Below are 72,089 nucleotides of genomic sequence, written 5' to 3'. Positions count from 1 at the left end.
GTCACGCGGACGCGTGACTGACGCGTCCGCGTCAATTGCACATATGTCCATCCACGCGTTCGCATGCGTGACGCGAACGCGTCGTATGAAATTTTGGTTCCCAAGCTATGCGAACAGAAAGTCGCGCGGGCGCGCGGCTGGCTTCGCGCGAATCGCACAAAACCCAGGGCACGCGATCGCGTGCCTGACGCTAACGCGTCATTATGGAAATTTTGTGACCCACGCGAACGCATGCTGCACGCGTTCGCGTCGCTTGCGCCACACTAGTTCGCCACCCAGTTTTTTTTCTCCTCTCTCCCAATCTTAATTCTCTCCTATTCTTTTATCCTTTTATTTTTCTCTCCTCATAATATTTGTCTCTTCTATTTTCAGTTCTTATTTGCTTGAGTACAAGCAAACCTTTAAGTTTAGTGTTGTTGGACGCTGCGCTTATTGGTTTTCTGGCACAAAAGGGAGGCAAATCATCTTAATTGAGGAGCACAACCTGAAGAATAAAGCAACCGCTATGATAACTAAGGTGGTTGAGTTCCTTTCATTTTTATTCCTCCCCTTCTTCTTCTACGTTATGTTCCAGTTTTCTGCTATTTTGCTTTGTTTGTTGCATGATCTTTTATTAGTTAGAATCATAGGATTAGTTTTCTTTTAATTGCTTTAATGCTGAAAAGATGTTTCATGTACCACTCACTGAACTTGAATCTAAAAAGAAAAGAAAAAGAAGTGAAGTATTGCATGAGAAATTGAGTTTAATTTTAAGAATAGTCTTATTTACTTAAATGTGGTGGTATTTTCTGTGATTTTTTGAATGCATGATATGAACAGTGTATATTTGAATTTGAATCAAGGGATGTTGATGTATAAGGAACAGGAATTTAGAGAATTATTATGCCTTCTCTGAAATAAATAAAAATTTAATCCTTGGAGCAAAAGATACAGCGAAAAAATAAAATAAAATAAAATAAAATAAAAGCAAGGTCCAAGGCTCTGAGCATCAATGACTAGGGAGGTCGGACATGATTAAAAGCTCAAAGAGTTGTTTCCCTAGTCATATGCTTGTGGTGTGAGTGTGTCAAGTAATCCTTGAGATAGAACACTTAGAGTCGAGACCAAGTGCGTTTAACAGAGTATGCCAAAGGCTTTGAGCACGACTGTCTGGGAGTAATTAAAAGAAAAAATCAAGAACTCAAAGAGAGTTCCCCAGTTAAGTGCTTGTGGTGTTTCTGTGTCAAGTAAAGCTTGAGACAAAACATTTAAAGTCACGGCTAGGCTTAAAGGTGAAAAGCACCAAAGAAAAATAAATTAAAGTAAATTTTGCTGTGTTCAAGGATTAAACTAAAATATAAAAGATCAGAGAATTCATAATATTATCCGGATTCTAATTCCATATAACAGTGACATCCTTCTGATTCAAAGGAGAGTGAGATGCCAAACCTATTCAGGATTACAGTTATAAACCCCACTATAAAAAGAGACATGAGCTTAATCAAACTCTCATTCTCATGTAAATTCACATCATAAGCTTATATTAGTTTTGGTTGCTTGAGGACAAGCAACAGTTTAAGTTTGGTGTTGTGATGCGTGAGCATCTTATCTATCTTTTCCTAGTAAATTTGCATCTAAATTGTTGAGTTTAATTTAGAATTAATTATATTTTAGCCACTGGTGCACGAAATTGTGATCTTAGGCAACGGCGCCAAAAACTCTGTACGCACGTCTTAATAAATCGTTTTTCATTCACAACTTCGATACAACTAACCAGCAAGTGCACTGGGTCATCCAAGTAATAAACCTTACGTGAGTAAGGGTCGATCCCACGGAGATTGTCGGCTTGAAGCAAGCTATGGTCACCTTGTAAATCTCAGTCAGGCGGATATCAAATGGTTATGGAGTTTTCGAAATTTATAATAAATAAACAGAAAATAGAGATAGAAATACTTATGTATATCATTAGTGGGAATTTCAAATAAGTGTATGGAGATGTGTTCGTTCCTCTGAACCTCTGCTTTCCTGCTGTCTTCATCCAATCAGTCTTACTCCTTTCCATGGATGGCTTTATGTAAGGACATCACCATTATCAATGGCTACTTTTAATCCTCTATGGAAAATGGTCCGATGCACTGTCACTGCATGACTAATCGTCTGGAGGCATCACCGTGGTCAATGGCTGCATCCTATCCTCTTGTGAAAATGGTCCAAATGCTCTGTCACAGCACGGCTAATCATCTGAGGTTCTTGATCATACTGGAATAGGATTCACCCTCCTTTTGCGTCTGTCACTACGCCCAGCACTCGCGAGTTTGAAGTTCGTCACAGTCATTCAATCCCAAAGCCCTACTCGGAATACCACAAACAAGGTTTAGACTTTCCGGACTCTCATGAATGCCGCCATCAATCTAGCTTATACCACGAAGATTCTGATTAAGAGATCCAAGAGATACTCATTCAATCTAAGGTAGAACGGAAGTGGTTGTCAGGCACGCGTTCGTAGGGAATGATGATGATTGTCACGTTCATCACATTCATGTTGAAGTGCGAATGAATATCTTAGAAGCGGAATAAGTTGAATTTAATAGAAAAACAGTAGTACTTTGCATTAATTCATGAGGAACAGCAGAGCTCCACACCTTAATCTATGGAGTGTAGAAACTCTACCGTTTGAAAATACATAAGTGAAAAGTTCAGGCATGGCCGAGAGGCCAGCCCCCATGATCTAAGAACCAGACGTCCCAAGATGTCTAATACAATAGTAAAAAGTCCTATTTATAATAAACTAGCTACTAGGGTTTACAGAAGTAAGTAATTGATGCATAAATCCACTTCCGGGGCCCACTTGGTGTGTGCTTGGGCTGAACTTGAATGTTACACGTGCAGAGGTCATTCTTGGAGTTGAACGCCAATTTGTAACGTATTTCTGGCGTTCAACTCTGGCTTGTAACGTGTTTCTGGCGTTTAACTCCAGACAACAGCGTAGAACTGGCATTCAACGCCCTTTTATGTCGTCTAAACTCGGTCAAAGTATGGACTATTATATATTTCTGGAAAGCCCTGGATGTCTACTTTCCAACGCAATTGGAAGCGCGCGATTTTGAGTTTTGTAGCTCCAGAAAATTCACTTTGAGTGCAGGGAGGTCAGAATCCAACAGCATCAGCAGTCCTTCTTCAACCTCTGAATCTGATTTTTGCTCAAGTCCCTCAATTTCAGCCAGAAAATACCTGAAATCATAGAAAAACACACAAACTCATAGTAAAGTCCAGAAATGTGAATTTAACATAAAAACTAATGAAAACATCCCTAAAAGTAACCAGATTCTACTAAAAACATACTAAAAACAATGCCAAAAAGCGTATAAATTATCCGCTCATCACAACACCAAACTTAAATTGTTGCTTGTCCCCAAGAAACTGAAAATCAAATAGGATAAAAAGAAGAGAATATACTATAAATTCCAAAATATCAATGAAACATAGCTCCAATTAGATGAGCAGGACTTGTAGCTTTTTGCCTCTTGAATAGTTTTGGCATCTCACTCTATCCATTGAGGTTCAGAATGATTGGCATCTATAGGAACTCAGAGTTCAGATAGTGTTATTGATTCTCCTAGTTCAGTATGATGATTCTTGAACACAGCTTCTTTATGAGTCTTGGCCGTGGCCCTAAGCACTTTGTTTTCCAGTATTACCACCGGATACATAGGACATTTATAACTTTAAGACATAGTTACTAAATACTAATGATCATGTAATGAAGACACAAACATGGATAAGCACTTAACATAAAGAAAATGAAAAACAGAGAATTTAAGAACAAGGAATGAGTCCACCTTAGTGATGGTGGCGTTTCCTTCTTGAGGAACCAATGATGTCCTTGAGCTCTTCTATGTCTCTTCCTTGTCTTTGTTGCTCCTCCCTCATTGCTTTTTGATCTTCTCTAATTTCATGAAGGATGATGGAGTGCTTGGTGCACGAAAATTACTTCACACTATGTAATTCCGCACAACTAACCAGCAAGTGCACTGGGTCGTCCAAGTAATACCTTACGTGAGTAAGGGTCGATCCCACGGAGATTGTTGGCTTGAAGCAAGCTATGGTTATCTTGCAACTCTTAGTCAGGATATTAATTAGTGGTTATCAATTGACTTGCAAATGAATAAGAGAGCATGAATTAAAGGTTACTTGTTATGCAGTAGATGAGAATATGTTGGAGTTTTGGAGATGCTTTGCCTTTTGAATCTCTACTTTCTCCCTATCTTCTTCTTCACGCACGCACGTCCCTCCTATGGCAAGCTGTGTCTTGGAGGATCACCGTTGTCAATGGCTACCATCCTTCCTTTCAGTGAAAATGGTCCAGGTGCGCTGTCATCGCACGACTAATCATCTATAGGTTCTCGATCATACCGGAATAGGATTCGCTATCCTTTTACGTCTGTCACTACGCCCAGCACTCGCGAGTTTGAAGCTCGTCACAGTCATCCAATCCCAGAATCCTACTAGGAATACCACAGTCAAGGTTTAGACTTTCCAGATTCTCAAGGATGCTGCCAATGGATTCTAGCTTATACCACGGAGATTCCGATTAAGGAATCTAAGAGATACTCATTCAATCTAATGTAGAACGGAGGTGGTTGTCAGGCACACGTTCATAGGTTGAGAATGGTGATGAGTGTCACGGATCATCACATTCATCATGAATAGGTGCGAATGAACATCTTAGATAGGAACAAGCGTGATTGAATAGAAAACAGAAATACTTGCATTAATTCATCAGGACACAGCAGAGCTCCTCACCCCCAACAGTGGAGTATAGAGACTCATGCCATCAGAGATTACAAAGTTCAGATCTAAAATGTCATGATCTCTAAAATAAATCTCTAAAAGTTGTTTAAATACTAAACTAGTAACCTAGGTTTACAGAAAATGAGTAAACTATGATAGATGGTGCAGAAATCCACTTCTGGGGCCTACTTGGCGTGTGCTGGGGCTGAGACTAAAGCTTCTCACGTGCATAGGGCTGTTTTGGGTGTTCAACGCCAGCTTTGGATCCATTTCTGGCGTTGAACTCCAACTTTTGACTTGTTTCTGGCGCTGGACACCAGACTGCAGCATGGAACTGGCGTTGAACGCCAGTTTACGTCATCTATCCTTGAGCAAAGTATGAACTATTATATATTGTTGAAAAGCCCTGGATGTCTACTTTCCAACGCAATTGGAAGCGTGCCATTTGGACTCCTGTAGCTCCAGAAATTTCATTTTGAGTGTAGAGAGGTCAGAATCCAACAGCATCAGCAGTCCTTTTTCAGCCTGAATCAGATTTTTGCTCAGCTCCCTCAATTTCAGCCAGAAAATACCTAAAATTACAAAAAAAATACACAAACTCATAGTAAAGTCCATAAATATGAATTTTGCCTAGAAAGTAATGAGAATAAACTAAAAACTAACTAAAATATACTAAAATCTATATGAAATTAACCCCAAAAAGCGTATAAAATACCTGCTCATCACAACACCAAACTTAAACTGTTGCTTGTCCTCAAGAAACTAGATAAATAAAATAAAATACAAATGAGTCAAGAAACAATAATATCTCAGAGTTTTTTGAGTGAAGCTCAGATTCTAATTAGATGAGCGGGGCTAGTAGCTTTTTGCTTCCGAATAGTTTTGGCATCTCGCTTTATCCATTGAAGCTCAGAGTGATTGGCATCTATAGGAACTTAGAATTCAGATAGTGTTATTGATTCTCCTATTTCAGTATGATGATTCTTGAACACAGCTACTTTATGAGTCTTGGCCGTGGCCCTAAGCACTTTGTTTTCCAGTATTACCACCGGATACATAAATGCCACAGACACATAATTGGGTGAACCTTTTCAGATTGTGGCTCAGCTTTGCTAAAGTCCCCAATTAGAGGTGTCCAGAGTTCTTAAGCACACTCTTCTTTTTTTTGCTTTGGACCTTGACTTTAACCGCTCAGTCTCAAGTTTTCACCTGACACCTTCACGCCACAAGCACATGGTTAGGGACAGCTTGGTTCAGCCGCTTAGACCAGGATTTTATTCCTTTAGGCCCTCCTATCCACTGATGCTCAAAGCCTTGGATCCTTTTTATTACCCTTGCCTTTTGGTTTTAAGGGCTATTGGCTTTTTTCTCTTGCCTTTTGGTTTTAAGAGCTTTGGCTTTTTCTGCTTGCTTTTTTTTTCTGCAAGCTTTTGTTCTTTGCTGCTTTTTCTTGCTTCAAGAATCATTTTTATGATTTTTCAGATTATCAGTAACATGTCTCATGTTCATCATTCTTTCAAGAGCCAACATATTTAACAGTCTTAAACATCAAATTCAAAAGACATATGCACTGTTCAAGCATTCATTCAGAAGATAGAAAGCATTGCCACCACATGTAAATAATTAGAATTTTCTTATTAAAAACTCGAAAATTATTGCCTCTTATTCTAAAGAAATTCTTCTATTTTATTCATGTTTGATGATGATGAGAAAATTAAATTATAGCTTAATTGGAGATAAAATCAAAGAAAAAAATATAGATACTAATTACTACTATATGACTCCTAAGGTAAAACTAGAATAAGAACAGTTATCACAGAGTTAAGGCTAAGATTGGAATTTAACAACCTTTGTTCTGGGGAGTGGATGTTCCTCTAATCTGCGGGGTGCTTGGTCCTTCAAGAGATAATTTCTGGCGCTTCAATTCCCTTAAGTCACGCCCTTGCTCCTCCTGTTCTTTAATCGAATAGCAAAGAATGCTACTTTGTTCCTTCTGTTCTTTCATTATTTGTTCCATAGCTTCTCGTATCTTGGTAACTGATGTTTCAAGATACTCCCAGTATTCAGATTGAGGGATTTCTGGGAGAAATTCCTGTGTTTTCTTCTTGATGGGGTCATCCTGTGCTTGTTGTTTTTCCATTGATGCTTTGGTGATTGGTCGCTCAATTGAGATATACTCAGTTATTCCCATCCTTACTCCAGCGTCCTTGCAGAGCATAGAAATCAAGTTTGGATAAGCCAACCTGGCATCTTTGGAATTTTTGTTTGCAATTTTGTAAAATTCAGTTGAAATCAGTTGATGAACTTCCACTTCTTTTCCCATCATGATGCAATGGATCATCACTGCTCTTCTAATAGTGACTTCAGAACGGTTGCTAGTGGGCAGCAGAGAATGCCCAATGAAGTCCAGCCATCCTCTGGCGACTGGTTTGAGATCTTCTTTTTTGAGTTGATTAGGAACACCCTTCGTGCTGGTGGTCCACCTGGCTCCAGGGATGCATATGTCTTCTAGAATCTTATCCAGGCCCTTGTCTGTTCTCATCATTCTCCTATTGAAGGAGTCTGGATCATCTTTCAGCTGAGGTAGCTTTAAGATCTCCCTGATCTTGTCAGGGTGGGTATGAACAATCTTTCCTCTGACCAAGGTCCGATAGTCATAGATAGCAGATCCAGATAGTCTTTGCCTGTCTGTATGCCACATATTAGCATAGAACTCCTGGACCATATTCCTTCCCACTTTCGTTTCAGGATTGGCTAGGATCTCCCAGTTCCTGATTCGAATTTGCTCCTGGATCTCCGGATATTCGTCTTCTTTCAGATCGAATCTAACTTCCGGGATCACTGATCTTAGACCCATTATTTTGTAATAATGGTCTGAATGTTCTTTAGTTAAGAACTTCCCTTGATTCCAAAGTGGTTTTGGAACACTCTCTTTCTTGCCTCTTGGAGTTGGTTATTTTCCTTTAGGAGCCATGATCTTAGTGATCACGGATAAGCACACCAAACTTAGAGGTTTGCTTGTCCTCAAGCAGAAGAAAAGAAAGGAGAGAGAGAGAAGGAGAGCTAGGTGCAATTGTGGATGGAGGGGGAGGGAGGCCGAACCCATATTTAAAGGGAGAGGGGGGGTGGGTTCGAAAATAGGGAGAAAGATAAGATAGAAGATATGGTTTTAAAAGATTTAAGTATGATAAGAAAAGATGTAATTTTTTTAAGAAAAGATATGAAAGATTTTTGAAAAAGATAAGTCTAGATTTTGAAAAAGATAATGCGGAGATTTGAAAAAGATATTAGTTGAAAAGATTTTAGAGTGAAAAGATAGATTTGTTTTGAAAATTTGAAAAAGAGTTGAATTGGATTGAAAAAGAGGGTTTGTGCTTATGGATTAAGATACATTTGATATTTTTAAAGTAGGATTTTTAGAAATTAGGGATTTTAGAAATCAGGGTTCTTAACATGTTTATGCAAGAAATCATGAATTGAAACATGAAAATTAAGATTAAAATGAAAAATATGAAGAAAAAACGAATTTACCTCCTCCCCACCATCCTGGCGTTTGAACGCCCAAACGCTGCATGTTTTGGGCGTTCAACGCCCAAATGCTGCTTCTCCTGGGCGTTCAACGCCCAGCTGCTGCTTATTTCTGGCGTTGAACGCCAGGAAGTCCTTTGTTACTGGGCGTTTTTCTGAACGCCCAGAATGCTGTAAATCTGGCGTTAAACGCCCAGATGGCTATCCTTACTGGCGTTCAACGCCCAGTGGATGCTTTTGTTGGGCGTTGAACGCCCAAAACAGACTTTTACTGGCGTTTTCTTGCCAGTGAGCTCTTTTTCTCTGTTTTGCGTGCAGAATCCTTCTGTAACCCTGTGAACTTATACAATTGACTCTTTACCTTAGGATCAATGAACTTTATATAAACAAATAAAATCAAGAATAGGGCAAAATGCTTAGAGGAAGTGATGCCCCATGGTTGGGTTGCCTCCCAACAAGCACTTCTTTATTGTCTTTAATTGGACCTTGCTGAGCTTTTAATCTAGCTTCAGCCTTGAGCACTCTTGCTCGACATTGCCTTCAAGATAGTGCTTGATTCTCTGTCCATTAACAATGAACTTCTTATCAGAATCAATATCTTGAAGCTCCACATAACCATATGGTGATACACTTCTAATCACATATGGTCCCCTCCACCGGGACTTCAGTTTCCCGGGGAATAGCCTGAGCCTAGAGTTAAACAATAGAACCTTTTGTCCTGGTTCAAAGATTCTAGATGACAGCTTCCTGTCATGCCATTTTTTTTATTTTTCTTTATAAAGCTTGGCATTTTCGAAAGCAGTGAATCTGAATTCCTCTAGCTCATTTAGCTGGAGCAATCTTTTTTCTCCAGCTAATTTGGCATCAAAGTTTAGAAATCTGGTTGCCCAGTAGGCTTTATGTTCCAGTTCCACGGGCAGGTGACATGCCTTACCATACACAAGTTGGTATGGAGAGGTCCCTATAGGAGTCTTGAATGCTGTTCTGTATGCCCACAGAGCATCATCCAAGCTTCTTGCCCAATCCTTTCTACGGGTACTTACAGTCCGTTCTAGGATTGTTTTTAGCTCTCTGTTAGAGACTTCAGCTTGTCCATTAGTCTGTGGATGATATGGAGTCGCCACCTTGTGGCGAATCCCATACCGGACTATGGCAGAGTAAAGCTGTTTGTTGCAGAAGTGAGTGCCCCCATCACTGATTAGTACTCTAGGGACCCCAAACCTGCTGAAGATATATTTCTGGAGGAACTTCAGCACTGTTTTATTATCATTGGTGGGTGTGGCAACGGCCTCTACCCATTTTGATACGTAGTCAACAGCCACCAGAATATAAGTGTTTGAGTATGATGGTGGAAAAGGTCCCATGAAGTCAATTCCCCATACGTTAAACAACTCAATCTCCAAGATTCCTTGTTGAGGCATGGCGTAACCATGAGGCAGATTACCAGCTCTTTGGCAACTGTCACAGTTACGTACAAACTCTCGGGAATCTTTATAGAGTGTGGGCCAATAGAAGCTACATTGGAGGACCTTGGTGGCTGTTCACTCACCTCCGAAATGGCCTCCATATTGTGATCCATGGCAATGCCATAGGATCCTCTGTGCTTCTTCTCTAGGCACACATCTCCGGATTATTCCGTCTGCACACCTCTTAAAGAGATAGGGTTCATCCCACAAGTAGTACTTTGCATCAGTAATTAATTTTTTCTTTTGTTGCCTGTTGTACTCTTTGGGTATGAACCTTGCAGCTTTATAGTTTGCAATGTCTGCAAACCATGGTGTTTCCTGAATGGCAAATAAATGCTCATCCGAAAAAGTCTCAGAGATCTCAGGAGAGGGGAGGGACGTCCCTTCTACTGGCTCTATCCGGGACAGATGATCAGCCACTTGGTTCTCTGTCCCTTTTCTGTCTCTTATTTCTATATCAAACTCTTGCAGAAGCAACACCCATCTTATGAGCCTGGGTTTTGAATCCTGCTTTGTGAGTAGATATTTAAGAGCAGCATGGTCAGTATACACAATCACCTTTGATCCTACTAAGTATGATCTAAACTTGTCAATGGCATAAACCACTGCAAGCAATTCTTTTTCTGTGGTTGTGTAATTTTTCTGGGCATCATTTAAAATGCGGCTAGCATTATAAATGACATGCAGAAGCTTGTCATGCCTCTGTCCCAATACTGCACCAATGGCGTGATCACTGGCATCACACATTAGCTCAAATGGTAATGTCCAATCTGGTGCAGAGATAACTGGTACTGTGACCAGCTTGGCTTTCAGTGTTTCAAACACCTGCAGACACTCTGTGTCAAACACAAATGGTGTGTCAGCAGCTAGCAGATTGCTCAGAGGTTTTGCGATTTTTGAAAAATCCTTTATAAACCTCCTATAGAATCCTGCATGCCCCAGAAAGCTTCTAATTGCCTTAACATTGGCAGGTGGTGGTAATTTTTCAATTACCTCTATTTTTGCTTGATCCACCTCTATTCCCTTGTTTGAAATTTTATGCCCAAGGACAATCCCTTCAGTCACCATAAAGTGACACTTTTCCCAGTTTAAAACCAGGTTGGTCTCTTGGCATCTTTTCAGAACTAGTTTCAGGTGATCAAGACAGGAGCTGAATGAGTCTCCATATACTAAGAAGTCATCCATGAAGACTTCCAGAAAATTTTCCACCATATCAGAGAAAATAGAGAGCATGCATCTCTGGAAGGTTGCAGGCGCATTACATAGCCCAAATGGCATCCTTCTATAAGCAAACACTCCAGATGGACATGTGAATGCTGTTTTCTCTTGATCCTGGGGATCTACTGCAATCTAGTTATAGCCTGAGTAGCCATCCAAAAAGCAGTAATAATCATGACCTGCCAGTCTTTCTAGCATCTGGTCTATGAATGGTAAAGGAAAATGATCCTTTCTGGTGGCTGTATTGAGCCTTCTGTAGTCAATACACATGTGCCACCCTGTAACTGTTCTTGTAGGAACCAGTTCATTCTTTTCATTATGAACCACTGTCATGCCTCCCTTTTTGGGGACAACTTGGACAGGCACCCAGGGGCTGTCAGAAATAGGATAAATAATCCCAGCCTCCAGTAATTTGGTGACCTCTTTCTGCACCACTTCCTTCATGGCTGGATTTAGCCGCCTCTGTGGTTGAACCACTGGTTTAGCATTATCCTCCAATAAGATTTTGTGCATGCATCTGGCTGGGCTTATGCCCTTAAGGTCACCTATGGACCACCCAAGAGCTGTCTTGTGTGTCCTTAGCACTTGAATAAGTGCTTCCTCTTCCTGTGAATTTAAGGCAGAGCTTATGATCACTGGAAAAGTGTCACCTTCTCTCAGAAATGCATATTTCAGGGATGGTGGTAATGGTTTGAGCTCGGGTTTAGGAGGTTTTTCCTCTTCCAGAGGAAATTTCAGAGGCTCTTTCATTTCCTCTGAATCCTCTAAATCAGGCTGAACATCTTTAAAGATGTCTTCCAACTCTGATTCGAGACTCGCAGCCATGTTGATCTCTTCTACCAAGGAGTCAATAAGATCAACTTTCATGCAGTCTTTTGATGTGTCTAGATGCTGCATGGCTTTGACAGCATTCAACTTAAACTCATTATCATTGACTCTCAAGGTTATTTCCCCCTGTTGGACATCAATGAGGGTTCGTCCAGTTGCTAGGAAGGGTCTTCCTAGAATGAGAGTAGCACTCTTGTGCTCCTCCATTTCCAGCACCACAAAGTCAGTAGGAAAGGCGAATGGCCCAACCCTGACAATCATGTCTTCAATCACGCCTGATGGGTATTTAATGGAGCCATCAGCAAGTTGGAGACATATCCGGGTTGGTTTAACTTCTTCAGTTAAACCAAGCTTTTTGATGGTGGATGCAGGTATTAGATTGATACTTGCCCCAAGATCACATAAAGCTGTCTTGGTGCAATTCCCTTCTAATATGCATGGTATCAGAAAACTCCCAGGATCTTTAAGCTTTTCAGGAAAGCTTTTCAGAATGACTGCACTGCATTCTTCAGTGAGGAGAACTCTTTCAGTTTCTCTCCAATCCTTCTTATGACTCAAGATCTCTTTCATGAACTTGGCATAAGAAGGTATTTGCTCAAGTGCCTCTGCAAATGGAATCTTTATTTCAAGAATTCTGAGATAATCTGCAAAGCGAGCAAATTGCTTATCCTGCTCCTCTTGGCAGAGTTTTTGAGGATAAGGTATCTTGGCTTTATATTCCTCAACCTTAGTTGCTGTAAGTTTATTTCCTACAGAAGTGGTTGAGGAAGCCTTTTTAGATGGGTTGTCATCAGCACTTGTGTGTGTCTGATCCCTCACTGGCAATTGAATGCCAGAGTTAGAAGCTGGAGTGGCGTTAGACGCCAGCTTCCCATCTGTTCCTGGCGTCTGAACGCCAGAACTGTGCTCCTTTTGGGCGTTCAACGCCAGATCCTTGCTTGTTTCTGGCGTTGAACGCCAGTCCTGAGCATGGTCTGGGCGTTCAGCGCCAGCCTTCCACCAAATCTCTGGCGTTTTAGCGCCATAATTATTTTTCCCTGGGCTCTTACTGTTCTCAGGTGGATTTTGGGTGGTTTGCTCATTTCTTGGCTTCTTGCTGCCTTGAGGTGGGGTGTTTAATGTTTTCCCACTTCTTAATTGAACTGCTTGGCATTCTTCTGTTATTTCTCTTGACAGCTGCTGCTTTGTTTGCTTCAATTGTTCTTCCATATTTATATTAGCCATCCTTGTCTCTTGTAGTCTATTTTTGAATTCGGCTAACTGCTGTGTTAGAAAATCCAATTGCTGATTGAATTCAGCAGCTTGTTTTACAGAACTGAATTCAGCAGTTACTGTTTTGGCCTCTTCTTTCATGGAAGGGTCACTGTTTAGGTATAGATGCTGATTTCTGGCAACTGTATCAATGAGCTCTTGAGCTTCTTCAATTGTCTTTCTCATGTGGATAGATCCACCAGCTGAGCAATCTAGAGATATCTGAGCTCTTTCTGCAAGCCCATAATAGAAGATGTCTAACTAAACCCACTCTGAAAACATTTCAGAGGGGCGTTTTCGTAGCATCTCTCTGTATCTCTCCCAGGCATCATAAAGGGATTCATTATCTCCTTGTTTAAAGCCTTGGATGTCCAGCCTTAGCTGTGTCATCCTTTTTGGAGGAAAGTATTGATTCAGGAATTTTTCTGTCAGCTGTTTCCATGTCCTTATGCTAGCCTTAGGCTGGTTATTTAACCACCTCTTGGCTTGGTCTTTTACAGCAAATGGAAATAGTAATAATCCGTAAACATCCTGATCTACTTCCTTATCATGTACTGTGTCAGCAATTTGTAAAAACTGTGCCAGAAACTCTGTAGGTTCTTCCTGTGGAAGACCGAAATACTGGCAACTTTGCTGCACCATGATAATGAGCTGAGGATTCAACTCAAAGCTACTGACTCCAATGGAGGGTATGCAGATACTACTCCCATATGAAGCAGTAGAGGGGTTAGCATATGACCCCAGAGTCCTCCTAGACTGTTCATTTCCACTTAGATCCATGATAGAGAAAGGGGGATGAAAAAATAAAAATTTTATTTATTTATTTATTTATTTATTTATTTCGGAAATAAAATAAATAAAATAAATAAAAATGAGTGAAGATTTTCGAAACAATGAGGAGAGAGAAAGTGGTTAAGAAGTTTTGAAAAAGATATGATTTTTTTTAAAAGGATTTTAAATTTTGAAACAAAAAATCCGAATTTTAAAATTGATTTTTGAAAAATTGCTTTAAAATAGAGGGAAAAGATATTTTTGAATTTAATGAGGGAAGAAAAAAAACAATAAAATAACACAAGATCTAAAATTTTTAGATCCAATGCTCCTTGTTTTCGAAAATTTTGGAGGGAAAACACCAAGGAACACCAAACTTAAAAATTTTAAGATCAAGACACAAGAAAAACTCAAGAACACTTTGAAGACTCACAAGAACACAAGAACATGAAGAAAGAACACCAAACTTAAAATTTTTAGAAAACCAAAACAAAATTTTCGAAAACCAAAGAAAAATCTACAAGAAAACACCAAACTTAAAGTTTGGCACAAGATTTAATGTAAAAGTTATTTTTGAAAAAGAATTTTTAAAAAGAAGACACCCAATTACCAAGAACACAGACCAACGCTCTAGCCAACTGAGTTATAAATGTAACACTTGTTTTGAAGAAGTATTTTTTAAATAACTAAGAATGAAAAATTTTTTTTTTTTGAAAACTAATGTTTTGAAAAGGCACAAGAAAAACAAGAAAAACCACAAAACAAGAAGGACTAAAGATCAAACAAGAAAAATTCAATTATAAAATTATAATTTTCGAAAATTTTTTGAAAAAGAAAATAAGGATTCTAAGATTTTAACCAAAAACAATAACAAAAGACTCTAAACCAAAAAGAAAAATTTTTCCTAATCTAAGCAACAAAATAAACCGTCAATTGTCCAAACTCGAACAATCCCCGGCAACGGCGCCAAAAACTTGGTGCACGAAAATTACTTCACACTATGTAATTCCGCACAACTAACCAGCAAGTGCACTGGGTCGTCCAAGTAATACCTTACGTGAGTAAGGGTCGATCCCACGGAGATTGTTGGCTTGAAGCAAGCTATGGTTATCTTGCAACTCTTAGTCAGGATATTAATTAGTGGTTATCAATTGACTTGCAAATGAACAAGAGAGCATGAATTAAAGGTTACTTGTTATGCAGTAGATGAGAATATGTTGGAGTTTTGGAGATGCTTTGCCTTTTGAATCTCTGCTTTCTCCCTATCTTCTTCTTCACGCACGCACGTCCCTCCTATGGCAAGCTGTGTGTTGGAGGATCACCGTTGTCAATGGCTACCATCCTTCCTTTCAGTGAAAATGGTCCAGGTGCACTGTCACCGCACGGTTAATCATCTGTAGGTTCTCGATCATACCAGAATAGGATTCGCTATCCTTTTGCGTCTGTCACTACGCCTAGCACTCGCGAGTATGAAGCTCATCACAGTCATCCAATCCCAGAATCCTACTAGGAATACCACAGACAAGGTTTAGACTTTCCGGATTCTCAAGGATGCTGCCAATGGATTCTAGCTTATACCACGGAGATTCCGATTAAGGAATCTAAGAGATACTCATTCAATCTAATGTAGAACGGAGGTGGTTGTCAGGCACACGTTCATAGGTTGAGAATGGTGATGAGTGTCACGGATCATCACATTCATCATGAATAGGCGCGAATGAACATCTTAGATAGGAACAAGCGTGATTGAATAGAAAACAGAAATACTTGCATTAATTCATCAGGACACAGCAGAGCTCCTCACCCCCAACAATGGAGTTTAGAGACTCATGCCATCAGAGATTACAAAGTTCAGATCTAAAATGTCATGATCTCTAAAATAAATCTCTAAAAGTTGTTTAAATACTAAATTAGTAACCTAGGTTTACAGAAAATGAGTAAACTATGATAGATGGTGCAGAAATCCACTTCTGGGGCCCACTTGGTGTGTGCTGGGGCTGAGACTAAAGCTTCTCACGTGCATAGGGCTGTTTTGGGCGTTCAACGCCAGCTTTGGATCCATTTATGGCGTTGAACTCCAACTTTTGACTTGTTTCTGGCGCTGGACGCCAGATTGCAGCATGGAACTGGCGTTGAACGTCATTTTACGTCATCTATCCTTGAGCAAATTATGGACTATTATATATTGCTGGAAAGCCCTGGATGTCTACTTTCTAACGCAATTGGAAGCGCGCCATTTGGACTTCCGTAGCTCCAAAAATTCCATTTTGAGTGCAGAAAGGTCAGAATCCAACAGCATCAGCAGTCCTTTTTCAGCCTGAATCAGATTTTTGCTCAGCTCCCTCAATTTCAGCCAGAAAATACCTGAAATTACAGAAAAACACACAAACTCATAGTAAAGTCCAGAAATATGAATTTTGCCTAGAAACTAATGAGAATAAACTAAAAACTAACTAAAATATACTAAAATCTATATGAAATTAACCCCAAAAAGCGTATAAAATACCCGTTCATCAGTGCTCTTGATGTTCCACCCTTAATTGTCCCATGTTGGAACTTAATTCTCCTAGGGAGGTGTTGATTTGCTCCCAAAAATTCTGTGGAGGAAAGTGCATCCCTTGAGGTATCTCAGGGATTTCTTGATGGTGAGCTTCCTCATGTGTTTCTTGAGCTCCATGAATAGGCTCTCTTGTTTGCTTCATTCTTTTCTTAGTGATGGGCTTGTGAGATGAATCTTTCCATCTTCCATGGCTCAGAGGTGGAAGCAATTGCCTTCCCTTTTCTCTTTCTTGAGGTTTCTCTGGCCTTAGGTGCCATTAATGGTAATGGAAAAACAAAAAGCTTATGCTTTTACTACACCAAACTTAGAATATTGCTCGCCCTCGAGCAAGAGAAGAAAGAATAGATGAAGAAGAAGAAGATATGGAGGAGATGGAGGGATGTGTGTATTCGGCCATATGGGTGGGATTGGGTGGGAAAGAGATTTTGAGTTTTGAAGGTAGGTGGGGTGTATGGATATGAGTGGTAAATGGAGAACAGAAGGGATGACCATGAATGGAGAGAGAGAGGGTGAGGTAGGTGGAGATCCTGTGAAGTCCACAGATGCTGAGATGATCCTGTGGGGTCCACAGATCCTGAGGTGTCAAGGATTTGCATCCCTGCACCAATTAGGCATGTAAAATGCCTTTGCATGCAATTCTGGCGTTTAAACGCCGAATTGATGCTTGTTCTGGGCGTTCAGCGCCCAGATGCAGCATATTTCTGGCGTTGAACGCCAGTCAGATGCTTGTTTCTGGCGTTCAGTGCCAGCTCTTCCTCAGTGTGCATTTCTGGCGTCTGAACGCCAAGATTCTGCTTGTTTCTGGCGTTCAACGCCAGAAACATGCTCTGTTCTGGCGTTGAACGCCAGACAGATGCTCCTTACTGGCGTTCAAACGCCAGTAAAATCCTCCTCTAGGGTGTGATTTCTCTTCTGCTGTTTTTGATTCCGTTTTCAATTTTTATATTTATTTTGTGACTCCACATGATCATGAACCTAATAAAACATGAAAGAACAATAAAAATAAAATTAGATAAATAAAAATTGGGTTGCCTCCCAACAAGCGCTTCTTTAATGTCAATAGCTTGACAGTGGGCTCTCATGGAGCCTCACAGATGTTCAGAGCATTGTTGAGACTCCCCAACACCAAACTTAGAGTTTGGATATAGGAGTTCAACACCAAACTTAGAGTTTGGTTGTGGCCTCCCAATACCAAACTTAGAGTTTGACTGTGGGGGCTCTGTATGACTCTGTTTTGAGAGAAGCTTACTGTGCCTTTTTTCCATGTTTACAGAAGGATGACCTTGAGTTTTTAACACAAGGGAGTCCTCATTCAATTGAAGGACTAATTCACCTCTGTCAACATCAATCACAACTCTTGCTGTGGCTAGGAAGGGTCTTCCAAGGATGATGGATTCATCCTCATCCTTCCCAGTATCTAGGACTATGAAATCAGCAGGGATGTAAAGGCCTTCAACCTTTACTAACACGTCGTCTACTTGTCCATAAGCCTATTTTCTTGAATTGTCTGCCATCTCTAATGAGATTTTAGCAGCTTGCACCCCAAAGATTCCCAGTTTCTCTATTACAAAGAGGGGCATGAGGTTTATCCATGAACCAAGGTCATACAGAGCATTTTCAAAGATCATGGTGCCTATGGTACAAGGTATTAGGAACTTTCCAGGATCCTGTTTCTTCTGAGGCAATGTCAGTTGATCCAGATCACTCAGTTCATTAGTGAACAAGGGAGGTTCATCTTCCCAAGTCTCAATACCAAATAAATTGGCATTCAGCTTCATGATTGCACCAAGGAATTTGGCAACTTGCTCTTCAGTAACATCTTCATTCTCTTCAGAAGAGGAGCACTCATTAGAGCTCATGAATGGCATAAGGAGGTTTAATGGAATCTCTATGGTCTCTAGTTGAGCCTTAGATTCCTTTGGTTGCTCAAAGGGAAACTCCTTATTGATCACTGGACGTCCCTGGCGGTCTTCCTCACTGGGATTCATGGCCTCAACCTCCCTTACAGGTTCGGCCATGGTGGTCATTTCAATAGCCTTGCACTCTCCTTTTGGGTTTTCTTCTGTATTGCTTGGGAGAGTACTAGGAGGGATTTCAGTGACTCTTTTACTCAGCTGGCCCACTTGGGCTTCCAAATTTCTAATGGAGGACCTTGTTTCATTCATGAAACTTACAGTGGCCTTAGATAGATCAGAGACTAAGTTTGCTAAATTAGAAGTATTTTGTTCAGAGTTCTCTATCTGTTGCTGAGTGGATGATGGAAAAGGTTTATTATTGTTAAACCTGTTTCTTCCACCATTATTAAAGCCTTGTTGAGGCTTTTGATCCTTCCATGAGAGATTTGGATGATTTCTCCATGATGGATTATAGGTGTTTCCATAAGGTTCACCTAAGTAATTTACCTCTGCTATTGCAGGGTTCTCAGGATCATAAGCTTCTTCTTCAGAAGATGCCTCTTGAGTACTGTTGGATGCAGCTTGCATTCCATTCAGACTCTGAGAAATCATATTGACTTGCTGAGTCAATATTTTATTCTGAGCCAATATGGAATTCAGAGTATCAATTTCAAGAACTTCCTTCTTCATAGGCGTCCCATTACTCCTAGGATTCCTCTCAGAAGTGTACATGAACTGGTTACTAGCAACCATGTCAATGAGTTCTTGAGCTTCTGCAGGCGTTTTCTTTAGGTGAATGGATCCACCTGCAGAAGTATCCAATGACATCTTAGCTAATTCAGACAGACCATCATAGAATATATCCAGGATGGTCCATTCTGAAAGCATGTCAAAAGGACACTTTTTGGTCAGTTCTTTGTATCTCTCCCAAGCTTCATAGAGGGATTCACCTTCTTTCTGTCTGAAGGTCTGAACATCCACTCTAAGCTTACTCAGCTTTTGAGGAGGAAAGAACTTGGCTAAGAAAGCCTTGACCAGCTTATCCCAAGAGTTCAGGCTATCCTTAGGTTGAGAGTCCAACCATATTCTAGCTCTGTCTCTCACAGCAAAAGGGAAAAGCATGAGCATGTAGACTTCAGGATCTACTCCATTAGTCTTAACAGTATCACATATCTGCAAGAATTCAGTTAAGAACTGAAAAGGATCTTCAGATGGAAGTCCATGAAACTTGCAGTTCTGCTGCATCAGAGAAACTAATTGAGGTTTCAGCTCAAAATTGTTTGCTCCAATGGTAGGGATGGAGATGCTTCTTCCATGTAAATTGGAATTAGGTGCAGTAAAGTCACCAAGCATCCTCCTTGCATTATTATTATTTTCGGCTGCCATCTCCTCTTCCTGTTCGAAAATTTTTGATAGGTGCTTGCTGGATTGTTGTAATTTAGCTTCTCTTAGTTTCCTCTTCAGAGTCCTTTCAGGTTCTGGATCTGCTTCAAAAAGAATATTCTTGTCCTTGCTCCTGCTCATATGAAAAAGAGGGAACAGAAAAATAATAATAATAGGGATCCTTTTTGCCTAAGCATAGAGGTTCCCTTATGTGAGTAGAAGAAGAACAGAATGTAATATAAAGAAGGGAAGAAGAGAAAATTCGAACACAGATGGAAGAGGGGGTTCGAATTTTGGTGAGATGAAGTGTTAGTAGATGAATAAATAAATAGAAGGAGATGAGAGAGAAAGAGGATTTTCGAAAATAATTTTTGAAATAGAGTTAGTGATTTTCGAAAATAGTTTTTGAAAAAGGTTAGTAATTTTCGAAAATTAAAATAAAAAATTAAAATAATTAGTTAATTAAAAAGAAATTTTGAAGAAGAGGGAAGATATTTTCGAAGATTAGAGAGAGAGAGAGAGTTAGTTAGGTAGTTTTGAAAAAGATAAGAAACAAACAAAAAGTTAGTTAGTTAGTTGAAACAAATTTGAAAATCAATTTTGAAAAGATAAGAAGATAAGAAGTTAGAAAGGATATTTTAAAATCAAATTTTGAAAAAGATAAGATAAAGAGATATTTTTGAAAAGATATGATTGAAATTAGTTTTGAAAAAGATTTGATTTTTAAAATCACAATTAATGACTTGATTCCGAAGAAATCACAAGATGTGATTCTAGAACTCAAAGTTTGAATCTTTCTTAACAAGTAAGTAACAAACTTGAAATTTTTGAATCAAAACATTAATTGATGATGTTATTTTCGAAAATTATGTGATAAAGATAAGAAAAAAATTTTTGAAAAATATTTTTAAAATTTTCGAAAATAACTAAGAAAATGAAAAAGATTTGATTTTTGAAAAAGATTTTGAAAAAGATCAGGTTTTTAAATTGAAAATTTGATTTGACTCATAAGAAGCAACTAAATTTTAAAAAGTTTTGAAAAAGTCAACTCAAATTTTCGAATTTATGAGAAGAAAAAGGAGAAGATATTTTTTTGATTTTTTTGAATTTTTATGATGAGAGAGAAAAACATGAAAATGATGCAATGCATGAAAATTTTTAGATCAAAACAATGAATGCATGCAAGAATGCTATGAATGTTAAGATGAACACCAAGAATACTTTGAATGTCAAGATGAACATCAAGAACTTATTTTTGAAAATTTTTATATGCAAAGAAAACATGCAAGCCACCAAACTTAAAAATCTTTCATGTTTAGACTTTATGAATGCAAAAATGCACATGTAAAACAAGAAAAGACACAAAACAAGAAAAAAATCAAGATCAAACAAGAAGACTTACCAAGAACAACTTGAATATCATGAAGAACACTATGAATGCATGAATTTTTCAAAAATTTTATGCAAACTTTAAAACATGCAATTGACACCAAACTTAAAATTGACTCAAGACTCAAACAAGAAACACAAAATATTTTTGATTTTTTTTTTATTTTGTAATTTTTTTTTGTATTTTTATTTTATATTTTTCGAAAATTGGTGTGAAAAAGAAGAATAAGGATTCCAAAATTTTTAATATGAATTCCAGGAATCTTGCACTCTTATTCTAAAGCTCCAATCTGAGGGTTAGGCATGGCTTACTAGCCAGCCAAGCTTTAGAAGATATTGATACTTTCCATGTATAGAGCAACTAAGTGTGTGAAGATCAACAAGCTCTTGTGATGATAAGTTGAAACCCCAGTCCAAAAGATTAGACATGGCTTACAGCCAGCCAGGATTCAACAAATCATCATGAAACGCTAGAATTCATTCTTAAAAATTCTGAAGAACATAATAAAAATTTTTGAAAAGAATTTTTATTTTTTTCGAAAACAGATGAGAAATTTTTTGAAAGATTTTTGAAAAATTTTTGAAAATAAAACAAAAAGAAAATTACCTAATCTGAGCAACAAGATGAACCGTCAGTTGTCCAAACTCAAACAATCCCCGACAACGGTGCCAAAAACTTGGTACACAAAATTGTGATCTCAGGCAACGGCGCCAAAAACTCTGTACGCACGTCTTAATAAATCGTTTTTCATTCACAACTTCGATACAACTAACCAGCAAGTGCACTGGGTCATCCAAGTAATAAACCTTACGTGAGTAAGGGTCGATCCCACGGAGATTGTCGGCTTGAAGCAAGCTATGGTCACCTTGTAAATCTCAGTCAGGCGGATATCAAATGGTTATGGAGTTTTCGAAATTAATAATAAATAAACAGAAAATAGAGATAGAAATACTTATGTATATCATTGGTGAGAATTTCAGATAAGTGTATGGAGATGCGTTCGTTCCTCTGAACCTCTGCTTTCCTGCTGTCTTCATCCAATCAGTCTTACTCCTTTCCATGGCTGGCTTTATGTAAGGACATCACCATTGTCAATGGCTACTTTTAATCCTCTCTAGAAAATGGTCCGATGCACTGTCACTGCATGGCTAATCGTCTGGAGGCATCACCGTGGTCAATGGCTGCATCCTATCCTCTTGTGAAAATGGTCCAAATGCTCTGTCACAGCACGGCTAATCATCTGAGGTTCTCGATCATACTGGAATAGGATTCACCCTCCTTTTGCGTCTGTTACTATGCGCAGCACTCGCGAGTTTGAAGTTCGTCACAGTCATTCAATCCCAGAGCCCTACTCAGAATACCACCGACAAGGTTTAGACTTTCTGGACTCTCATGAATGCCGCCATCAATCTAGCTTATACCACGAAGATTCTGATTAAGAGATCCAAGAGATACTCATTCAATCTAAGGTAGAACGGAAGTGGTTGTCAGGAACGCGTTCGTAGGGAATGATGATGATTGTCACGTTCATCACATTCATGTTGAAGTGCGAATGAATATCTTAGAAGCGGAATAAGTTGAATTGAATAGAAAAATAGTAGTACTTTGCATTAATTCATGAGGAACAGCAGAGCTCCACACCTTAATCTATGGAGTGTAGAAACTCTACCATTTGAAAATACATAAGTGAAAGGTTCAGGCATGGCCGAGAGGCTAGCCCCCATGATCTAAGAACCAGACGTCCCAAGATGTCTAATACAATAGTAAAAAGTCCTATTTATAATAAACTAGCTACTAGGGTTTACAGAAGTAAGTAATTGATGTATAAATCCACTTCTGGGGCCCACTTGGTGTGTGCTTGGGCTGAGCTTGAATGTTACACGTGAAAAGGTCATTCTTGGAGTTGAACGACAGTTTGTAACGTATTTCTGGCGTTCAACTCTGGCTTGTAACGTGTTTCTGGGCGTTTAACTCCAGACAGCAGCGTAGAACTGGCGTTCAACGCCCTTTTACGTCATCTAAACTCGGTCAAAGTATGAACTATTATACATTGCTGGAAAGCCCTGGATGTCTACTTTCCAACGCAATAGGAAGCGCGCCATTTTGAGTTCTGTAGCTCCAGAAAATTCACTTTGAGTGCAGGGAGGTCAGAATCGAACAGCATCAGCAGTCCTTCTTCAACCTCTGAATCTGATTTTTGCTCAAGTCCCTCAATTTCAGCCAGAAAATACCTGAAATCACAGAAAAACACACAAATTCATAGTAAAGTCCAGAAATGTGAATTTAACATAAAGACTAATGAAAACATCCCTAAAAGTAACCAGATTCTACTAAAAACATACTAAAAATAATGTCAAAAAGCGTATAAATTATCCGCTCATCAGCCACTATGGATGCTATTTTGAGTTTTGTGCAATTTTATTTATTTTAGGTTGCATTCGGAGGGATTTGATGAAGTTTCTACAGAGAAAAAGAAGAATTCAAAGAGATGACCAGCGAAGACCGACGCGGACGCGTAGCTCACGTGACCGCGCGGAATGGAGAAATCGCAATGACGCGATCGCGTGCTTGACGCGAACGCGTGGACTAGAATCTGCACAAATGACGCGAGCGCGTGGATGACGCGGACACGTCACATGCGCGATCTGCAATAATTCAGAAAACGCTGGTTACGATTTCGGGGCTATTTTGACCCAGTTTCCAGCCCAAAAAACACAGATTAGAAGCTGCAGAATGGACAAATCAAGTGGTCCCCACCCATCAACTGAAGATCTGTTAATTAATTCGAATTTAAATTCAAATCTTATCTTTTAGGAAAAGATATTATTATTATTTTTATTTTAAACCTATTAGGATTAGTAATAAATAGAAACTCTGTACATTTAGACAGGTATGAGATTGTTACCAGAACCCTTATTTTTCTTCTCTGAACCATGAGCAACTAATCCTTCATTGTTAAGGTTAGGAGCTCTGTCTATTTGTAATGGATTAATTCGTTTGATCTTTCTAATTTATTCATGTTTTGATTTATATTTCAATAATTGTTTTCGCTCTTAATTTTATGAATATTGGGTGGAACGGAAGTATGACCCATGTTCTAATTGAGTTCTTGTAAAACTTGGAAAAGCTCTTTACTTGAACAACAGCTTGGAAACATATTATACTGAATTTTTAATTGTTTGTATTTAATGGGATACGTGACATATAATCCCTTTATTTGTGGATAATTAAGATTCTTTTGGCATATAAACTAGAAATCGATCATCACCCCCTAATTGGAATTAATTGACCAAGGAATTGGCAGTTAATGAATTTTAGAGGAGACTAGGAAGGTCTAAGGAATTAGGGTCTTGTCACATATAGTTTTCCATGAAATTATATCTTGCATGATTAAATTAGTTAGTAATAAAAGTTAATCTGGAAAATAGATAACTCTGAAACCTTAACTGTTTTCTCAATATTTTATTCCCAACTTATTTATTTGTTTATCCTTTTGATATTCTGAGTTCGAACTTAAACCTTTTGAACATCTCAAAACCAATTTTTGCTTGCCTAACTAATCCTATCAAACGCTATTGTTTCTTGATCCATCAATCCTCGTGGGATCGACCCTTACTCACGTAAGGTATTACTTGGTACGACCCGATGCACTTGCCGGTTAGTAGTGTGGGTTGTAAAATACTGCACCAATACTCATTCAATCTAAGGTAGAATGGAGGTGGTTATCAGGAACGCGTTCATAAGTTGAGAATGCTGATGAGTGTCATGGATCATCACATTCATCATGTTGAAGTGCAAATGAATATCTTAGATAGAAACAAGCGTGTTTGAATAGAAAATAGAAGTAATTGCATTAATTCATCGAGACACAGCAGAGCTCCTCACCCCCAACCGTGGAGTTTAGAGACTCATGCCATCGAAGATACAATGTAAAACATGAAAATGTCATGAGGTACAAGAGAAATCTCTAAAAGTAGTTTTTACAGAGAAATGAGTAACTAAGGTAGATAGTGCAGAAATCCACTTTCGGGACCCACTTGGTGTGTGTTTGGGCTGAGCATTGAAGCTTTCACGTGCATAGGCCATCCTTGGAGTTAAACGCCACCTTTGGTGCCAGTTTGGGCGTTTAACTCTAACTTGTAACTTGGTTCTGGCGTTAAACGCCAGAAATAGGTTGGGAGTGGGCGTTTTAACGCCAGTTTACGTCATCTATTCTCGAGCAAAGTATAGACTATTATATATTGCTGGAAAGCCTCAGATATCTACTTTCCAACGCAATTAAGAGCGCGCCAATTGGACTTCTGTAGCTCCAGAAAATTTATTTCGAATGCAGGGAGGTCAGAATCCAACAGCATCTGCAGTCCTTTTTCAGCGTGAATCAGATTTTTGCTCAGATCCCTCCATTTCAGCCAGAAAATACCTGAAATTACAAAAAAAACACACAAACTCATAGTAAAGTCTAGAAATATGATTTTTGCATAAAAATTAATGAAAATATACAAAAAAAGTAACTAAAACCTGCTAAAAACTACATGAAAATATCCCCAAAAAGCGTATAAAATATCTGCTCATCACAACACCAAACTTAAACTGTTGCTTGTCCCCAAGCAACTAGATAAATAAAATAGGATAGAAAGAGAATTAAGAAGCAATGATATCCCTGAGTTGCAAATGAAGTTTAGATTCGAATTAGATGAGCGGGACTAGTAGCTTTTTGCTTCTGAACAGTTTTGGCATCTCACTTTATCCCTTGAAGTTTAGAATAATTGGTATCCATAGGAACGCAGAGTTCAGATAGTGTTATTGATTCTCTTAGTTTGGCATGTTGACTCTTGAACACAGTTAATTTATGAGTCTTGGCTGTGACCCTAAGCGTCTTGTTTTCCCAGTGATACTACAGGATACATAAATGCCACAGACACATAACTGGATGAACCTTTTCAGATTGTGACTCAGCTTTGCTAGAGTCCCCAGTTAGAGGAGCCTAGAGTTCTTAAGCACACTCTTTTTGCTTTGGATCAAGACTTTAACCACTCAGTCTCAAGTTTTTCACTTGGACCTTCATGACACAAGCACATGGTTAGGAACAGCTTGATTTAGCTGCTTAGGCTAGGTTTTCATTCCTTTAGGCCCTCCTATCCATTAATGCTCAAAGCCTTGGATCCTTTTTACCCTTGGCTTTTGGTTTAAAGGGCTAATGGCTTTTTCTGCTTGCTTTTTTTGCAAGCTTTGTCTTTTTCACTGCTTTTTCTTGTTTCAAGAATCAATTTTATGATTTTTCACTAATTTTTCTTGCTTCAAGAACCAACTATTTTAATATTCATAAACTTCACCATAAAAAATATGTACTGTTCAAGCATTCATTCAGAAGACAAAAAGTATTGCCACCACACAACTATTTTATTCATGTTTAATGATGATGAGAGGAATAAATTATAGCTTACTTGGAAATAAAAATAAAGATCCTAATTACTAATATTCATGTAATTCTTAAAATAGATTCCTAATGATAAAAGTTATCACAGAGTTAAGATTAGGACTCAACAACCTTTATTTTGGGAGATGGATGCTCCTTCAATTTATGGGGTGTCTGGTCCTTCAAGAGACAGCTTCTGGCGCTTCAGCTCCTGTAGCTCACACCCTTGCTTCTCTTGTTCCTTGAGCAGTTTGCAAATCATGCTATTTTGATTCTGCTGCTCTTCTTTGAGTTGATCCATAGCTTCTTGTAGCTTGGTAATAGAAGCTTCTAGGCAGGTCCAGTAGTCAATTTGAGGAATTTTTGGGAGGAATTCTTGTGCTCTCCTTTTGATGGGGACATCTTGCATGTGTTGACCCTCTATTGACTTCTTGGTGATTGGATGCTCAACCGGAATGAATTCATCCACTTCCATCTTTACACCAGCATCTTTACATAGCAAAGAGATTAGGCTTGGGTAAGCCAATTTGGCTTCAGTGGAGTTCTTGTTTGCAATTGTATAAATCTCACAAGAGATCAGATGATGAATCCCAATTTGGCTTCAGAGCGATTGCTAGTGGGCAATATAGAATGCCCAATGAAATCCAGCCAGCTTCTAGCAACTGATTTGAGATCTCCTCTCCTGAGTTGGTTTGGGACACCTTTTGAGTTGGTTATCCACTTGGTTCCAGGGAGGCATATGTCCTCTAGAACTCAATCCAAGCCCCTATCTATTCTTACCATTCTCCTATTAAAGGATTCTGGATCATCTTGTAGTTGAGGTAGCTTGAAGACCTCTCTTATTTTGTCCAGATGGAAGTAAATAATCTTCCCTCTGACCATAGTTCGAAAGTTATAGAAGACAGTTCCAGTTATTCTCTGCTTATCTGTCTGCCACAGATTTGAGTTGAATTCCTGAACCATGTTTCTTCCCACTTTTATCTCAGGATTGGCTAGAATTTCCCAGCCTTTTTTTTGAATCTACTCCTGGATCTCTGGATATTCGTCTTCTTTCAGATCGAATTTAACTTTGGGATCACTGATCTCAGACCCATTATTTTGTAGTAATGGTCTGCATGTTCTTTGGTTAAGAACTTCTTTTGATTCCAAAGTGGTTTTGGAATATTCTCTTTCTTGCCTCTTGAAGCGGTTTGTTTTCCCTTAGGAGCCATGATCTTGATGAGTTTTAGCTCAGTGATCACAGAAAAACACACCAAACTTAGAGGTTTGCTTGTTCTCAAGCAAAAGAAAGGAAAGAAGAGGAATAGAAGGAGAAGCAATTTCGAATTGTGGAGGAGAGGGGATGGCCGAATGAGAATTTAAAAGGGAGGGGGTGGGTTCAAAAATTTTGAAAAAGATATGATAAGAGATAAGATTTGGAAAAGATAAATATGATATGAAAAAGATGCAATTTTAAAATTCAAAATATATGATGAGGATTTGAAAAAGATAAATCTGAATTTGAAAAAATAATATGATGAGTTGAAAAAGATTTGAGAAGAAATTAAAAAGATTTGAAAAGAATTAAAAAAGGTAGATGAGTTTTGAAAAAGATTTGAAAAGAGATTGAAGAAAAATTAAGAAATATTTTTAGGATTAAGAATTTTTTTTGAAATTGAAGTTGAGAGATGAGAGTTTGTAACATATTTATGCAAGAAATTATGAATTGAAACATGAAAATTAAAAAAAAAAATTGAAGTGAAAACAAAATTACCTCCTCCCCACAATCCTGGCGTTAAACGCCCAGATGGTGCTTCCTTTGGGCGTTTAACACCCATATGCTGCTTCTTTTGGGCGTTTAACGCCTAGCCAGGTGCCCTGGCTGGCGTTAAAAGCCAGAAATCCTTTATCACTGGGCGTTTAACGTCCAGTTGTTGCTTCTTTTGGGCGTTTAACGGCCAAAAATGCCTCTTATTGGCGTTTTTGTACCAGTAAGCTCATTCTCTCTGCTTTATGCTCTGAATCCTTCTGTAACTCTGTAAACTTCTGCAATTGACAATTATCCTTAAAGTAATTTAGATCAAACTCTTGTAATTATTATTTGTATGAATAAAATAAAAGAAAACTTTTGCTAATGCCTGGGTTGCCTCCCAGCAAGCACTTCTTTATTGTCTTTAGCTGGACTTTTTACTGAGCTTTAATCTAGTCTCAGTTTTGAGCATTCCTGCTCAAATTTGCTTTCAAGATAATGTTTGACTCTCTGCCCGTTAACAATGAATTTTCTGTCAGAGTCAATGTCTTGAAGCTCTACATATCCATATGGTGACACACTTGTAATCACATATGGTCCTCTCCACCGGGATTTTAATTTCCCGGGGAATAATCTGAGCCTAGAGTTAAACAGCAGAACTTTCTGCCCTAGCTCAAAGACTCTGGATGACAACTTCTTGTCATGCCATCTTTTTGCTTTCTCCTTGTAAATTTTTGCATTTTCGAAAGCATTGAGTCTGAATTCCTCTAGCTCATTCAATTGGAGCAATCTTTTCTCTCCAGCTAGCTTGGCATCAAGGTTTAGGAATCTGCTTGCCCAGTAGGCCTTGTGTTCCAGATCCACTGGCAGGTGATAGGCTTTTCCATACACAAGCTGGTATAGAGAGGTCCCTATAGGAGTCTTGAATACTGTTCTGTATCCCCACAGAGCATCATCCAGACTTCTTGCCCAATCCCTTCTACGGTTAATCACAATCTGTTCCAAGATTCTTTTAAGTTCTCTATTAGAGACTTCAGCCTGCCCATTTGTCTGTGGATGATATGGAGTTGCTACCTTGTGGCTGATTCCATATCAGGCCATAGCAGAGTAAAGTTGTTTATTGCAGAAATGAGTGCCCCCATCACTGATTAGTACTCTGGGGACACCAAACCTGCTGAAGATATGCTTCTAGAGGAACTTCATCACTGTCTTAGTATCATTAGTAGGTGTTGCAATTGCTTCTACCCATTTGGATACATAATCTACTGCCACTAGAATATAAGTGTTTGAGTATGATGGTGGGAAAGGCCCCATGAAGTCAATACCCCATACATCAAACAACTCAATCTATAAGATCCCTTGCTGAGGCATGGCATAACCGTGAGGCAGATTGCCAGCTCTTTGGCAATTGTCACAATTACGTACAAACTCTCGGGAGTCTTTATAGAGAGTAGGCCAGTAGAAGCCACATTGGAGGACCATTGTGGACGTTCGCTCACTTCTGAAATGTCCTCCATATTGTGATCCATGGCAATGCCATAAGATCTTCTGTGCCTCTTCTTTGGGCACACATCTACGGATTATTTCGTCTGTACATCTCTTAAAGAGATATGGTTTATCCCACAAGTAGTATTTTGCATCAGAAATCAATTTCTTTGCTTGCTGCCTGCTGTACTCTTTGGGTATGAATCTTACTGCTTTATAGTTTGCAATGTCTGCAAACCATGGTACTTCCTGAATGGCAAAGAGTTGCTCATCCAGAAAGGTTTCAAAGATCTCAGTAGAGGGGAGGGACGCTCCTTCTACTGGTTCTATTCGGGACAAGTGATCTGCTACTTAGTTCTTTGTCCCTTTTCTGTCTCTTATTTCTATATCAAACTCTTGCAGAAGCAACACCCATCTTATAAGCCTGAGTTTTTAATCCTGCTTTGTGAGTAGATATTTAAGAGTAGCATGGTCAGTATACACAATCACTTTTGATCCTATTAAATAGGATCTGAACTTGTCAATGGCATAAACCACTGCAAGCAATTCTTTTTCTGTGGTTGTGTAATTCTTCTGTGCATCATTTAAAACATAGCTGGCATAGTAAATGACGTGTAGGAGCTTCTCATGCCTCTGTCCCAATACTGCACTGATGGCATGGTCACTGTCATCACACATTAGTTCGAATGGTAATGTCCAGTCTGGTGCAGAAATGATTGGTGCTGTGACCAACTTAGCTTTCAGGGTCTCAAAGGCCTGCAAACACTCTGTGTCAAAGACAAATGGTGTATCAACAGGCAGCAGATTGCTTAGGGTTTTGCAATTTTCAAAAAATCCTTTATAAACCTCCTATAGAATCCTGCATTCCCCAGAAAGATTTTGATTGCCTTAACATTGGTAGGTGGTGGTAATTTTTCAATTACCACTACCTTAGCTTGATCCACCTCTATTCCCTTGTTCGAAATTTTGTGCCCAAGGACAATTCCTTCAGTCACCATAAAGTGACATTTTTCCCAGTTTAAAACCAGGTTAGTCTCTTGGCACCTTTTTAGAACAAGTGCTAGATGATCAAGACAGGAGCTGAATGAGTCTCCAAATATGGAGAAGTTATCCATGAAGACTTCCAAAAATTTTTCTACCATATCAGAGAAGATAGAGAGCATGCATCTCTGAAAGGTGGCAGGTGCATTACACAGGCCAAAGGGCATCCTTCTGTATGCAAATACTCCAGATGGACATGTGAATGCTGTTTTCTCTTGATCCTGAGGATCTACTGCAATTTGGTTGTAACCTGAATAGCCATCCAAAAAATAGTAATAGTCATGACTTGCTAGTCTTTCTAGCATCTGGTCTATGAATGGTAAAGGAAAATGATAATTTCTGGTGGCTGTATTGAGTCTTCTGTAGTCAATACACATACGCCACCCTGTAACAGTTCTTGTAGGAACCAGTTCATTCTTTTCATTACGAACCACTGTCATACCACTCTTCTTAGGGACGACTTGGACAGGGCTCACCCAGAGACTATCAGATATATGATAAATAATACCAGCCTCTAGTAATTTAGTGACCTCATTCTGCACTACCTCCTTCATGGTTGGATTCAGCCGCCTTTGTGGTTGAACCACTGTCTTGGCATCATCTTCCAATAGGATCTTGTGCATGCATCTGGCTGGGCTAATGCCCTTAAGATCACTTATGGACCACCCAAGAGCTGTCTTGTGTGTCCTTAGCACTTGAATTAACGCTTCCTCTTCCTGTGATTTTAAAGCAGAGCTTATGATTACAGGAAAAGTATTATCTTCTCCCAAAAATGCATATTTCAGGGATGGTGGTAGTGGTTTGAGCTCAGGTTTAGGAGGCTTCTCCTCTTCCTGAGGAGTTTTCAGAGGTTCTTCTATTTTCTCTGGTTCCTCCAGATCAGGCTAAACATCCTTGAAGATGTTCTCTAGTTTTGATTCGATACTCTCAGTCATATTGACTTCTTCTACCAAAGAGTCAATAAGATCAACTTTCATGCAGTCTTTTGGTGTGTTTGGATGCTGCATGGCTTTGACAGCATTCAACTTAAACTCATATTCATTGACTCTCAGGGTTACTTCTCCCTTTTGGACATCAATGAGAGTTCGTCCAGTTGCTAGGAAAGGTCTTCCTAGAATGAGAGTAACACTCTTGTGCTCCTCCATTTCCAGCACTACAAAGTCAGTGGGAAAGGCGAATGGCCCAACCTTGACAATCATGTCTTCAATCATGCCTGATGGGTATTTAATGGAGCCATCAGCAAGTTGGAGACATATCCAGGTTGGTTTGACTTCTTCAGTCAAACCAAGCTTTCTGATAGTTGATGCAGGTATTAGGTTGATACTTGCCCCAAGATCACATAAGGTTGTCTTTGTGCAGGTACCCTCTAATGTGCATGGTATCATAAAGCTCCCAGGATCTTTAAGCTTTTCTGGTAAGCTTTTTAAAATGACTGCATTGCATTCTTTAGTGAGGAAAACTTTTTCAGTTTCTCTCCAATCCTTCTTATGACTTAAGATCTCTTTCATGAACTTAGCATAAAAGGGTATTTGCTCAAGTGCCTCTGCAAATAGAATCTTTATTTCAAGAGTCCTGAGATAGTCTGCAAAATGGACAAATTGTTTATCCTGCTCCGCTTGGTGAAGTTTTTGAGGATAAGGCATCTTGGCTTTGTATTCTTCAACCTTAGTTGCTGCAGATTTATTTACTATAGAAGTGGTTGGAGAAGCCTTTTTAGAGGGGTTATTATCAGCACTTGTAAGTGTCTGATCCCTCACTGGCGCTTGAACGCCAGGGTTGGAAGCTGGATTGACGTTTAACGCCAAATTCCTACCTTTTTCTGGCATTTGAATGCCAGAATTAAGCTTCCATTGGGCGTTTGATGCCAACTCTTTACCTGTTTCTGGCGTTTGAACGCTAGAACTAAGCATGGGTTGGATGTTTAACACCAACTTTCATCCTTTTCTGGCGTTTGAATGCCAGAGTTATTCCTCTCTGGGCTCTTGTTGTCCTCAGAGGGATTTTGAGTAGTGATTTGCTCATCTTCTGTCAGTTGTTCTTTTCTTGGTTTTCTGCTGCTTTGAGTTGAGGTATTTAATGTTTTCCCACTTCTTAGTTGAACTGCTTGGCATTTTTCTGTTATCTGTTTCGATAACTGCTGTTTTGTTTGATTTAATTGTGCTTCCATATTCATATTAGCAATTCTTGTGTCTTGTAGCATCTCCTTGAATTCGGCCAATTGTTTTGTTAAGAAACATAATTGCTGATTAAGTTCAGCAACTTGTTCTGGAGGACTAAGCTCAGTAGATATTGCCTTAGCCTCTTCTTCCATGGAATACTCACTACTCAAGTACAGATGCTGATTTCTAGCAACTGTATCAATGAGCTATTGAGCTTCTTCAATTGTCTTTCTCATGTGTATAGATCCACTAGCTGAGTGGTCTAGAGACATCTGAGCTTTTTCTGTAAGCCCATAGTAGAAGATGTCTTAACTGCACCAACTCTGAAAACATTTCAGAGGGGCATTTCCTTAGCATCTCTCTGTACCTTTCCCAGGCATCATAAAGGGATTCATTATCCCCTTGTTTAAAGCCTTGGATGTCCAGCCTTAGCTGTGTCATCCTTTTTGGAGGAAAATACTGATTCAGGAATTTTTCTGACAGCTGTTTCCATGTTCTTATGCTGGCTTTGGGTTGGTTATTTAACCACCTCTTAGCTTGGTTTTTTACAGCAAATGGAAACAGTAATAATCTGTAGACATCCTGATCCACTTCCTTATCACGTACTATGTCAGCAATTTGTAAGAAATGTGCCAGAAACTCAGTAGGTTCTTCCTGTGGAAGACCGGAATACTGGCAATTTTGCTGCACCATGATAATAAGCTGAGGATTTAGCTCAAAAGTGCTAGCTCTTATGGGGGGTATACAGATACTACTCCCATATGAAGCAGTAGTGGGGTTAGCATATGACCCCAGAGTCCTTCTAGATTGTTCATTTCCACTTAAGTTCATGATGGAGAAAGGGAGATGTTGTGTATTGGAGATAAAAATATTAAAGATTTTTTTGAAATTAAAATAAAAATTGGAAACTAAAATAGAAAATAAAAAAGAGATTTGAAAATTTTTTATGAGGATTTTTGAAAAAATGCAGAGAGAGAAAGTGGTTAGGAAGTTTTGAAAAAGATGTCTTAAAATTAAAGATATTTGTAAAAAGAGTAAATAAAAGAAAATATTTGAAAAAGATATGTTTTAAAAAAAATATGATTGAAAAGATATGATTGAAAAATAATTAAAAAAAAGATTTGATTTTTAAAATTGATGACTTGACTAACAAGAAATTAAAAGATATGATTCTAGAATTTAAAGATTGAACCTTTCTTAACAAGAAAGTAACAAACTTGAAATTTTTGAATCAAAACATTAATTGTTAGCAATAATTTCGAAAATTATGAATTAAAATCAAGGAAAAGATTTTGAAAATCAATTTTTAAATTTTTTTTCAAAAATATTAAGGAAAATTGAAAAAGATTTGATTTTTGAATTTTAATGAGGAAAGAGAAAAACAATAAAAAGACACAAGACTTAAAATTTTTAGATCTAATGCTCCTTATTTTCAAAAATTTGGAGAAAAAATACCAAGGAACACTAAACTTAAAAATTTTAAGATCAAAACACAAGAAAGACTCAAGAACACTTTGAAGATTCACAAGAACACGAAGAATTAAAATTCAAAGACTCAAAGGACTCAAGAACATAAAAAGAACACCAAACTTAAAATTTTTAGAAAACCAAAATAAAATTTTCGAAAACTAAAGAAAAAAATTGACAAGAGAACACCAAACTTAGAATTTGACACAAGATTTAATTAAAGAAAAATTATTTTTGAAAAGAAGACACCAAAAACATAAGCCAACGCTCTAACCAATTGAGTTATGAAAGAAAAAGTATTTTCTTGAAAAATCTTTTTGAAATTTTCGAAAATCACAAGAAAAATAAGGAAAGACACAAAACAAGAAAAACTAAAGATCAAACAAGGAACATAAACTCGAAAATATGAAGGAAAATAAAAGCATGCAATTGACACCAAACTTAAAACATGAAACTAAACTCAAAGAAAAACTAAAAATTAATAAAGAAAAATAATATTTTTGAAAAATGTTTGAAAAGAAAATAAAAGACTCTGACCCAAAAGACAAAATTTTTTTCCTAATCTAAGCAACAAGATGAACCGTCAGTTGTTCAAACTCGAACAATCCCCGGCAACGGCGCCAAAAACTTGGTGCACGGAATTGTGATTCACACTTTTCACAACTCCGATGCCACTAACCAGCAAGTACACTGGGTCGTCCAAGTAATACCTTACGTGAGTAAGGGTCGATCCCACGGAGATTGCCGGCTTGAAGAAAGCTATGGTTATCTTGTAACTCTTAGTCAGGATATCAATAATAATTCTTAGTTTTAATTGCGAAAAGTAAAAGAACATGAAATAAATACTTGTTATGTAGTAATGAAGAGTAGGTTGGAGTTTTGGAGATGCTTTGTCTTTTGAATCTCTGCTTTCCTACTGTCTTCCTCTTTACGCACGCAAGGCTCCTTCCATGGCAAGCTATATGTTGGTGGATCACCGTTGTCAATGGCTACCATCCATCCTCTCAGTGAAAAAGGTCCATGTACGTGGCTAATCATCTGTCGGTTCTCATTTGTGTTGGAATAAGATCCATTGATCCTTTTGCACACTATCACTGCGCCCAACATTCATGAGTTTGAAGCTCGTCACAATCATCCCTTCTTAGATCCTACTCAGGATACCACAGACAAGGTTTAGACTTTCCGGATCTCCAGAATGCTGCCAATTGATTCTAGCTTATACCACGAAGACTCTGGTCTCACAGATATGAACGCTCTGTTGTTAGGAGAGGCAGTCAAACTCGTGAACCAGGAACCGAAGAGATACTCATTCAATCTAAGGTAGAACAGAGGTGGTTTTCAGGCACGCGTTCATAAGTTGAGAATGGTGATGAGTGTCATGGATCATCATATTCATCATGTTGAAGTGCGAATGAATATCTTAGATAGAAACAAGCGTGTTTGAATAGAAAACAGAAGTAATTGCATTAATTCATCGAGACACAGCAGAGCTCCTCACCCCCAACCATGGATTTTAGAGACTCATGCCTTCGAAGATACAATGTAAAACATGAAAATGTCATGAGGTACAAGAGAAATCTCTAAAAGTAGTTTTTGTACTCAACTAGTAACCTAGGTTTACAGAGAAATGAGTAACTAAGGTAGATAGTGTAGAAATCTGCTTTCGAGACCCACTTGGTGTGTGTTTGGGCTGAGCATTGAAGCTTTCATGTGCATAGACCATCTTTGGAGTTAAACACCACCTTTGGTGCAAGTTTGGGCATTTAACTCTAACTTGTAACTTGATTCTGGCGTTAAACGCCAGAAAAAGTTGGGAGTAGGCGTTTGAACGCCAATTTACGTCATCTATTCTCGGGCAAAGTATGAACTATAATATATTTCTGAAAAGCCCCAGATGTCTACTTTTCAACACAATTGAGAGCGCGCCAATTGGACTCATGGAGCTCCAGAAAATCCATTTCGAGTGCAAGGAGGTCAGAATCCAACAACATCTGCAGTCCTTTTTCAGCCTGAATCGGATTTTTGCTCAGATCCCTCATTTTCAGCCCGAAAATACCTTAAATTACAAAAAAATCACACAAACTCATATTAAAGTCCAGAAATATGATTTTTGCATAAAAATTAATGAAAATATACTAAAAAGTAACTAAAACCTGCTAAAAACTACATGAAAATATCCCCAAAAGCATATAAAATATCTGCTCATCACTCCTTCCAAACAGATGTCCAAGAGGACTTAGTCCAACCTTTGATTAAAGTTGACCCTTCTAGTGAAAGGATGAGGATCTCCTTGTATCATTGGCAAGTTGAACGCTATTGTTGCACGAAATTGTGATCTCAGACAACGGTGCCAAAAACTTGGTACGCACGTCTTAATAAATTGTTTTTCGTTCACAACTTCGATACAACTAACCAGCAAGTGCACTGGGTCGTCCAAGTAATAAAACCTTACGTGAGTAAGGGTCGATCCCACGGAGATTGTTGGTATGAAGCAAGCTATGGTCATCTTGTAAATCTCAGTCAGGCGGATAATAATTGATTATGGAGTTTTTGAAAATAAATAATAAATAGATATAAAATAAAGATAGAAATACTTATGTATATCACTGGTGAGAATTTCAGATAAGCGTATAGAGATGCTTTCGTCCCTCTGAATCTCTGCTTTCCCGCTGTCTTCATCCAATCAGTCTTACTCCTTTCTATGGCTGGCTTTATGTAAGAACATCACCATTGTCAATGGCTACTTTTCATCCTCTCTGGAAAATGGTCCGATGCGCTGTCACTGAATGGCTAATCATCTGAAGGCATCACCGTGGTTAATGGCTGCATCCTATCCTCTTGTGAAAATGGTCCAAATGCTCTGTCACAGCCGGCTAATCATCTGAGGTTCTCGATCATGTTGGAATAGGATTCACCCTCCTTTTGCGTCTGTCACTACGCCCAGCAATCGCGAGTTTGAAGTTCGTCACAGTCATTCAATCCCAGAGTCCTACTCAGAATACCACAGACAAGGTTTAGACTTTCCAGACTCTCATGAATGCCGCCATCAATCTAGCTTACACTACGAAGATTCTTATTAAGAGATCCAAGAGATACTCATTCAATCTAAGGTAGAACGGAAGTGGTTGTCAGGCACGCGTTCATGGGGAATGATGATGGTTGTCACGTTCATCACATTCATGTTGAAGTGCGAATTAATATCTTAGAAGCGGAATAAGTTGAATTGAATAGAAAAACAGTAGTACTTTGCATTAATCTTTGAGGAACAGCAGAGCTCCACACCTTAATCTATGGAGTGTAGAAACTCTACCGTTTGAAAATACATAAGTGAAAGGTTCAGGCATGGCCGAATGGCCAGCCCCCATGATCTCAGAACTAGGCGTCCAAAGATGTCTAATACAATAGTAAAAAGTCCTATTTATAATAAACTAGCCACTAGGGTTTACAGAAGTAAGTAATTGATGCATAAATCCACTTCCGGGGCCCACTTGGTGTGTGCTTGGGCTGAGCTTGAATGTTACACGTGCAGAGGTCATTCTTGGAGTTGAACGCCAGTTTGTAACGTATTTCTGGCGTTCAACTCTTGCTTGTGACGTGTTTCTGGCGTTTAACTCCAGACAGCAGCATAGAACTGGCGTTTAACGCCCTTTTACGTCATCGAAACTCGGCCAAAGTATGGACTATTATATATTTCTGGAAAGCCCTGGATGTCTACTTTCCAACGCAATTGAAAGCGAGCCATTTTGAGTTCTGTAGCTCTAGAAAATCTACTTTGAGTGCAGGGAGGTCAGAATCCAACAGCATCAGCAGTCCTTCTTCAACCTCTGAATCTGATTTTTGCTCAAGTCCCTCAATTTCAGCCAGAAAATATCTGAAATCACAAAAAAACACACAAACTCATAGTAAAGTCCAGAAATGTGAATTTAGCATAAAAACTAATGAAAACATCCCTAAAAGTAACCAGATTCTACTAAAAACATACTAAAAACAATGCCAAAAAGCGTATAAATTATCTGCTCATCACAACACCAAACTTAAATTGTTGCTTGTCCCCAAGCAACTGAAAATCAAATAGGATAAAAAGAAGAGAATATATTATAAATTCCAAACTATCAATGAAGCACAGCTCCAATTAAATGAGCGGGACTTGTAGCTTTTTGCCTCTTTAATAGTTTTGGCATCTCACTTTATCCATTGAGGTTCAGAATGATTGGAATCTATAGGAACTCAGAGTTCAGATAGTGTTATTGATTCTCCTAGTTCAGTATGTTGATTCTTGAACACATCTACTTTATGAGTCTTGGCCGTGGCCCTAAGCACTTTGTTTTCCAGTATTACCACCGGATACATAAATGCCACAGACACATAATTGGGTGAACCTTTTCAGATTGTGACTTAGCTTTGCTAAAGTCCCCAATTAGAGGTGTCCAGGGTTCTTAAGCACACTCTTCTTTTGCTTTGGACCTTGACTTTAACCGCTCAGTCTCAAGTTTTCACTTGACACCTTCACGCCACAAGCACATGGTTAGGGACAGCTTGGTTTAGCCGCTTAGGCCAGGATTTTATTCCTTTAGGCCCTCCTATCCACTGATGCTCAAAGCCTTGGGATCTTTTTTATTTACCCTTGCCTTTTGGTTTTAAGGGTTATTGGCTTTTTGCTCTTGCCTCTTGGTTTTAAGAGCTTTTGGCTTTTTCTGCTTGCTTTTTCTCTTCTTTTTTTTTTTCTATTTTTTTTGCTATTTTTTTTCTGCAAGCTTTGTTCTTTGCTGCTTTTTCTTGCTTCAAGAATCATTTTTATGATTTTTCAGATTATCAAATAACATGTCTCCTTGTCATCATTCTTTCAAGAGTCAACATATTTAACATTCTTAAACAACAACTTCAAAAGACATATGCACTGTTCAAGCATTCATTCAGAAAACAAGAAGCATTGTCACCACATCAATATAATTAAACTAAGTTCAAGGATAAATTCGAAACTCATGTACTTCTTGTTCTTTTGAATTAAAATAGTTTTCATTTAAGAGAGGTGATGGATTCATAGGACATTTATAACTTTAAGACAAAGTTACTAAATACTAATGATCATGTAATAAGACACAAACTTAGATAAGCACTTAACATAGAAAACGAAAAACAGAGAATGTAAGAACAAGGAATGAGTCCACCTTAGTAATGGTGGCGTTTCCTTCTTGAGGAACCAATGATGTCCTTGAGCTCTTCTATGTCTCTTCCTTGTCTTTGTTGCTCCTCCCTCATTGCTTTTTGATCTTCTCTAATTTCATGAAGGATGATGGAGTGCTCTTGATGTTCCACCCTTAATTGTCCCATGTTGGAACTTAATTCTCCTAGGGAGGTGTTGATTTGCTCCCAATAGTTTTGTGGAGGAAAATGCATTTGAGGCATCTCCGGGATCTCATGGTGATGAGCTTCCTCATGTGTTTCTTGAGCTCCATGAGTGGGCTCTCTTGTTTGCTCCATCCTTTTCTTAGTGATGGGCTTGTGAGATGAATCTTTCCATCTCCCATGACTCAGAGGTGGAAGCAATTGTCTTCCCTTTCCTCTTTCTTGAGGTTTCTCTGGCCTTAGGTGCCATTAATGGTTATGGAAAAACAAAAAAACTATGCTTTTACCACACCAAACTTAGAATGTTGCTCGCCCTCGAGCAAAAGAAGAAAGAATAGAAGAAGAAGAAGAAGATATGGAGGAGATGGAGGGATGTGTGTATTCGGCCATATGGGTGGGATTGGGTGGGGAAGAGATGTTGAATTTGGAAGGTAGGTGGGGTTTATGAGGTAGATTTATGGGGAAGAGTGGATGGATGTGAGTGGTGAAGTGGTGATAGGGAAGAGAGATTGAGGTGATTGGTGAAGAGTTTTGGGGAAGAGTGTTTTTGGGATTGTGTGAAAGAGGGGTGAGAAGAAGTGAGTGGAGGTAGGTGGGGATCCTATGGGGTCCACAGATCCTGAGGTGTTCAAGGATTTACAACTTGCAACAAATTAGGCATGCAAAATGCCCTTGCACACAACTCTGGGCGTTCAGCGCCATATTGGTGCTTGTTCTAGGCGTTGAACGCCCATTTGTTGCCCATTTCTGGCGTTGAACGCCAGAACCATGCTTGTTCTGGGCGTTCAGCGCCAGCTCTTCTCAAGGGTGCAATTCTAGCGTTCAAATGCCCAGATGCTGCCCATTTTGGGTGTTCAGCGCCAGAACCATGCTCTGTTCTGGCGTTGAACGCCAACCAGATGCTTCTTACTGGCGTTTAAACGCCAGTGAGATCCTCCTCCAGGGTGTGATTTTTCTTCTGCTGTTTTTGATTCTGTTTTCAATTTTTTTTATTTATTTTGTGACTCCACATGATCATGTACCTATAAAGACATATAACTAATAAAAATATAATTAAATAAAAATTGGGTTGCCTCCCAACAAGCACTTCTTTAATGTCAATAGCTTGACAGTGGGCTCTCATGGAGCCTCACAGATGTTCAGAGCATTGTTGAGACTTCCCAACACCAAACTTAGAGTTTGGATATGGGAGTTCAACACCAAACTTAGAGTTTGGTTGTGGCCTCCAAACACCAAACTTAGAGTTTGACTGTGGGAGCTCTGGTTGACTCTGCAGTGAGAGAAGCTTTTTATGCTTCCTCTCCATGTTTACAGAAGGATGACCTCAAGTTTTAAACACAAGGGAGTCCTCATTCAATTGAAGGACTAGTCCACCTTTGTCAACATCAATCACAGCTCTTGCTGTGGCTAGGAAGGGTCTTCCAAGGATGATGGATTCATCATTATTCTTCCCAGTATCCAGGACTATGAAATCAGCAGGGATGTAAAGGCCTTCAACCTTTGCTAACACGTTCTCTACTTGTCCATAAGCCTGTTTTCTTGAATTGTATGCCATCTCTAATGAGATTTTAGCAACTTGCACCCCATAGATTCCCAGTTTCTCTATTACAGAGAGGGGCATGAGGTTTATCCCTGACCCAAGGTCACATAGAGCCTTCTCAAAGATCATGTTGCCTATGGTACAAGGTATTAGGAACTTTCCAGGATCCTGTTTCTTCTGAGGCAATGTCAGTTAATCCAGATCACTTAGTTCATTGGTGAACAAGGGAGGTTTATCTTCCCAAGTCTCAATACCAAATAATTTGGCATTCAGCTTCATGATTGCACCAAGGTACTTGGTAACTTGCTCTTCAGTAACATCCTCATTCTCTTCAGAAGAGGAATACTCATCAGAGCTCATGAAGGGCATAAGGAGGTTTAATGGAATCTCTATGGTCTCTAGATGAGCCCCAGAGTCCTTTGGTTCCTCATAGGGAAACTCCTTATTGATCACTGGACGTCTCAGGAGGTCTTCCTCCTTGGGATTCACTTCCTCCCCTTCCTCCTTGGATTCGGCCATGATGGTCATTTCAATGGCCTTGCACTCTCCTTTTGGATTTTCTTCTGTATTGCTTGGGAGAGTACTAGGAGGGATTTCAGTGATCCTTTTACTCAGCTGGCCCACTTGTGCTTCCAAATTTCTAATGGAGGATCTTGTTTCATTCATGAAACTTACAGTGGCCTTAGATAGATCAGAGACTAAGTTTGCTAAATTAGAGGTATTTTGTTCAGAGTTCTCTGTCTGTTGCTGAGTGGATGATGGAAAAGGTTTACTATTGTTAAACCTATTTCTTCCACCGTTATTAAAGCCTTGTTGAGGCTTTTGATCCTTCCATGAGAGATTTGGATGATTTCTCCATGAGGGATTATAGTTGTTTCCATATGGTTCACCCATGTAATTCACCTCTGCTATTGCAGGGTTCTCAGGATCATAAGCTTCTTCTTTAGAAGATGCCTCTTGAGTATTGTTGGATGCAGCTTACATTCCATTCAGACTATGAGAAATCATATTGACTTGCTGAGTCAATATTTTGTTCTGAGCCAATATGGCATTCAGAGTATCAATTTCAAGAACTCCCTTCTTCATAAGCGTCCCATTACTCACAGGATTCCTCTCAGAAGTGTACATGAACTGGTTATTAGCAACCATATCAATGAGTTCTTGAGCTTCTGCAGGTGTTTTCTTTAGGTGAATGGATCCACCTGCAGAAGTATCCAATGACATCTTAGCTAATTCAGACAGACCATCATAGAATATATCCAGGATGGTCCATTCTGAAAGCATGTCAAAAGGACACTTTTTTGTCAGTTCCTTGTATCTCTCCCAAGCTTCATAGAGGGATTCACCTTCTTTCTGTCTGAAAGTTTGAACATCTACTCTAAGCTTACTCAGCTTTTGAGGAGGAGAGAACTTGGCTAAGAAAGCCTTGACCAGCTTATCCCATGAGTTCAGGCTATCTTTGGGTTGAGAGTCCAACCACACTCTAGCTCTGTCTCTTACAGCAAAAGGGAAAAGCATGAGCCTGTAGACTTCAGGATCTACTCCATTAGTCTTAACAGTATCACAGATCTGCAAAAATTCAGTTAAGAACTGAAAAGGATCTTCAGATGGAAGTCCATGAAACTTGCAGTTCTGCTGCATCAGAGAAACTAATTGAGGTTTCAGCTCAAAATTGTTTGCTCCAATGGTAGGGATGGAGATGCTTCTTCCATGTAAATTGGAATTAGGTGCAGTAAAGTCACCAAGCATCCTCCTTGCATTATTATTATTTTCGGCTGCCATCTCCTCTTCCTGTTCGAAAATTTCTGAAAGGTGCTTGCTGGATTGTTGTAATTTAGCTTCTCTTAGTTTCCTCTTCAGAGTCCTTTCAGGTTCTGGATCTGATTCAACAAGAATGTTCTTGTCCTTGCTCCTGCTCATATGAAAAAGAGGGAACAGAAAAATAATAATAATAGGGATCTTTTTACCACAGTATAGAGGTCCCTGTGTGAGTAGAAGAAAAGAAGAAGAAAAGAATGTAATGTAAGGAAAGAAACATAAGGGTGAGGAGAGCAGAGATGTGAGATGAAGAGAAGTGTTAGTAGATGAATAAATAAATAGAAGGAGATGAGAGAGAAAGAGAATTTTTGAAAAATAATTTTTTTGAAAAAGAGTTAGTGATTTTCGAAAATTGTTTTTGAAAAAGGTTAGTAATTTTCGAAAATTAAAATAAAAAATTAAAATAATTAGTTAATTAAAAAGAAATTTTGAAAAAGAGGGAGATATTTTCGAAAATTAGAGAGAGATGGTTAGTTAGGTAGTTTTGAAAAAGATAAGAAACAAACAAAAAGTTAGTTAGTTAATTGAAACAAATTTGAAAATCAATTTTGAAAAGATAAGAAGATAAGAAGTTAGAAAGATATTTTAAAATCAAATTTTTGAAAAAGATATGATTTTGAAAAAGATAAGATAATAAGATATTTTTGAAAAGATATGATTGAAATTAATTTTGAAAAAGATTTGATTTTTAAAATCACAATTAATGACTTGATTCACAAGAAATCACAAGATATGATTCTAGAACTTAAAGTTTGAATCTTTCTTAGCAAGCAAGTAACAAACTTGAAATTTTTGAATCAAAACATTAATTGATGATGTTATTTTCGAAAATTATGTGATAAAGATAAGAAAAAGATTTTTGAAAAATATTTTTAAAATTTTCGAAAATAACTAAGAAAAATGAAAAAGATTTGATTTTTGAAAAAGATTTTGAAAAAGATAAGATTTTTAAATTGAAAATTTGATTTGACTCATAAAAATAACTAGATTTTAAAAATTTTTGAAAAAGTCAAATCTAATTTTCAAAATTTTAAGAGAGAAAAAAGGGAAGATATTTTTTTGATTTTTGAATTTTTAATGATGAGAGAGAAAAACATGAAAATGATGCAATGCATGAAAATTTTAGATCAAAACAATGAATGCATGCAAGAATGCTATGAATGTCAAGATGAACACCAAGAACACTATGAAGATCATGATGAACATCAAGAACTTATTTTTGAAAACTTTTTTATGCAAAGAAAACATGCAAGACAACAAACTTAGAAATATTTCATGTTCAGACACTATGAATGCAGAAATGCACATGAAAAACAAGAAAAGACACAAAACAAGAAAATATGAAGATCAAACAAGAAGACTTACCAAGAACAACTTGAAGATCATGAAGAACACTATGAATGCATGAAATTTCGAAAAAATGCAAGATGAGCATGCAATTGACACCAAACTTAAAATCTGACTCAAGACTCAAACAAGAAACACAAAATTATTTTTTATTATTTTTATGATTTTATGATTTTTTTGGATTTTTCGAAAATTATTTGAAAAAAAGAAAAATAAGGATTCCAAAATTTTTAATATGAATTCCAGGAATCTTGCAATCTTAGTCTAAAGCTCCAATCTGAGGGTTAGACATGGCTTAATAGCCAGTCAAGCTTTAGAAGATATTTATACTTTCCATGTATAGAGCAACTAAGTGTGTGAGAATCAACAAGCTCTTGTGATGATAAGTTGAAACCCCAGTCCAAAAGATTAGACATGGCTTACAGCCAGCCAGGATTCAACAAATCATCATGAAACACTAGAATTCATTCTTAAAAATTCTGAAGAAAAATATATTTTTGAAAAGATTTATATTTTTTTTCGAAAACAGGTGAGAAATTTTTGAAAGGTTTTTGAAAAATTTTTGAAAATAAATCGAAAAGAAAATTACCTAATCTGAGCAACAAGATGAACCGTCAGTTGTCCAAACTCGAACAATCCTCGGCAACGGCGCCAAAAACTTGGTGCACGAAATTGTGATCTCAGGCAACGGCGCCAAAAACTTGGTACGCACGTCTTAATAAATTGTTTTTCATTCACAACTTCGATACAACTAACCAGCAAGTGCACTGGGTCGTCCAAGTAATAAAACCTTACGTGAGTAAGGGTCGATCCCACGGAGATTGTTGGTATGAAGCAAGCTATGGTCATCTTGTAAATCTCAGTCAGGCGGATAATAATTGATTATGGAGTTTTTTAAAATAAATAATAAATAGATATAAAATAAAGATAGAAATGCTTATGTATATCACTGGTGAGAATTTTAGATAAGCGTATAGAGATGCTTTCGTCCCTCTGAATCTCTGCTTTCCCGCTGTCTTCATCCAATCAGTCTTACTCCTTTCTATGGCTGGCTTTATGTAAGGACATCACCATTGTCAATGGCTACTTTTCATCCTCTCTGGAAAATGGTCCGATGCGCTGTCACTGCAAGGCTAATCGTCTGGAGGCATCACCTTGGTCAATGGCTGCATCCTATCCTCTTGTGAAAATGGTCCAAATGCTCTGTCACAGCACGGCTAATCATCTGAGGTTCTCGATCATGCTGGAATAGGATTCACCCTCCTTTTGCGTCTGTCACTACGCCCAGCAATCGCGAGTTTGAAGTTCATCACAGTCATTCAATCCCAGAGTCCTACTCAGAATACCACAGACAAGGTTTAGACTTTCCAAACTCTCATGAATGCCGCCATCAATCTAGCTTACACCACGAAGATTCTGATTAAGAGATCCAAGAGATACTCATTCAATCTAAGGTAGAACGGAAGTGGTTGTCAGGCACGCGTTCATGGGGAATGATGATGGTTGTCATGTTCATCACATTCATGTTGAAGTGCGAATGAATATCTTAGAAGTGGAATAAGTTGAATTGAATAGAAAAACAGTAGTACTTTGCATTAATCTTTGAGGAACAGCAGAGCTCCACACCTTAATCTATGGAGTGTAGAAACTCTACCGTTTGAAAATACATAAGTGAAAGGTTCAGGCATGGCCGAATGGCCAGCCCCCATGATCTCAGAACTAGGCGTCCAAAGATGTCTAATACAATAGTAAAAAGTCCTATTTATAATAAACTAGCCACTAGGGTTTACAGAAGTAAGTAATTGATGCATAAATCCACTTCCGGGTCCCACTTGGTGTGTGCTTAGGCTGAGCTTGAATGTTACACGTGCAGATGTCATTCTTGGAGTTGAACGCCAGTTTGTAACGTATTTCTGGCGTTCAACTCTGGCTTGTGACGTGTTTCTGGCGTTTAACTCCAGACAGCAGCGTAGAACTGGCGTTCAACGCCCTTTTACATCATCTAAACTCGGCCAAAGTATGGACTATTATACATTTCTGGAAAGCCCTGGATGTCTACTTTCCAACGCAATTGGAAGCGCGCCATTTTGAGTTCTGTAGCTCCAGAAAATCCACTTTGAGTACAGGGAGGTCAGAATCCAACAGCATCAGCAGTCCTTCTTCAACCTCTGAATCTGATTTTTGCTCAAGTCCCTCAATTTCAGCCAGAAAATATTTGAAATCACAGAAAAACACACAAACTCATAGTAAAGTCCAGAAATATGAATTTATCATAAAAACTAATGAAAACATCCCTAAAAGTAACCAGATTCTACTAAAAATATACTAAAAATAATGCCAAAAAGCATATAAATTATCCGCTCATCAGCTATCCTCACGGTTTCTGGACTAAAATCCAAGTATTTTTCCCGAACCATTGTGAGGCAATTCATTGGCTTCGGGTTCATACTTTGATCATGGTTCTTAGTGATCCATGCATAAGCATAGAACTCTTGAACCATTAAGATTCCGACTTGTTGGATGGGGTTGGTGAGTGTTTTCCATCCTCTTCTCTGAATCTCATGTCGGATCTCTGGATTGTCATTCTTTGTGAGTATGAAGGGGAGCTCGGGGATCACCTTTTTCTTGGCCACAACTTCATAGATTGATGGACCTTTGAGATGAACATTTCCATCTCCCATGACTCGGAGATGGAAGCAATTGCCTTCCCTTTCCTCTTTCTAGAGGTTTCTCTGGTCTTAGGTGCCATTAATGGTTATGGAAAAACAAAAAGCAAGTCTTTTTTCCACACCAAACTTAAAAGGTTTGCTCACCCTTGAGCAAAAGAAGAAAGAAGGAAGTAGAAGAAGAAGAAATGGAGGAGATGTAGGTGTATGTTGGGTTCGGCCAAGGGGGGAAGAAGTGTTTGTGAGGTGTGAAATTAATGGTTGTAAGGAGGGGTATTTATAGGGTAGGGGAGAGAGGGAATCCGTGTGGGAATGGGTGGGTTTGGGAGGGAAATGGTTTGAATTTGAATGGTGAGGTGGGTGGGGTTTTTGGGGAAGAGTGGATGGATGTGAGTGGTGAAGAGATAATGGGGAAGAGGGTAGGATTTGATAGGTGAATGGTGTTTGGGGAAGAGTGTTATGGAAGGGTGTGAAGAGGAGAGAGAGTGAGTTGAGGTAGGTGGGGATCCTGTGGGGTCTACAGATCCTGAGGTGTTAAGGATTTCTCATTCCTGCACCTTTCTGGTGTTAAATGCCCTCAGTGTGCCCTTCCTGGCGTTAAACGCCAGCTCCACTGCCTTTCCTGGCGTTAAACGCCCAGTTGATGCCCATTTCTGGTGTTTAACGCCAGCCAGACACCAGGCTCCCTTTTCTGGCATTAAACGCCAGTCTGGCTGCCCATTCTGGCGTTTAACGCCTAGAATGCTGCCAGACTGGGTGTTTAACGCCCATCCTGCTATCCTCACTGGCGTTTAAACACCAGTGAGCCAGTCCTCCAGGGTGTGCTATTTTTTATGCTGTTTTTAATTCTGCTTTAATTCTGCAGTTGTTTTTGTGACTTCACATGATCATCAACCTATAGAAAATATAAACTAACAATGGAAAATGAAATGAAAAAGTAATTAACATAGATAAATAAATTGGGTTGCCTCCCAATAAGCGCTTCTTTAATGTCAATAGCTTGACAGGAAGCTCTTACAAAACTTCACAGATACTCAGAGCATGATTGTGGCCTCCCAACACCAAACTTAGAGTTTGAATATGGGGGCTTTGCTTGACTCTGTATAGAGAGAATTGGATGAAGCTTTTTATGCTTCTTCTCCATATTTACAGAAGAAGATCCTTGAGCCTTAAACACAAGGTAGTCCTCATTTAATTGAAAGACTAACTCTCCTCTGTCCACATCAATCACAACCCTTGCTGTGGCTAGGAAGGGTCTTCCAAGGATGATGGATTCATCCTCATCCTTCCCAGTGTCTAGGATTATGAAGTCAGCAGGGATATAAAGGCCTTCAACCTTCACTAATACATCCTCTACAAGTCCATAAGCCTGTTTCATTGATTTGTCTGCCATCTCTAGTGAGATTTTTGCCGCTTGTACCTCAAATATCCATAACTTCTCCATTACAGAGAGTGCCATGAGGTTTATTCCTGACCCCAGGTCACACAGGGCCTTCTCAAAGGTCATGGTGCCTATGGTACAAGGTATTAAGAACTTTCTGGTATTCGGTTTCTTCTAAGGTAATTTCAGCTGAACCAAGGCATTCAGTTCATTGATGAGCAATGGAGGTTCATCTTCCAAAGTCTCATTACCAAATAACTTGGCATTCAGCTTCATGATTGCTCCTAGATACTGAGCAACTTGCTCTTCAGTAATGTCTTTGTTCTCTTTAGAAGAAGAATACTCATCAGAGCTCATGAATGGTAATAGGAAGTTCAGTAGAATATCTATGGTCTCTGTATGAGCCTCAGACTCCTTTGGTTCCTCAATAGGGAACTCCTTAGTGGTCAATGGACGTCCAACAAGGTCTTCCTCACTGGAAATCACTTCCTTTTCACTCTCTCTAGGTTCGACCATTATGGAGTTATTTATGGCCTTGCACTCTCTTTTTGGATTTTCTTCTGTATTGCTTAGGAGAGTACTAGGAGGAGTTTCAGTAACTCTTTTACTCAGCTGACCTGCTTGTGCCTCCAAATTTCTGACGGAGGACCTTGTCTCAGTCATGAAATTGAGAGTGGCCTTGAATAGATCAGAGACTATGGTTGCTAAGCTAGAGAGGCTCTGCTCAGAATTCTCTGTCTGTTGCTGAGAAGATGATGGAAAAGGCTTGCCATTGCCAAACCTATTTTTCCCACCATTATAGTTATTGAAGCCTTGTTGAGGCTTCTATTGATCCTTCCATAAGAAATTTGGATGATTTTTCCATGAAGGATTATAGGTGTTTCTATAGGATTCTCTGATGTAGTTCACCTCTTCCATTGCAGGGTTCTCAGGGTCATAAGCTTCTTCTTCAGAGGAGGCTTCTTTATTACTGCCAGATGCAGCTTGCAATCCAGTCAGATTCTGAGAAATCATATTGACTTGCTGAGTCAATATTTTGTTCTGAGCTAGTATGGCATTCAGAGTATCAATCTCAAGAACTCCTTTCTTCTGATTCATCCCATTGTTCACAGGATTTCTTTCAGAAGTGTACATGAACTGATTATTTGCAACCATCTCAATAAGTTCCTGGGCGTCTACAGGCGTTTTCAGATGAAGAGATCCACCAGCAGAATGGTCCAATGACATCTTGGACAACTCAGACAGACCATCATAGAAGATACATATGATGCTTCATTCTGGAAGCCTGTCAGAAGGACACTTTTTGGTTAATTGCTTGTTTCTTTCCCAAGCTTCATAGAGGGATTCACCTTTCTTCTATCTGAAGGTTTGAACTTCCACTCTAAGCTTGCTCATCTTTTGAGGTGGAAAGAATTTGGTCAAGAAAGCATTAACCAACTTATCCCAATAATTCAGGCTTTCTCTAGGTTGTGAATCCAACCATGTCCTAGCTCTGTCTCTTACAGCAAAAGGGAAAAGCATTAGTCTGTAGACCTCGGGTTCAACCCCATTGGTCTTAACAGTATCACAGATCTGCAAGAATTTAGCTAAGAACTGATGAGGATCTTCTGATGAAAGTCCATGAACTTGCAGTTCTGCTGTATTAGAGAAACTAATTGAGGCTTAAGCGCAAAGTTGTTTGCTCCAATGGCAGGAATTGAGATGCTTCTTCCATAGAACTTGGAAGTTGGTGCAGTATAGTCACCAAGCATCTTCCTTGCATTGTTGTTGGGTTCGGCTGCCATGTATGTTTTCTCTGCTTCTATTTCGAAAATTTCTGTTAAGTCCTCTCCGGAGTGTTGTACTTTAGCTTCCTCTTCAGAGTCCTTTCAGGTTCAAGATCAGCTTCAACAAGAATGTTTTTATCCCTGTTTCTACTCATATGAAAAAGAAGAGAACAAAAGGGGATAGGATCTGGAATCCTCTATGTCACAGTATAGAGATTCCTTTATGTGAGTATAAGAATAGAAGCAGAGAAGAATAAGAAGGAGAATTCAAACTCAGAGAGAGGGAGGGGGTTCAAATTATTAGTAGAAGAGAAGTGTTAGCAAATAAATAGAAGGAGATGAGAGAGAGGGAGAATTCAAATATTAGATAAAAAGAAAAGAAAAATATGTTTGTTTTTATTTTAAATATTAGTTAGTATTCAAAAATAATAAAAGAAATAAAATAAAATTAGAATTTAAAATAATTAGTTAATTAAAAAAGATTTTTGAAAAAGTGGAGGGTGATTTTTGAAAATTTAGAAGTGGAAAAGTAGTTAGGTGGTTTTGAAAACAATTTTTGAAAAGGTAAGAAGTTAGAAAAAGATTTTGAAATTAGAATTTTAAAAAGATATGATTGAAATAGATTTGATTGAAAAAGATATGATTGAGAGGATATGATTGAAAAAGATATGATTTGAAAAGATTTGATTAAAAAAGATATGATCTGAGGAAGATATGATTGAAAAGATATGATTGAAGAGGAAATTAAAAAGATTTGATTTTTAAAATTGATGACTTGACTAACAAGAAACTAAAAGATATGATTCTAGAATTCCAAGGTTGAACCTTTCTTAACAAGAAAGTAACAAACTTAAAATTTTTGAATCAAAACATTAATTGTTAGCAAGGGGTTTTGAAAAATGAGTTTTAAAAATTTTCACAAACATTAGAGGATGATATGAAAAAGATAAGAATTTAAAATTATGAATTAAAACATGAAAATTTGAAACAATTTGAATCAGAAACGAAATTACCTCCATGGTGTCATCCTGGCGTTAAACGCCCATAATGTTATCTATTCTGGCATTTAATGCCCACTTGGCTGCCATTTTGGACGTTTAACGCCCAGCAAGATACCCTGGCTGGCGTTAAACACCAGGAATCCTTCCTCACTGGCATTTTTTCTATCAGTGAGCTCTTTTTTCTGTGATTCCTCTGCTTCATGTTATGATCCTTGATTTCTCTGTATTATTACTTGAGAATATATATATTTTTTATTTTTTTGAATTTTTAATGACGAGAGAGAAAAACAACAAACTAAATGAAAAGATAAAAATTCAAGATCAAACCAATAATGCATGCAAGAGCACTTTGAATGTCAAGATGAACACCAAGAATACTTTGAAGATCATGATGAACATCAAGAACATATTTTTGAAAATTTTTAAGAAAAGAAAGATATGCAAGACACCAAACTTAGAAATTTTTAATGCTTAAACACTATGAATTTGAAAATGCATATGACAAACAACATAAAACATAAAACAAGAAATTTTAAAGATTAAACAAGGAGACTCATCAAAAACAACTTGAAGATCATGAAGAACACAATGCATGAGTTTTTCGAAAATTTAAAAGAGATTAAAACATGCAATTGACACCAAACTTAAAATTTGACTCTAGACTCAAACAAGAAACAAAAAATATTTTTGATTTTATGATGTTAAATTTTTTTTTTGTATATATTTTTTTTCTTCGAAAATTATTTTGGAGAAATAAAATAAAGACATTCAAAATTTTTAATAAGAATTCTAGGATTCATGCAGTGTCAGTCTAAAGCTCCAGTCCAAAAATTTAGACATGGCCAGATGGCCAGCCAAGCTTTAGCAAAACACTGTAAATAACAATATCAGATTTAAGAATCCATAGCCTCATGCAATGTTAGTCTAAAGCTCCGATCCAAAAGATTAGACATGGCTTAATAGCCAGCCAAGCTTTAGCATAACAAATATAGTGATGACCTTTTTTTTTTAAAAGAGAATGAAGACCTCAGTCCAAATGATTAGACATGGCTTAACAGCCAGCCAGGCTTCACATGTTTCATGAAACTCTAGAATTCATTCTTAAAAATTCTGAAGAACATTGCTATTCGAAAACTAGAAAAATAATTAATTTTTTTTTAAATTAAAATAAAAAGAAAAGAAAGCTTAAACATAAAATAAAACTACCCAATCTAAGCAACAAGATGAACCGTCAGTTGTCCAAACTCGAACAATCCCCGGCAACGGTGCCAAAAACTTGGTGCATGGAATTGTGATCCACACTTTTCACAACTCCGGTACAACTAACCAGCAAGTGCACTGGGTCGTCCAAGTAATAAAACCTTACGTGAGTAAGGGTCGATCCCACGAAGATTGTCGGCTTGAAGTAAGCTATGGTCATCATGTAAATCTCAGTCAGGCGGATTCAATTGGTTATGAGTTTTTATAATTGAAAGATAAATAAAATGTAAACTAAAATAAAGATACTTATGTAATTCATTGGTGGGAATTTCAGATAAGCGTTTGGAGATGCTCTGTTGCTCCTGAACCTCTGCTTTCCTATTGTCTTCATCCAATCATGCGTGCTCCCTTCCATGGCAAGCTTTATGATCCTCTCAGTGAAAATGGTCCGGCTACGGTTTCTGTACGGCTAATCAACTGTCGGATTTCTCGTCTCGGATGAAAAATACCAGGCACAGCTACCGTAGGGCTAATCATCTGTCGGTTCTCACTTGTGTCGGAATAAGATACATTTATCCTTTTGCATACTGTCACTACGCCCAACATTCGCGAGTTTGAAGCTCTCCACAGTCATCCCATCCCTGATCCTACTCGGAATACCACAGACAAGGTTTAGACTTTCTGGATCTCAGGAATGCTGCTAATTTATTCTAGCCTATACCACGAAGGTTCTAACCTCACGGATTCGAATGCTCTGTCATCAGGAGAGACGATTAAGATCCATGGATCAGAGACCCAAGAGAATATACTCCGACTGTCGTCCAATGACTATGTTGAACATCATGTAGACCGCTTGTGGTTGTCAGGCATGCGGATCTTGGCTAAGCGAGTAACGAAGATAGTGGGTGATTGTCACGGGTCACCCCTTCATTCTGACTTAACTGAATTAAGTACGAGAGTATATCTTGGAGAAGAAGTAGGCGTGAATTGAATAGAAAAATAATAGTACTTGCATTAATTCATGAGGATCAGCAGAGCTCCTCACCTTAATCTATGAGGTGTAGAAACTCCACCGTAGAAAATATATAAGTGATAATGGTCCAGGCATGGCCGAATGGCTAGCCTCCCTAATGGCATAAGCTATTCGAAAAATGGTTCCAAGACTGCCCATGGATCAAAAGACCCCTATACAATAATAAAAAGTGTTATTTATACTAAACTAGTTACTAGGGTTTTCAGAAATTAGGTAACTAAGTGCAGATAGTGCAGAAATCCACTTTCGGGGCCCACTTGGTGTGTGCTTGGGCTGAGCATTAAGATTTACACGTGCATAGGCCATCCTTGGAGTTAAACGCCAGCTTGGGTGCCAGTTTGGGCGTTGAACTCCCGTTCTGGTGCCAGTTCTGGCGTTTTACGCCAGAATTCTCTGGTGGGCGTTTGGATGCCAGTTTGGGCCATCAAACCTCGAGCAAAGTATGGACTATTATATATTGCTGGAAAGCCCAGGATGTCTATGTTCCAACGCAATTAAGATTGTGCCAATTGGGCTTCTGTAGCTCCAGAAAATCCATTTCGAGTGCAGGAGGGTCAAAATCCAACAGCATCTGCAGTCCTTTATCAGCCTCTAAATCTGATTTTTGCTCAGGTCCCTCAATTTCAGCCAAAAAATACCTGAAATTACAGAAAAATACACAAACTCATAGTAAAGTCCAGAAATATGATTTTTGCATAAAAATTAATAATAATATAATAAAAAGTAATTAAAATAAACTAAAAACTACCTAAAAACAATGCCAAAAAGCGGATAAATTATCCGCTCATCACACCACAATGCTCTTTCCATAAAGATCTGCATTGGGAGCAGTGTATGAGCCAAGCACTCTTCTGGGTTGTTAATTCTCAATTGGATTTACCACATTGGCATTAGTAGCATGATTGTGATCCATAGTGGACTCTGCAGCCTTGTAAAGTCTTGCTTATTGCAAATGCCGCCTCAAAGTCCTTTCAGGTTCAGGATCAAAGACTAAAAGAGGTTTGTTGTACCTGTTCCTGGTCATAAACAGACAGAAGACAAGAAAAGATGGGACTCTCTACGTCAGAGTGTAGAGAATTTCCAGTGAGATAACCTGTGTAAAATAATAAAATAAAAATACTAAATAAACTAAAGAATAAAATTGGAAAATTGTAAGTAAAATTAGGACAAAGAATTCAAAATTATTAAGAAAAATAAGTAGGAAAAATTAAACTAAAAATAACTACGGGACACCAAACTTAATTTCAGAAATTACGGAAAAATAATAGTGCTAATTTTCGAAAATGGTAAGCAAGAAGTGAATAAAATTAAAACTAAAATGCCTAATATAAGCAATCAAACAACTAATACTTGTCAATCACAGTCAATCCCGACAACGGTGCTGATGGGTGAAAATTGAATTTCACACACAAAACTCACAGGCAAGTATACCGGATCGCATCAAGTAGTAATAACTCACAAGAATGAGGTCGATCCCACAGGGATTGATGGGTCAAGCAATTTTAGTGGGTGATTAGTTTAGTCAAGCCAACATTGGTGAATTGGGTGAAATTGAGAAACAGAATGTAAATGACAAGGAATTTAAGGTTGCAGAATGTAAATGGGCAGAAAACTTAAAGAACGAGAAAAGTAAATTGCAGAAGATCTAACTTGCAGAAAGTAAATTGACAGAATCTTAAAGAACAAGAAATGTAGATTGCAGCAAATGTAAAAGGGATTGGGTGCAGAGAATTGAGATAGAATTGAAAGATATAAAGTGCAATAAACTAAAGAGCTCTCAGATGAGAAAATTCAGAAACAGATCAATTCAATATCAAAACAGAAATGCAGAAGTGTAGAAGAATTAAAAACAGCAAGAAGACTTAGATCAATTCTGAAATCCTCAAGAGAAATTAAAAATTTCAATGAAATAGCAAAAACAGAAAGGAAGCCAAAAGCTCGATTGCTCTCTCGATCAAAACAGAAAGGAAATTGCAGAGGTAAGAAAATGAAACAGAAAGCAACACTCAGATCTATTCTCCAATTCTTTAAATTCAAAAGTGAAAATTAAAAGAGAGTTCTCTATTCTACTTCTACTCCTACTGCTCTCTATTAGAGCCAGCCTTCCTTGAAAATGAAACAGATGCCTTAATATAGGCTTCGCAAAATAAAAATGAAATTGAAATTGAAAACAAATTACAATTAAATGAAATTCCTAATCTAACTGATCCTTGTGGCTTTGAGTGATGTCAATTGGGCCTTGTTTGCTTTGGATTTAAATGAGAGTGGATCTGGATGCATTTGGTAACTTGGGTCTGTGCAGAATTGGATCCAAGATGGCACTTGATTGAAAATGACCAAGGGTGCTAGCTCCAGTGGAGCGCTCAGTGAGAAAAGGTAACGTAGCGCTCACTAGCCCCTTGTGTCAAGCCTCGAGCCTTGCCTCCTTGGTGTATACATAGCGCTCAGTGAGTGATTCCAACGCAGCGCCCCTTGCTTCCTCTTGTTTTCCTCTTCGAACCTTGGTGAGCGCTGCTTCCTTGACGCCTTTTTGTTGCGCCTTGCTTTCCCTTGTTTGAGGGCCCGAGAAAGTGAAAAGAATTCAACGTAGCGCTCCCTTTCTTCCTTGGATGAGCGCTCCGTTAATTCATTTTCACGTTACATGCAAATTTTTTTATTGGCTTCATTAACAATGCCAAGCGTTCATCCATTTCAAGGCTAGCATTCATTCATGATGGCATTGATAATTAACATTTCATGCAACGTTTCATGCATTCATTTATTTTAATTAATAATAAAATGCATGCATGCATATGTTTACTTTATGCATTAACGTAACTTGATTTGCCAAATGGGCATTAGTAATGCTTTCATGCATGCACGCTTTAATTATTAATAATGCATGCATGAGGCATCATTAAATGCCACGGCTCCATGGTTATGGGCCACGCTTTTAAAAGCGTGGCCTAAGGTTCCAAAGCGTGCCTCAATTCTAAAATGTGCCCAAAATTCCTCTTTTCTTCTTTTTAGTTTATTTTGTGCTTTTTTGCTTCTTTTTCTTCTTATTTCCTACAAAGTTCATAAAATCAAAAGATCAAAGAAATATACCATTTAAGCACAAAAGAATGCAATATTTAAGCACTAATAATCAATTCTTTTTATGAAAAAGCATAGAAAAACATGACATGATGACATGTCATCACAACACCAAACTTAAACCATGCTTGTCCCCAAGTAAGAAAAGAATCATGCAATAAAGATTGACAATCCAAGGTAAGAAGAATAGCAACTCAATGTTCATGGTTGGCTAGTTTTCTATGCATGCCACAATCACAAAAGAAATATAAATGATTGATGCTTCTATCTAGCTCAATTTATGAAATCTTTTCCTTATAATTCTCCCTTGAAACAAGCTTTTGATTTTCTTATTAGCTTCTCCTTTTGGGTGTTTTGCCCCATGAGTTGATAACAAAGCTACGACTCTAAATGCTTTGTTTTCAAGTATTACCACTTGATACACAAGCACCACAAGCATTTAATTAGAGGACTTCTTTAAGCTCATTTGTTTCTTTTCTTTACTCTCTAATCATTGATGCTCAGAGCCTTGAGCTTTGATGGAGTGCTTTTGCACTTGAGCCCAGCCTTGACTTCTAAGTGTTTTGTTTTCAAGCTTTTCGCTTGATACATAAACACCACAAGTACTTGACAATTGTCATTGGTACTCAGAGCCTTCAGCTTTCTCATTCTTTCCCTTTTTCTTTTCTTGCCTTAACTGCATTTGCTTCCTTCAAGGTTTTTATGATTTCAAAAGATTTCACAAAATGTACTAGATGAAAACTTCAATTAAATAAAATCCAATGCAATTGAGCAACGATTAACCATACTAGCCTTCCAATACTTGTATGCACATGCTAAGTTCTTCTTTAATTCCTTGTTTGTTTATGATCATGATACTTTACTGCTTTGAACTTTACAAAACTCAAGTTGGTAGTTATAATGGCATAGCAACATGTTACAGATCAAAATTCAGGCTATGCTTATTCATACACACATGTAAACAGAGAAGATAAAGACAATCATGCAATTTAAAGTGTTGGAAACAAATGAGAGGAACAGAAACTTTACAACCTTGTAATTCATCTTCTCTATTATTGTCATTTCCCTCTCATTCTTTTCCTTCTCATACCAAACTCAGAATGCTTGCAATAATTGATTTGCATAGGCCTTTTGACGAATGGGGACCACTATTGTTGTTGGGTATGGCGCCAACTCAAGTTTGGTGTGGAGTGGACAACAAGCATTCCTTGATTGTGGCGTCAAACTTGAGTGAACTCAAGTTTGGCGTGGAAGTGTATGCATGTGTTCCTTGGAGGCTTTTGAGTTGGCGCCAAACTTGAGCTTCCTCATGTTTGACGTGAAGTGGTCCATCCGAAATGTAAGAAAAGGGTATACTATTATATATCGTTGAAAAGATCTGGAAGTTAGCTTTCCAATGCCGCTAAAGTCATGTCAATTAAACCTTTGTAGCTCAAGGTATTTCTGTTTGAGTGAAAAGAGGTCGGGGTTGACATCATCATTCGCTTTCTTCCTTTTCTGCTACAAAACTCCGTCAAATCCATCAGAATGCTACATGAAATAAATAGAAATTACAAACAACTCAAAGTAGCATTCATAGTGGCTAAAGGTAATTAAAGATTAATTAAACTCAACAATTTGAATGCAAATTCACTAGGAAAAGATAGAGAAGATGGTTACGCATCAGTTTTCTCATCAAACTTCTCAACCTGGTAGCCATAATCTTGGTTATCACTTTGTAAGACACATTACAGAGGCTTGTGGGTCGCATTTGCCGGAGGTTGGTCACTGGTTTAGTTTTGGGAATCAGTGTAATGAGAGTTTCATTGATATCTGATGAATCCATATTTGATGATGATTTTTGGTTAGAATTGAATGGATTTCCTCGTATAAACTTGCACTTATTCCCTTGAATAGCATGCTTTTGAACTTTCCTCCCAATTTGTGCTTGATTAAGAAAACATGCTCTTTTGTGCCTAATTTAGCCTTTTTTTTCATTTGCCTTCCATTCGATGCCTTGATGTTGTTTGTGAGTGATTTCAGATGTATAAGGTAGGAACGACTTGGAGAAAATGGAAGAAGAGCATGCAAAGTGGAGGAAGCATGAAGAATCAAAGGAGATGAGTACAGAGACGTGTGCATACGCACAACCATCAAATCAGAGACACGCATGCGGGTGGACCACTTTGAGCGCATCGCGCGGTCATTCAGAGTATCACCTAGTGTGCGTGCGCATAGCTACTTCTGCTTACGCACAGGAAGAGATTTCGCAAAGTGTGCGGACGCACAAGTCTGTGCGTACACACAGGTGTCCGCACATGCATTAATTAAAATGGCACGTGACTCGCGATTTTGGTGGATTGGAGGCCTATTTCTGAAGCCATTTAGCTCATATTGAAGGAAAAATGAGGACAATAACATAGCATATCATTAGGGTAGTTGTTCATACCCTGGGTCGAGCTGTCCGACCCAGGATGTTCGACAGACAAAGCGACCGACCTCTTCAGGTCAGGACAACCCGACCTCTTTCCAAAGAGCTCGACCAAGTCACCAGGAAAGCCCAAAGAAGGGCCCAAATAGAGGAACATGCCCCAAATCCTAAGGCGGCCCAAGTCTACAGAGAGAAGGGCGGTTCCCTTGAAGATAAGATGACCTCACTTGAAGATAAGATAAAGATAAGATAAGATAACTAACTTATCTTATCCACAGAAGGTCACATCTCACCATTATAAATACACTGGAGCACCCAGGTATAACTCATACTCTGATTCTACTCAATACCTGCTTAATACCCTTGCTAACTTAAGCATCGGAGTCCCTTGCAGGTACCCCCCACCCTCCGGGGACGAAGGATTAGCACCATCACCAAGTCCAACAAGTCGGACACAACAGCTCCGACCAGCACAGAAGATCTTGTCCGAGATCGACCTACAGTTTCAGGTAACCCTCGGAACATTGGCGCCGTTGCCGGGGAACCTGGAAATCATCCCATCACCATGGCGGACGACCATGACAACGACCACGATTCAGGTCTGGAAGATAACACCGCACAAGAACGCGGATGTCACGCTACAAGATACCCTGAAAACCAACAAGGACAAAGACTCACCAAATTCCGGGGCAATAGAAGCGCTCTTAGATCGCCTAAAACAACTTGAAAAAGAAACCCAACAACAACGAGAAATCGGAAAAGATCTACAAAGAGAGGTGCGACGACGTCGAGAATTGGAAGAAAAACTACAGCAATTGGAAGCCGATCTTAAATTAAAAGTCCCCCGGGCCAATCCTGAAGAAAATTCCCGCAAAAAGCAAGACCCGTTCACCAGGGAAATCATGAAAACCAAAATTCCAAAAGACTTCAAACTCCCAGATATGACCCTATACGATGGCACCACGGACCCCAATCACCACCTCAGCAACTTCAGAAGCAGAATGTACCTTACCGACGCCCCAAATGTTGTTCGCTGTAAAGCCTTTCCAACAACTCTCACAAAGACAGCAATCCGATAGTTCGACAACCTACCCCCAAAGTCCATCTCAAGCTTTGATGACCTAGCTAAAAAATTCTTAGCCAGATTCTCCATTCAGAAAGATAAGGCCAAGCACGCCCCCAGCTTACTAGGGATCAAACAAGGAGATCGGGAGAGCCTCCGCAACTACATGGAAAGATTCAACAAAACGTGCATGGACATACAAAGTTTACCAACAGAAGCCGCCATCATGGGACTCATCAACGGCCTGCAAGAAGGACCTTTTAGCCAATTTATATCAAAGAAGTACCCGACCTCCTTAGACGAAGTACAGGAACGAGCAGAAAAAATATATCAACATGGAAGAAAACGCTCGGTTAGGAGAGACCTCAAAATCGGGGACCTCCTACCGAGACAAAGACAAGGAATCCAAGAGAAAAGAAGATCGACAAGGGGAGAAAATAAAAAAATACCACTCCTCTCAGGGCATCCCTGGTCGAGATATACAAAGAAGTCTGCCATACAGAAAAAATCCCCCCAGCACGGCCACTCAAAGGAAAAAAGGGAGGAGGAAACCGGAAGGAATATTGTGAATACCATCGAGTCCGTGGACACTCCACAAATGAATGCTTCGACTTAAAAAATATCATAGAAAAATTGGTGAGAGAAGGAAAATTAGATCGATTTCTGGCCACCCGAGATGATGATCAAAGAAAAAGACGAAGGGATGAAGATACCGAGCGAACTGAACGATCACCCCGGACACCAGAGAGACATGTCCACATGATACATGGCGGATTTGCAGGAGGTGGGATCTCCAAATCATCTCGCAAAAGATATCTCAAAGAAGTATATCATGTCGAGGGAAAGGAGGAAGCACTCAACATCCCGGCAATAACATTCACTAAAAGAGGACGCCTCCGGCATCATCTCAGGACACGACGATCCCATGGTCATCACCATCATATTGGCAAACACCAATCTACACCGCACCTTAATAGACCAAGGGAGTTCCGCCGATATCTTATTCAAAACAGCCTTCGATAAACTCGGCTTAGAAGAAAAAGAACTTAAAGCATATTCAAACAGTCTGTTCGGACTAGGAGATACCCCTGTTCAACCGCTGGGATACATACTACTATATACAACCTTCGGAAAAGGGAGCCAATCCAGGACCCTCAGAATAGACTACATCGTGGTCGATGTAAGTTCAGCTTACAATGCTCTCAAAGGTCGGACAACACTCAACCAACTTGGCGCGATAGTCTCGACCCCACATCTATGTATGAAATTCCCCACTACGAAAGGAATAGCCACGATAAAAGCAGATCAAAAGATGGCACGTCGCTGTTATAACAAAAGCCTAAACCTCAGAGGCAGGGGAGAAGAGTTCCACACAATCGAGCTGGGCGGAGTCCAACGACGAGAAGAGCTTCGTCCACAACCAGAAGGTACGATAGAGAAGATTCAGATCGGAGATACTTCAGAAAAAATAACCAATATCGGCACAATCCTAAGAGAAGATTCAAAAGAATTACTAATACAATTCTTACGAGATAATGTTGATCTCTTCGCGTGGAAAGCCGCAAACATGCCAGGAATAGACCCTAAGCTAATGAGCCATAAGTTGGCGGTCTATCCAGGATCTCGGCCGGTACAGCAGAGACGAAGAAAACTTGGGCCAGAGCGATCCCAGGCTGTGGAAGAACAAGTACAAGCACTACTGGAAGCAGGATTCATAAGAGAAGTCAAATACCCACTATGGCTAGCCAACGTCGTCTTGGTGAAAAAATCAAATGGGAAGTGGCGAATGTGCACCGATTACACCGATCTCAACAAAGCTTGTCCAAAAGATCCATATCCACTCCCAAGTATTGACGTTCTAGTAGATGCTTCCTCTGGATATAGATATCTCTCATTTATGGACGCTTACTCGGGGTACAACCAAATCCCCATGTACCCACCAGATCAAGAAAAGACCTTGTTCTTAACACCGAAAGCAAACTACTGCTACATTGTGATGCCTTTCGGTCTTAAGAACGCAGGAGCTACTTATCAAAGGCTAATGAATAAAGTCTTCTCGGATCACATCGGAAAGGTCATGGAAGTCTACGTGTACGACATGCTAATAAAAATACAAAGCGAAGAGACATTATTGTCCGATCTGGCCCAAGTGTTCGACACCATAAGAAAGCATGACATGCGACTCAATCCCGCGAAATGCACCTTTGCAGTAGAGGCGGGCAAATTCTTAGGTTTCATGCTCACACAAAGAGGAATTGAAGCAAATCCAGATAAGTGTCAGGCCATACTCAACATGAAGAGCCCAACCTGTGTCAAAGAAGTACAGCAACTCAATGGGAGATTGGCCGCCCTATCCTGATTCCTAGCAGGAGCTGCGATAAGATCTCTCCCCTTCTATGCTACTTTAAGAAAGGGAAAATAGTTCAAATGGACAATAGAATGTGAGCAAGCCTTCCAAAACTTTAAGAAGTTCTTAGGATGGCCACCTATCCTATCTCGACCACGAGAAGGAGAACCACTCATATTATATCTCGCAGTAAGAAGCCGGGCAATAGCCTCAGCACTAGTCAGAGAAGACGAGAATGGACAACAACCCGTATACTTCATCAGCAAAGCACTACAGGGATCCGAGCTGAACTACCAAAAAATAGAAAAATTCGCCTATACTCTCATTTTAACATCCCGACGACTCCGCCCTTACTTCCAGGCTCACACCATTAAGGTTCGAACTAACCAGCCCCTAAAAGGAATATTGCAGAAAACAGATTTAGCAGGCAAAATTCTACAATGGGCAGTCGAGCTGTCAGAATTCGACCTCCAATACGAAGCTCGGACGGCCATCAAATCACAGTATCTGGCCGACTTCATCGCAGAATTCACAGATGTCCTGGAAACCGTCACAGAATGGAACCCCTATGTGGACGGTTCTTCAAATAAAACTGGAAGCGGCACAGGCATAATAATAGAAAGCAACCAAGGAACCCAAGTCGAGCTCTCTCTCAAGTTCGGGTTCCCGGCCTCAAACAACCAGGCGGAATATGAAGCATTGTTAGCTGGTTTGAAGCTGGCTGAAGAGGTGGGAGCTCAAAAACTCAACATTTACAGCGATTCACAAGTGGTCACATCACAAATAACAGGGAGCTACCAAGCCAAAGATCCCACCATGAAAAAGTATTTGGATAAGACCAAGGAACAGCTCGGACAAATCGGGGAATATAAGATCTGCCACATCCCCCGCGAACAAAATGCACGGGCTGACGGACTCTCGAAACTAGCCAGCACCAAACCAGGCGGCAACAATAGAAGCCTCATCTAGGAAATGTTACAGAACCCGTCAATATCGGAAGAAGAAGAAGTCCTAGCCATAGTAAACCAGGACCAAGGATGGATGACCCCCATAATCAACTACCTCAAAATAGGAACACTTCTCACAGAAGAAAAGGAAGCAAAGAGGCTAAAAAGGGAGGCACAGTACTACACCATCATAAACAACATCCTGTACAAAAGAGGGATCTCAGTACCATTATTAAAATGCGTACCGACCTCCCACACAAAGGAAGTGTTAGAAGAAGTACTCGGCGGCATTCGTGGCAATCATCTTGGAGCACGGGCCCTCGCCAAAAAAGTACTTTGAGCAGGGTTCTATTGGCCAACATTACAGAAAAAAGCCACGGAATTTGTAAAAACATGTCCACCATGTCAGAAACATGCCAACTTTCACATCGCCCCGCCAGAAGAGCTCATCAGCGTAACTTCGCCTTGGCCGTTTTCAAAATGGGGACTCGATCTTCTCGGCCCCTTTCCCCAGGGGTCAGGACAAGTTAAATTCCTCATAGTAGGGGTAGATTACTTTACAAAGTGGATCGAGGCAAAGCCCCTAGCCAACGCTACCGCCCAAAGAAGCTGGAAATTCCTATATAGAAACATTGTCACAAGGTTCGGAGTCCCATATTCAATAACCACAAACAATGGCACTCAATTCACAGATGCAGGCTTCAGAAAACTAGTGGCCGACTTGAATATAAAGCACCAGTACACCTCCATCGAACATCCACAGGCCAATGGATAGGCCGAAGCCGCCAACAAAGTCATATTGGCCGGGTTAAAATAGAGATTACAAGATGCAAAGGGAGCCTAGGCAGAAGAGCTTCCACAGGTCCTATGGGCATATCGAACGACGCCACATTCGACCACAAAAGAATCCCCCTTCCGGTTAGCATACGGAATAGAGGCAGTGATTCTAGTTCACCTAGAGTAGTTCATTACAATGAGGGAGCAAACTCCCAACTTCAGAGGGAAGAGCTCGACCTACTACCTGAAATCCAAGAAAGAGCTCAGATCAGGGAGGAAGCTCTAAAGCGCCGAATGGCTTCCAGATATAATCAAAAGGTAGTACCGAGAAGTTTTGCAGAGAACAATCTTATCCTAATCCGAAATGATATTAGAACAACTCGACCAGGAGAAGGAAAGCTGGCAGCAAACTGGAAAGGACCCTACCGAGTTATAGAAGTACTTGGGAAGGGCTACTACAGACTGTCCGAACTCGATGGACGAGAGCTTCCCAGATCATGGCACGCCTGCAACCTAAGAAGGTACTACAGTTAGAAAAGGTAAAGGATCTCATTATTGGATGCACTCTTTTTCCTGAAAAGGTTTTTTAATGAGGCACCAGGTTGAGACCTAGACACTATCCGACTTAAAAGGGATGAAAAAATTCCCACATATATATATTTCGCACTTTTCTTTGAATAAAATTTATTTAGATATTCTACAAGATTTCAAGACACATTAATCTGAAGTATTCATCGTCCGATTATAAAGCAACAGATCAGCAGAAAGTGAAAAACAATTTCACTGCACGATCACGATAAAGATAACCGTCCGATAAAGGTGAAAACGCGATTCACCCAAAAGACGATCTAAAGATGCCAACCACTTTCTACAAATCGGCAAAGATGAACACAGAATAATGTAAGAAGTTATCGAAAGCAATCCAAAAAAGAACCTGACGAGGTCTTACGGATAGCTAAAATAATAACTTAAAGACTGGCCCACGTTCAGAAGTCGGACCAAGTCAACCCAAGTTATAAGTAAACCCTGGAAAGAGGTCTGGCCAACCCTCTTAAAGAGGATTACTTTAACTTAAGAAGAGATCGACCTAACGAAGTCGGTTTCCTACAAAATGAAGTTATAAAAGTAATCCCTTAAAGAGACCTAACAAAGGTCCAAGAAAGAGGATTACAAAAATAACTTAGAAAGAGATCGGCCTAACGAAGTCGGTTTGCTACAAAATGAAGTTATAAAAGTAATCCCTGAAAGAGACCTGACAAAGGTCTAAGAAAGAGGATTACAAAAATAACTTAGAAAGAGATCGACCTAACGAAGTCGGTTTCCTACAAAACGAAGTTATAAAAGTAGTCCCTGAAAGAGACCTGACAAAGGTCCAAAAAAGAGGATTACAAAAATAACTTAGAAAGAGATCAACCTAACGAAGTCGGTTTCCTACAAAACAAATTTATAAAAGTAATCCCTGAAAGAGACCTGACAAAGGTCCAAAAAAAGGATTACAAAAATAACTTAGAAAGAGATCGACCTAACGAAGTCAATCTCCTACAAGTTATAAAAAGTAATCCCCAAAGGAAACCTAATAAAGTTCCTAGAAAAGGGATTACAGAAATAACTTAGAAGGGGACCAACGCAAAAAAATTGGTTACGGAGCGTACGAAAGCGAGAAAACTGAGAAACAAGTCGGACCCACATAGACACAAACTCAAAGGATCCAAGCCATAAACAAAACGCACAAAGCAATCCCAAGAAGTCGAGCTGCAAGGTTCCAGCATTCTCAGAAAGCAGAAGAGAAAACAAGTCAAAAACCTTGATATAATCCACAAAGTTATAAAAGCCTCGGCGGCCATCAACACCTACCAAAGATAGCGAGCTACTCTTTGTTTTTCAAAATAAAAGTTGCTAAAACAAGTAACTAGAAACCGTCAGCAAAATAAACAAAGTTTTAAAGAGCCCACAAGCCGGGCCAACTACATAAATATCTAGAAAGAGATCAGCAAGCATCAGGAGCCTTCTTGGCATCATCAGGACAAGGAGAAGGAGGACGAGTCTGAATAGGCACAGCGTCTATAGTTCCATCCTCCCGGTTCAGAACCTAGCAATCCGAATTAGGTGCAACCGGAGGAACAGAAGAGGTCGACACTTTGGCAGAGGACACAGGAGGAGGATCAGCATCATCATCACCATCGTCATCAGGGACAATCTTGCCATCCCTGACAACGTTGTCCAGGCTGAAAGGGGGTGAGATTGGCCTCGGGAGCAATGACCCGAACTTGCTCCTTCAAGTTCTCGTAAGCAGCAGTCACGCTGTCAACGAGATGACCTTGGAGTTCAGAATAATCTTCCCGGGCATTGTTCAACTCCTCCCTCAGGCGCATCACCTCCCGATAAGTCGTAACGTAACTCTCCTTATGCATCAAGGCTGTGTCCTCGGCCAACCTCAAAGAAGCTGCCAGTGAAAGGGAACTCGCCTTCTCATTCTCTAGATCCTTCTCCAACTTGGTCACCTTTAATTCAAATTCCTCCTTCAGCCCCTTCATCCGGTCAAACTCCTGCTTTGCCTCCTCCATAAATGCCTTGGTAGCATGGAGAGGAAGATTCTGAGCAGTCCGGTATATAGCAGCCGCCATATACGCCATCTGTACGTGATTTCGGGCCATAAATTCCAAATGATGGAGGATGGACACATCGTCCATGGAGAGGGTACCATAGAGACCGATTTGCTGATCCACAAATTTAATGGCATTAAAATCGGGAGCATTGAGGTTGAAAGGCTCAGCTGTTTTTTGTTTTTTATTGGGAAGAGCAACAGAAGGAGCAGCAGAAGTAGGGTGAGGATCCACCAGACAAACTCGGGGAGTAGGGATCACCTTCTTCACCCCAGGAGAACTCGGCACCGACGGCTTCACGTGCACTTGGGAGGATCCTTCCCCAGCCGCCTTGGCCAAGATGTTTTTGGCAGCAGTCGCCCTCTGCGCTCTTTTAAAAGCTTTCATGGATTCATTATTCTTCATCGCCTTTGCAAATAAAACAGAAATTAAGCTACAAGTCGAAAAAGACAGTTATGAGTAATATAGAACAGATAAAAAAGGAAACACAAAATACCCAGCTCAGTTTGAAGAAAAGAGGGATTGGTTAGAAATTTCTTTGTGTCGAGATGGGGAGGTTGACCCCAGTGTTCTTCCAAGACAGTCACAAAGGCTCGCTCAGCCTCATCCAACATTTCCCACGTATATCGGGACACCCTCACATCTTTTTGCCATTCCAAAGGAAAAGCAGGCTCGTCATTTTCATCTAGAAAGAAGGGCCGAGCTCCTTCAACAGCTCGGATCTTGAAAAAGTAGTTTTTAAAATCACGGAATGACTCGTCAAACATGGAAAAAACCTTCTTTCCTTGGGTAGAGCGGAAGGAGACCCAAGCTGCCTTCTTTTTTACCACTCCAGGTTTAGTCAAGACAAACAGATAGAAAAAGAGAGATTGGGAAGCAGGGATACCAAAACCATTACACAACAATTGAAAAATCTTTATGAAACCCCAGGAATTAGGGTGAAGTTGAGAGGGAGCGACATTACAGGACCATAACAGGTTGATCTCAAATTTAGTAAAGGGAAGGGTGATGCCCAGCTGACCAAAGAAAAAGTCATAAACATAGAAGAAAGGGCGATCGTCAACAACCCGAGTAGAGAAGCAGACTCTCTCGTCAGAAGAGGGAGGGACAAGTTCATAGTTCTTCTCATCACCAGGATTACTACAGACACTATGGAACTACCTAAGCTGCGCGCAAAACTCAGAATCAACCAGAGAGACACACATAAGAACCATCGAGTCCACCCAATTGGCCATGCCCTCAGGGACCTGGGAAGGCATCTCTACAACGTTGTTTCGGGAAGACATGAGGCCAACTAAAATCCTACAAAAAGAAAAGAAGAGCGGATTACTTTAGAAAAACATCTCGGATGAGGGGCAAAACAACTCGACGAACGGACAAACAGAGAAGGAAAACCCCAAGACTCAAGCCAAAAGTCCTAGGGCATCCCTTGGAGGCAGTAACAAAGCAAGGTTTTTTAGGAAATCTCTACAGCTCACCTCCTGACACTCATCAAAAAGAAAATAAAGTCTCAAAGGATACAAAGAAAGTAAAAACGCGAAGACTCCACTCTTCTACAGTTCATTGTCAAAAACACCAAAAATGCCAAGCAGAAAAATAGCAAAGAAACAAACTTTCCCAGAATCAAGAAAAAATCGTCATCGAAGGCGCAACCAGAAGCGGCGACAACATGCAAAAGCCCTAAAAAAAAAAGATTCAAGCAACGAGAAAGGCAAAAAGACTCGCACCAAAAACGAAGAAATTCCAGAACACGCAACAATCAGGCATGGTAAAAACAGAAAGATCCCAACTTTCTCTGAGCAAAATTCAAACTTTCTACATACATATAAAGAAACAGAGGAAGAAAAATCGAACCTGGAGAAATAGAAGAAAACCTCAAAGGAAAGCCGAAGAGCAGAAGCAACAAAGCCACCCCTCGAAGCGAAAAACTGCAAAGATAGAAGGAGAAAATCTGGAAATCACCCTTCTTCCACAGAGAGCAATGACAGAACAGACGTTGCGGGAAGAAATTACGAAAGAAACAGAAAATGAGAGAGTAAAGGGAGAAGTTACAAAGAAGAGCGAAGAAGAGAAACCATTTTTAATTGAGAAAATTCAAAATAAAAGCCAGGAGAAAACGGGGCAATTAATACCAATTAATGAAGGTATTAAACCCTTTCACGTTCCCAAAAGCAAAGCGCTGATATAAAAGCGCGCGCTTTTAGAGAAAAATGTTCTACATTCAAAAGATTCTACAAAAGGAAGAAGTCGACAAAATGCTTGAGTTTGGCTTCGTCATAAAAGGACCGAAGTCAAAAACTCGACCTCAACAAAAAGACCGAGCTCAAGCAGGGGCACTGTTCATACCCTGGGTCGAGCTGTCCGACCCAGGATGTTCGACAGACAAAGTGACCGACCTCTTCAGGTCAGGACAACCCGACCTCTTTCCAAAGAGCTCGACCAAGTCACCAGGAAAGCCCAAAGAAGGGCCCAAATAGAGGAACACGTCCCAAATCCTAAGGCGGCCCAAGTCTACAGAGAGAAGGGCGGTTCCCTTGAAGATAAGATGACCTCACTTGAAGATAAGATAAAGATAAGATAAGATAACTAACTTATCTTATCCACAGAAGGTCACATCTCACCATTATAAATACACTGGAGCACCCAGGTATAACTCATACTCTGATTCTACTCAATACCTGCTTAATACCCTTGCTAACTTAAGCATCGGAGTCCCTTGCAGGTACCCCCCACCCTCCGGGGACGAAGGATCAGCAACATCACCAAGTCCAACAAGTCGGACACAACAGCTCCGACCAGCACAGAAGATCTCGTTCGAGATCGACCTACAGTTTCAGGTAACCCTCGGAACAGTAGTCTAGTAGTAGTGGTAGGAAGCTTTAGTATAGTTTTTCTTTAACTTTTTTATCATCTCTATTAGGGTTTATATTAGGGTTTTATATTCAAGTGCCATTTTCATTTTTGATCTTGGATTTTGCTAGCTTCCATTGTAAGTATATCTTTGTTATTACTCTTTATAGTTATATTGTTCTTACTCTTTCTTATAATTCAAGTTATAGTTCAATTTTCCTTCTCTTTTGCAGTTTTAATTTCTTGTTGATGAATTTGATGTTTGATATTTGTTTCATGCTTTCTTGTGTTATTCTTGTTGATTGAGATCATTTGATGCTTTTAGTTTCAAGCTTTTTCTCATTTTTCCCATGTTTAATTTTTTTGCCCACCAAGTGTTTGACAAAATGTCAACCATGGTTTTAGGCTAAATTTCTAGCTCTTGGCTTGGGGAAAGTGAGCAATTGTGTTCCTAGAGTTGGAATGTCCAACATTTAGTGTCAATTCTTGGATTGTTAATTGTTCTTGTTCCCACTAACGCTAATTTGTTGCTAAGGCAATTAGCAAGCAATTTAGGATTTGTGGGTTAAGAACACTTATACTCATTTAACTTACTCTTTGATATGAGGGTTGATCAAGTGAGACTAATCCATTATAATTGTCATAGTTGTGGTTCCAACAAGGAAAGGACCCTTAGCTCACATCAAGTCAAGACCCTTCTTTATGCTTTCAATCTTTTATACACACCTATGTTAATCTCTTTTATACTTTACTTGTTTATAGTTCATAGTCGGTTCTTTAATTTCTTCATTAGTTCAATCATTAAAATTTTGTATGTTCTTTTATTGCTTTATGCATTCATCCCTTTATTGAAAACCCCCTGATCATTACAACCGGAATTACACACTCATTGATCTCAAGTGTCCTTGGGAGACGACCCGGGAATTAAACACTCCCGGTTTTGAATTGGTTTTGAATTGTGACATTTTTGAATTCAAACTTTGGTCGAGATTCGATTGTGGGTTTGGGTTTATACTTGCAACGCCAACTCTATTTTGGAAAATTCCTAAATCCACTGCCGGCTCCCACCAAGTTTTTTTAGCGCCATTGCCGGAGATTCACTTTAAGTGCAATGAGTGCTATAGTTTTGGTTGTTGTACATATGTAAATAGTGTGAATACTTGATTTTGGTTTGCTACTTGATATAACACTAATTAGTCGAAGGCGCCTCTATCTTAGTAGTGATAGCAACTAGCATTCTTGTTTGTCTAGTCCTAGGTAAGTAGATATAATTAGAATATATATATATATATATATATATATATATATATATATATATATATATATATATATATATATATTTATCTATTGCTTTTATTAATATCGTTGCATTTTATCTTTCCCTTTTTATCATGAGTTATCACCCTTTTGGCTTGGAGTCTAGTTGTTATCATGTTGTAGGGGGTAGCGATTCCAACGTTGGTTCACCTCAAGGTATGGGAGGTCAATTCGAGGAAGGGTCACAAGCAATCAATTCTTAGCAACAAGACCTTTGCAAGGACCCTATGATCCTAATGTCTATCAACCTCTCACACCTAGTGGAATATGTCATCATTACAATTTTGTCCGTCCATATGTTCATGCTCCATACCCTCTACATGAGACACAACCATTATACCCTCAATCCCCTTTACCCTTCCCACCACCAATTTCCTCTCAACCAACCTACCCATCACCACATTTGGGACAACCTAGCTTTCACCACCATTCCACTCTTACCAAATTCTTTTATGAGGAGCATAGCTTTCAAGGCCTCATTCAAGAGCAGAGGGAATTTCAAAGGAAGCAAGAGAATTGCATAGCAACTCTCGCCGAGGCTTTGTCATGTCTAGCACCCCCTCACTCTACCCCTAGCAACCTTGCTCCTCTGCAACTCGGGACGCTTTGTGATCCACCCTTGCCACACCCATCAACCCCGAAGTCTAGCATTGATGCTATAACTCCAAAGGAAAGCGAGCCACTTAATGAGATAAACTCTCAATCCATTCTTCCGAAAGAGGAATCTATTGATGGGGGCAAGAATTTCATTGGGGGTGGAAGAAAGGATGAACTCGAGGTGGGTGACCACCATGAGCCCCAAAAAGGCTTAAATGATGAAGGAAGTTCACAAGCGGGAGAACTTGAGGATGAAAAAGATGAAAGTTCCTCACCAATTCCCCATGACCAAGAGGATAGGTTACCCCACCAAGAAGCAAGGGAAGATTTGAAACCACTACCACCCCATGTCAAATATGCATTCCTTGATGAGGAACATAAATTTCTAGTGATAGTGGCAACAGATCTTTCCGATCAAGAGGAGCAACAACTCCTTGAGGTTATCCAGAAGTATAAGAAGGAAATTGGATGGAGCCTAAGTGACATTGTGGGAATAAGCCCTCGAGTGTGCCTTCATAGGATTTTCTTGGAAGAAGGTGCTAAGCCGATCCGACAACCGCAAAGACGGCTAAACCCCACAATCCTTGACGTAGTCAAGAAAGAAGTAACTCGCCTATTGGAAGCGGACATCATTTATCCCATCTCAGA

At 39.3% G+C, this 72,089-nt stretch overlaps 3 non-coding genes across 3 annotated transcripts; all 3 read left to right on the top strand.

The window, feature by feature from the left end:
- Positions 1–19,169: 19,169 nt before the first annotated feature.
- LOC112725949 (small nucleolar RNA R71) lies at positions 19,170–19,277 on the top strand. Its single transcript, XR_003165026.1, has one exon. It is a non-coding gene; the product is annotated as a small nucleolar RNA R71 (small nucleolar RNA).
- A 23,244-nt stretch (positions 19,278–42,521) lies between these two features.
- LOC112726106 (small nucleolar RNA R71) lies at positions 42,522–42,629 on the top strand. Its single transcript, XR_003165172.1, has one exon. It is a non-coding gene; the product is annotated as a small nucleolar RNA R71 (small nucleolar RNA).
- Positions 42,630–49,737: 7,108 nt separating this feature from the next.
- Positions 49,738–49,844, top strand: LOC112725713 (small nucleolar RNA R71). Its single transcript, XR_003164801.1, has one exon. It is a non-coding gene; the product is annotated as a small nucleolar RNA R71 (small nucleolar RNA).
- The last annotated feature ends 22,245 nt before the right edge of the window (positions 49,845–72,089 follow it).

This window comes from Arachis hypogaea, chromosome 11, assembly GCF_003086295.3.
Source record: "Arachis hypogaea cultivar Tifrunner chromosome 11, arahy.Tifrunner.gnm2.J5K5, whole genome shotgun sequence".
Lineage (NCBI taxonomy): Eukaryota > Viridiplantae > Streptophyta > Magnoliopsida > Fabales > Fabaceae > Arachis > Arachis hypogaea.
The sequence above is the reverse complement of the archived record's forward strand: the minus strand, read 5'-3'. Positions and strand labels throughout refer to the sequence as shown.